This window comes from Caloenas nicobarica, chromosome 1 (genome assembly GCF_036013445.1).
Source record: "Caloenas nicobarica isolate bCalNic1 chromosome 1, bCalNic1.hap1, whole genome shotgun sequence".
NCBI lineage: Eukaryota > Metazoa > Chordata > Aves > Columbiformes > Columbidae > Caloenas > Caloenas nicobarica.
This window is the reverse complement of record NC_088245.1, coordinates 106,577,850-106,649,938: the sequence shown is the minus strand read 5'-3', so window position 1 is coordinate 106,649,938 and position 72,089 is coordinate 106,577,850. Positions and strand designations below refer to the sequence as shown.

Sequence of the window (72,089 nt, the reverse complement as noted above, 5' to 3'; positions counted from 1 at the left end):
TGTGCACAGCAAAGATGGAAGAGCCAAAATAAAAACTGCTCCGTTGGGGTGGACTACCTTCCTCCAGTGACTCAGTGTTAATTAGAAACATAAACAATGTCTTGAATAGTTTTTAAAAGTTTCAGTAGTTGAAAGGAGTTTAATTCTTCTGTGAATGCTTTGAAAATTCTTTCCCTGTGTAAACAATCTCCACAAGTCATTGCATTTTTTCAATGTTTTCCCTGGTTCATTATGGTCTAATCATAATCCAAACACATACCTGATTTTCAACACAGCATTTGTTTGTCAATAATCAGAGCTCAGAACTTTGCACAGGGAAGTGAAACATCATTAAAAATTTTAATCTGAAAACAAAGAAGATAAGCAACTAAGTACCAGATCAGAACAGGCCCTCCCGTTTGCACGTCAAATCGTGTATTCCTTGAACGACCAGTGCATGTGTTGCAAATATCATGAAACAGCAGCGGCAAAGTGTTTCTTTTGCCCTTGGAGAGGAACTGTCGAAAGAAAAAACAAACTTGGAATGCGGTTCTCCTCTGAGTAGGTGCAGGAGGCAGAGCATAACACGGCTATTGTCAATAATTCATCTGCAAGATTTATGTTTGGTGTTGTCGAGATGAGGGATGGCAAAACCATACTGTAAACTACCTTTCGTCTTGCCTCGCCCTTGGCTGGGCAGGCTGCTGTATGCACTCGTATGCTCCTTTCCAGGGAAGGAGCGGAGCATGGAAGGCATAAGTTTATTGCAACTCCCTTTGTTATACATTGGGGCAGGTTTACAGCTGCTTTTCCTCTGTTTTAGGAGTCAGAAAAGAAGCTGTAGGCTCCACCTTCTCCTTTTCCCACATGAATAAATAACAGTAGTTGATAAAGAAAAATTAAGCAGCAGTTGTCTTTGCTTTCATGGTGGGACTTATCAGAAAGTATGGGCAACTTATTGCTTGCATATAAAAACTCCTTCTAGATAACCCATTTTCTAAACCTTCCCAACTTCTAGTAATCCACTTAGTAAGCACATTTTTATCTCTTCTACAGAACAAAATCATGTTGTCAATATTTTTTTCCTCTCCAATGTCATTACAATGTTATCTACAGTCCTCCAAGGTCAGCAGCCTAAACACAGTGCTCCTTCTTCTCAACACAGTCTATATGCAGCAGGTACATTTCAACTGATTTTCAACCTAAAATCTTTTGGTAAGTCTTCCTGTGAAATCAAGTATTACAAGAAAGCATTTATTGATGCAGCTTTTTACATACTGTTTTCCTGCATTGTCCACAATAAAAAAAATGTTTTCTGTAATTCTTCATATAACTTCGAAAACTTAAATCTGTAAATAACTGATTGCTATTTCTTACCTCACCTTTTGCTTCCTGAATGGATTTACAGAATAATCAAATCACAGAACGGTTTGTGTTGTAAAGGACCTGAAAATATTGAAAGGTTTCAGTGGGATCTTCCCAGAGCCTTCTCTTCTCCAGGCTGAACAACCCCAGCTTTCTCAGCCTGTCCTCACAGCCCAGGATATGATTGGCCTTCTGGGCTGCAAATGCACATTGCCAGGTCCAATTTTTCATCCACCAGTACTCCAAAGTCCTTCTCTGCAGGGCTGCTTGCAATGAATTCAACATCCAGTCTGTACTGATATTGGTGATTGCACTGACCCATGTGCAGGACCTTGCACTTGGCCTTGCCGAACTTCATGAGGTTTGCATGGGCAAGCTAATAGAACGAAGGGTGGTATCTGACATGGTGACAGGAGCAAGATCATGAGCTGTGCAGTGAGAGATTTCCAGGAAGCCCAGCATGAAGCAGACTTCTCTAAGACTTTATAATTTATTGAAGTTCATACTCAGTAAAAAGATTGCAAAACAGCAAATACTTTAGATATCTTTGATCTGTCGAGCTTTTAAAATCCAGAAGGTCAAACAGAAAGAAGGTTTAAGGAGCATTTCATATTTGGGATAGGATAACAATGCACATGTGGAATATTTTCTGCAGGGTATTATGACTTGGCTATCATGAAATAACTAATGATCATGCACCTGAGGCTTTAGTAACACAGTCCCAGCTCAAGCCCGTCAACTCCTATGTCTGGAGGCCAGTCTTCTGGATAGGACTGACTTCAAGGTGCAAAGCCTGATGAGGTTCAAGTACTCTCAGATTCCTCAGCTCAGCAAGTTTGTCCTGGCTCTAAGGCTTTGTTAGCACTCGGTCCCTCAGAATAAAACTAATGTTTAATCTGCTGAAGCCTGTTCTTTTGGTGGAGCAGAAGAAAACTGTGGAAACCCCTCACTAGAGAACACAGAAGGCTTTGTATTCAGATGGCAGCACCTGCAGAAGTATTTGTGGTGAAAGCCCAGCCACGGGCAGGGGACTCATCTGGCTGGCTGATCTATCCACTGTTGTGGATTCACATGATTGATCCTCCATCCCAGAAATGCAGAATGCCTTTTAGGTAGCCTTTGTTTTATTACTTCTTTTTATTGTTCTTGGATACAATTATTCTTTGACGCAATGATACTTTAAAAGCCTGGTCCTGACGTAATTTTGTAGTCTTAATTTTCTGTCTGCCATTTCTCTTTTTAATGTTTAATTTTTTTTTCTCTTCAGTGCTAGAACTCCATTGAATTAATAAAATAATTATTTCAACTGATGCTACTTATTAGACGCATATGTTTTCCTTTCCTTCATCAGTTGCCTTCCTCTAGTCTTGATTTTAGTTTGAGATTCAAAGATGTTTTCACTGATTCAGAGACAAAAAATGAGAACCATTTAAATTTTGCAAGGAGTAGAAGAAGAAGGAGGAAAACTTTTGGCACATTTGATTTTTCAAAATTGCTCCTTATGCTAATAAGAAAACTTGATGGAGATTGAATGCAGTGGCTGAATGGTTTTGTTTAGGTCTAAATGTTCCATTAAAATCAATTTTTGTTACAAAAAGAGGGGTTCTGAATAAGTCATATATGTTTCACATAGGGATTGCTCAGCTGGGAATAAACAAGGGAGGAGGAAGATATGGGTATGTCAGCTAACAAAAATAATTAAATATCCACATTATGTTAAATAGGATACTGGAAAAGAAAATACAGGAATATGAGCTACAAGATGAGACCTTATCTAGAGCTCTGTTCTCTGATGTTAAAAAATGATAGGTCAAACTGAGACATAAATACATAAAGGCTATCTGAAGGATCAGGGATACACCTTTACAGAAGGAAAATGGAAGAGCTTTGCTCTTGTTCAACCCAGCACTACAAAGGCTGACATAAGATTGCTGCCTCTAAAAACTTTGTAAGAGCAAATATCAGGGCAAGAAAAGTAGTCCTTAGGATAAATAAGAAGGCTAAAATTCCCCAAATCAGATATTAGCACATTTTGTCTGTAAATGATGAGAAATTTTCAAAATGTCAGAGTAGCTGCCCAGAAGGAGGTGTCTGAGATAAGGCACTTAAATAATTTAAAATAAGATTTCACAGAGTTCATAAAAGTTCATGAGCTCAACAGAAAACAATGTCTGCAGTAGATAGTGCAAACAACTCCAGTACTGCTCCTGTGTCAGGATGCTTCAGCCAGAGGAAGGAATTTGGGGGAGGGAAGAGAGGCCACATGCATGGCAGGTTCCCATGGCCAGAAGAAACAATTGAACCTGTCCTAAACCCCGACCTTGCTTTTAACTGCTGAGATGCTGCCTAAATGTGCACATCCACTCATGGCTGCTTTGTGGATGTAGTGACGTACCTAACTTTGTGAAAAAATAGTGGGAAGTTTTTGAGTGACCAGACCTATACTTTTTGCTATATTCAATAACCATCAAAACCAAATCCATTAGCTCTATTCAGATCTTCCAGAAACTGTGACTTAACATGATGACTTTTTCACCAAACAAAAGTTCTGTTTAACACTGTACATTGTAGAAATAACAAACTGATGACTTCATTTAAATAATTTTTGATTTGATTTGACTTGAGACAAGTAACATTCTAAATTGTTTATTTACCAAGCATAGGATCTCAGTTCTCCCATTTTTAAGACATTCCACTTACCTGAAAAAATATTACCAAAAGCTAGGTTGTCAATGAAAATGTAAGAATGAAATTTTAATGAAAAGCTTTGGTAAGAGCTTTGGTTTGGTTTGCACAAGCAATCCTCTGCTCTGACCAGACTATATTTATTTACGAAATTTTGTAGAAAGAGGAGTTATAAGTCATTCATTTTTTCAGCTCAAGAATCTGTATTGCAGTGGTGCTCAATGATAGGATGAAGGGCAACAGTCACAGACTGAAACACAGGAGGTTCTATCTCAACATGAGAAGAAACTTCTTTACCTTGAGGGTGGCAGAACCTGGAACAGGCTGCCCAGAGAGGTTGTGGAGTCTCCTTCTCTGGAGACATTCAAACCCACCTGGACACATTCCTGTGCGATCTGCTCTGGTGAACCTGCTTTAGCAAGTGGATTGGACTGGATGATCTCCAGAGGTCCCTTCCAGCCCCAACCACTCTGTGATTCTGTGAAAAGCTCAGACCCTGACAAAAGCCTTTGGCCAGGGGCTGATATGGTGTTATGTCTTAAAGAGGTGGATGCAGTTTGTTACTAAAACTTGCAGATTTATTACTTTAGACTCCATCTCCTTTCCAGTGCACTAGTTCACCCCTGTGACAGTAAAGTGTTGTACATCTGTGACCAAACTAACCCATACTGGCATGAGCAGAGCAAGGAGCCGGTGGGAGCACTGCACTGCTGTTGGGCTGCATGGGTGGTGGGGCATTTCTGCAAACACAGCGAGGCTGGTCAAAGGCCTTTCTCTCTCCTACCTCTGAAAAACACGTGCAAACGGGCTGAGCATGCTAGTACTCTGTGTCTGGATCTCTATGCTCTAGCTCTCTACACCTTAGCTCTCTACTTCTGCAGTGGAGGAAAGCAGGCCCAGGTGGAAAGCTGGAGGGAGTAGAAAAACTTTCTACAGATAGCGAATCAATTTGTCTTGCTAGTTTTGTCAAGCTTGAAAACTGCCGTCCTTTTCCATGTCTTTGCCTCAGCACTTTCGCCATTTTGACCATGCAAGATTGTGAGCTTTTTGGGGCAGTGATTATTTATTATCAGAAAAGTATCAAGATATCTCAGCAAAGAGCATGAACAACTGAGGCAGCTTGTTTAAAGAAAATGAGGAAGAACTTTTAGTTCCATAAAGGTTACAAGGTCAAAATGTAGCCTAAATTGTAATATGTTCTTTTATTCTTCACATTGCACACTACACCACCCACAGTGTTTTGAAGTTTGTTGTGGAACAAATGACCAGGCTTGCACATATTGTTAGCCTAAAGTCCAGTTTCTCAGCTGATTGTTGCTTATTCTTAACAGAAAGTACCCGGTCTTACAGCTTGTCTGAAATATTTTCTCATGCAAAATAACAGATTAGAGAACCACGTACTTATGTGTCGGTGAAGTAGAGAAGGAAGGGAAAAGAATGTATTTCTGTTTATTTCTTATCCCCAAATGCTCTGTTAATCGCTCTCCTTTCTCCCTTCCTCTTCTCCCATGATGACAGCAAAATCAACTTTTGTCTGTTGCTATAAATTGCCCCTGTGTCAAAGAAACACATGGTTATAGAATCAGATGGTTTAATGTTAGAAATTCAAGAAAGCCTTTAAAAAATTATATCTTCTGAAATATGGAAGAAATAAGTGATAGGTTTTCTGCTTTGGGTAGCAGAAGGAGTATTAATTGGTCCAATGCAGTGAGGACACACTTCCTGCATGATTTGTTGAGGGGAAACAGCTAGGGATATTTTTACACACACTCCTGAATTCTCTTCCCTTACTGAGGTGCCCCTACACTGTTCGGCTAATGCCTCTCATTAAATACACCAAGAAACAACACAAAAGAAATTCCTTCATCTCTGAATAAGTTTTAAGTCAGAGGTCACATCCAAACACAAATTTAAACACTAGACATGGCCAAGTGTGTGTTGTTTAATGTGACATTGCCACAGCATTTATAAGCTTCTGATGAGATGGCAAAATTATTCTCATTTACAGATGTGAAATTGGAGGAGGACTTTTTTTTTTTTTTGCAAAACCTCTGATAGCTCCAGTGGTGTCTGAGCTTTCAGCTTTTTCCCAGAAAGCCATCCAAACCCAGCCACAGCATGTGCAGACCTATGTTCCTCATTTGGGTGCTAGCGGAGGGTGATCCTGGGCATTCACTGCATCTTCAGGCAGGTTTCCCCCTCCCTTGTCAAGGTAATACAAAAAAAAGGCACCGACCTTGAAACCCTTTACCCAGGCCTGTGTGTGACATCTGTGACAGGGCAGCTTTCCTGTCTGTTGATAATAGAAAATCCCTGAGTGAGGGCACGATGGGCTGGAAGAAAGTAACTGAACTGAGCTGCACCCCTTGCCTGGGGTGAAAATCCCCCCAGCATCCCTCCTGCTCCCTAGCAAGGGGCACAGCTGCAGCAGTTTGTCACTGGGGGAAAAAACGAACAAGCAAACAAAGATAAACCATGAGCTAAGGAAGGAAAAGGAGGAAAGGAGTCAGTATTTACAACAGGAAAGAAAGAGAACTCTACTATCTTTTTCAGCCTGCAGGCTAAGTTTAGTCATGAGCAGCCAGCAGGTAGACAAGCACACTAGCGAATACTGACAAGCAGGAAAAATGACAGGGTTTACACAGATTTAAATTGGTGAGAAGTTGCTCAGAAGTGCATGTGTGGAAAAGCTACAGCTTCTGTGAATGTCCTGCTATTCCAGATGTGAAATACATATACATTTTTTATTTGACAGGCACTGCATGGACAACTTTTCATTGCCAGGTATGGTGGAGGAAGTTCTCTTTGCAGAAAATTTATTTTCCCTAAACCACGTCCCAACAGTTTATTTAAAGAATACTAGAGCTTCTGTTTACTTTTTAACACTTGCAGAATACAAAAGTCCTAGTATTACACAGGATACATTTCTTTTCCTTTCACCCTACTTCTCTCTCCCTGAAAGTCAATACTCCTCCCAAAAGTAATTTGTTTTGCTGTAAATTTAGAGTCTGTTCAATAATTGTCCGTTCAAGCAGACAATTAATGGATCTGTCTGGGGGTGGGCAAAGACAATCAGCAAACCCCAGCCCACAGCTCTTCTAGTACAGTGCAAGCCTTGATATGTTATTTTATTCTTCATTCTCTCTTTTTAAGAAAAAGTACATAGCAGTTCTCACACTTGTTCTGTCCATTACATGACTAAGAAGACCATGTAATAACAGAGGAACCATTTGTGCATATGCCTAGGATGAGTTTTCCCAAGCAACTGATCTATTTAGATGCCTTTCAGCATGTGTGCAAAACTACTTTGCAAGAGAAATACGCATTAGCAGTGCTGACTTTTTTTTAGAATCTACACAGAACATGTGCAAATGCTAACAGACCCTCCTGTGTTTGCTACAAGTTCACGCCAGACATCATGCCAGCTGATCTGTTAGTTCTGCTCTGGGGTTATAAAAATATAGTTGTAAGAGGATTCACCTTAAAAAAAAAATTATTTCCTGGCACCCCTTAAACCACAAAAAGACTGGCCTGTTTTACATCCCATCTTTCTGTTAAGCAGTCTGTCATTATGTATGAGATTTTAGCATGATGAATGATTGACAATTGGCATAACTTCCTATCAGAATGATGAGCATCTTCTCCACCTGTCAACATCAGCTATGTATGTTGATTTACATGCCCTTTGCACTGCAGATGAAGCTGCCTGACAGATTTTTATGGAGGAAGGAAAAGAAAGTGACAGATGCTCCAAGTCACACCCTTCGTTGTCACATAGAGGTGAATTTCCTGGCCTATGCACAACCTACAACTGGAGCCAGGGCTTCCAAGGGAGCTCAGTAGTTATTCAGGCTGTTGTTTAGAAGAGTTCTCAGCTCATCAGGCATCGAATACTTGAGAAGTCAACATCACATGTGTAAGAATCCTTCCTTTTTTGTCCCAGTTCACCTGTGTATCATTCTGATGTTAACTTAATCTACCTGCTGAGCCTAGAGGAATTAAACTAGCATGAGGCCAAAATGAATATATGGTCTCTCTTTTGGTAAGACAAGAAAGATTTTGTTTCAAGTGTTGTTCTCCTCATGTTAGTATGGTGCACACTGAATAAAAGACCTATTTCAACTGACACAGCTTCGTAAAAGTACTGTGGGCAATGCAATTGCCCAGGCTTATTAATGGCATGCTACAGCAGGGGCTGCTCTAAGGTCAGGCTCTCAGCATCCTGGGGCTATGCCTGCACGCTTGGGCCTCCTTTTGCTCATCAATAACTCAGATGGAACCTGGTGGGGCATCCACAAGACTCAGAAACTGATTTCTGGATAGACTGTGTAGGACCGTACTCTGGCACGCTCAGACCTGACAATGTTGACCTATATGGTCAGCAAAGGCGAGAGTCTGGGCCCAGCTAAAAGCATCGGATGTGCCCAGGCACTTCACTCCTTGTCTTGGAGAAAGGCCAGGGTCCAGAGCATGTCTTGTGTGTGATGCAGATGGTAGGCAAGACTGGAGAAAGGAATAGGATACTTTCTGTCCATGAGCCTGGAGTATCCTATCTGGACAATTTGAGTTAATATTTAGGCTTAGATTCATCTTGCTGCTGGAGTTACACCAAACAGAAACTACAATGACATATGAACGAGCAATCGCAGTCTCCCTCACTTGCTACTGGGAAGAAGTGGTCATTTCCAGGCTGAATTCCTTCTTCTTCAGACATACATGAATCATGCTGTAGAGATGTCTCCCATCATTGACCACAGAGGGAGCTCAGGGTGATAACTTCAATGCAGATCTCTATAATGGAAAAGCCTACTTCCGATGAGATGAATCTCACCAGTGTCAGTTCCCAGTTTAGAGAAAGCAGCTTAAAAGAGAAAAATGCCCAGTGACTTCCGAGATGAGAGTTTCCCTCTTTGTATATATATGATAATCTTGCTAAGCCACATTTGGCAAAGTGAGCAGGGAGATATTATCAAGAAGAGATACGCTGGGGTGGTAGCTGAGGAGGACAGAATAGGGAAAGACATGAAATAGAAATCTGCTGACCTTCTCATTATTTAAAACAAATCAGAATAAGGAGTGGGAAATAAGAAACAGAGGAATTGAGATTAATTACAGATTAGCCAGCTTTGATTCCTGCAGTGACCTGTGAGGAGTCTGTCGTCTGGAGCTGAATCATTCTCCAAGGTCAGGTGTAGCAACAATCATTTCCACTGACCTGATACTGAGCACGGTTTACAGTTCAAACATGAGAAGCAGAAATATCCTTCAACATTGTTACTTTTCAGGGTGCTCAGAGGCATCTTTTCAAAGATAAAACAGGCAGCTGTTGTTTAACTATGCTTGATCTCCAGGTTAGCAAAGATTAGACATTACTTTTGCACCTGCATCACAATTTATGCTGCTGGAATTACAAAGAAGTGTTAGCACTGTAACTCACACCCCTTAAGGAAGACCTTTAGCAGCTCTGCTTTGTTTTTCTGGTTGGAGTTCTGTTTTGTGCAATCTGAAAGTATATCCACTACCTGATGGAAGTTTTTAATAAATTGTCACCTGACCTTTGCCATGCATTAAGCATGCAATACTTTGCAAAATATACTTACTGTGCACCATCAGAATCCAATTGCTCCTTTGCCTGGGCACTAGTGCTATCACTGTGTTATTATTAGCACTGTCATCACAGTCTTTGTGAGATTTATGGAAGACTAGAGAAGGGGGAAATCACTGGAGACAATGGTAATAAAAAAACCCCAAACAGTTCCTGCCACATCTCAGAAACAGAGATGTTCCCAAAAGCGAATGAAGAAAGGATATTGGTCAATATCCTTGGAAATTATTACTCAAATAATTGGCAGAAATGCTTTTGGGCTTGTGTAGGTTCTTGCAAAGTTTGTAAATGCTGCAGTCTGCACCTGCACAAGTCTCTCCTGTGTGAATATTTCTTTGCCTAGAGGTTTTAACATGGAGGTTTAATATAGTGTTTGACATTTGCAAAGCATTTTGCCTGCGTGGAGAAGTAATGATTAATACTAATAGACTTTTTTCTGTTACTAGAAGTCCTTAGCCTTTAATCAGAAAGGGCACTGAAAGGGGGACTTCCCTTAAGAAACAGGAGGAGATGGCAACTATGTGGTAGCAGAAATGAGCCTGTAAGATGTACTTGTCTGTTCCAACCCATGTGCCTGCTAGTCTTTTTATTGCTTCTTCCATAACAGCCCAGTTCTTCCACACTTGTCTGTTTTCTGGGTTTCTTATCTCTGTTTCTGCACCAGCCATCTCAGATAAGGGAATTTAAATTCCTTTAGCAAGTCTGACCGGCTCTTTGGCCTCATTCAAACAGCCGCCTTGTGAGATTCTATGCCCCATGGTTTCAGGTGTTCCCTCTCACTTCCTGACAACTGTGTCTTTGAAATCTATTATGGCATCATGGTTCAGCCTTTTTTTAGGCATTTTCTAGCTTGTGGTTGATCCTAATCCACCCAGTACCCATCTTCGATACAAGTATCTTTACTTTTTGTTTTCTGATTCCACATATGCAATACCCTCTCCCATCACCTGGTCCTCCTCATGACCCACATTTTCAAATACCTGTTTCCACAGGAATGTAATACATACTTCAGTCTCAGTTAACTTCTATTCTTGAACTGCAGCTTCTTTATTACAGGCTCTGTGGCTCGATTTCTAGTTTGGAAAACATCTTGATATTGCTGCAAGAATACTATAAAACAAAATACTTGGAAGATATATTCTATATTCTATACCGTGACCACAATGTCTGTAATAAAACTAAGGGGGAAAAAAAAGATTTTTTCTGGGAAATGGAGGATAGATCAATCTTGAGTACATGATAATATCCACTGTAATGTGTGGAACACTTAAAAAACCTAAGGAGGTTGCCAAAGACAATAAAAAAACTCTCAGTGACTACCATACAGGTAGTAGTGCAGCCACTGTTTGACACCTGCAGGTCATGTCTAGTGTTTTACTCTTTCTAATCTTTAAAACATTTTTTAATTGAAAACTTGCTGAGGAAGGGGCATTGCGATGGCCAGAAGAAAGTGCTGCTATGATTTTAATCTATTCTTTATGTAATGGACCAGGATGAACACGTCAGCTTTTTTTTAGATCTGCAGTTTAAAGGAGAGCTGCTAAATCATGACACCAAATATAAAGCTAATACTTCTGCCATGTCAGAGATTTGCCAGAAAGGGGAGGATAATGAAAGTTACAGAAAATTTAAAATTGATCACAGAGATCTTGAAAAGGTGGCAGGAGACAACAGAGGAGGGAAGGAACATGCCAGGAAGAAATGCATGATGAAGTGAAGGGAGTAGCACGGAGGCTGAGGTAGGACAGTACCTGTAAGAGGCTTCCAAGATCTTTTTTTTTGCTTGTGGACTTTTTTTTTTCTGAAGTAACAACAGGTTAGATGCCAACTTACATGATATTCACACTGAACTTCCCTAGAAGTAAGCAGTTAAGCAAAACCTACCTCATGATTACCTCTGTATGGGGGCAGGTCCTCAGTTCCTGCATACTCCGGCATCTGAGCCCCATCTTGACTTCAGCCTCCACTTCAGATAGAGAGATATCTGCAGACACCTGGCTTCTTGAGAAGCTTCCAGAGGCATGTTGGACTACACTGCTACCATGTAAATGACTCTTGAAATGGCTATCTATATCCTTAATGTATGGATCAAACTCTTCATTAATCAGAAAGATCTTGTGTAACTGCTGCTGTCCTCTACAAAAAGAAGAAATTATTATTTTTAATCTGCTTAGATCCTCATTCACTCTGCTTAGTGTCTGGTGAGCCAGCTACATCACAAAACACGTATGTGTGATCTCTTTCATTGAGGACACTCTAGATCAGGGGTGTCAAACTCATTTTCACTGGGGAGCACATCAGCCTCCCAGTTGCATTCAAAGGGCCAAATGTAATTTATACTGTCCTAAAATTACATTGTGCCCTTTGAAGGCAATCACAAGGCTGATGTGGCCCACAGTGAAAATGAGTTTGACACCCCTGCTCTAGATCCTTTTAACTCCCTTTTCCCTTCCAGACTCAGATTTCAGGTGATTTTCTGGCAGGCTGACTTTTTGAAGACAGCCGATTTTGATTTGCCTTTTTCCTTCTTCCTTTCTTAAGGAATGTGGATTCTGTCATCTCATGGTCACCCTCCCCTTAGTTGTTCTTTGCATGCTCATTCTGATCCCAACTCTTTTCTAATGTTTGCAGTTCTTGCAGTGTCTCCTTTTCAGTTGGTTTCTCAGTTTTCTGTACCCAAAAGTTGTTGTCAGTATGGAGAAGCTGCTGGATTGTCTGTGCCTTGCTGTATTCCTGTCCTGGATACAGGATTCACCCAAGTTACTTTTTCTGGAGCTAGTGGCCCTTTCTGGAAGGCAGAGCTGAAGACCTCAGGATTTGTTTGCATTGGTGATACACTAAAATGCAGCTTTTGGTCTACCATGTATTATTGCTTCCCATTTTGTTCCCAACTGGACTGCATTTCAACCAGCAGAATGAAGCTGGCCCTCCCAAAATTTATTAGACTTCAAACCATTTTTGCTCATTTTCCATTTTACTGTCACAGCTTATGAGCAATGAAAGAGTTTCATCAATACTGAATTCTTGTGTAATATTTGGAGAACACTGCAGCATGATCCTCTTCTGCTGGCCTTGAAAGCATCACTTCTGGTCTATCACTATCCTTCTGAAACGGCTAACTAAATGCCGTGTCCCAGTTAACATGAATGTGATGGTGACTCTTCCAGCAGAAGAAATCTGCCGTTCAGTAACTCAGTCTTTCCAAGGGACCCCTCACACAGAGCACCCATGGGATGCCTGTACGAAGCCCACAAACAGGCTGTGAGAAGGGCATCAGATTTGTTTAACAGGTTACAAAAACCACATAGTGCACACAGCATTTTGTGTTGTCTCACTGTCTCAAAGTCAAAGATATACAATAATCTCACATGGCTTGTCAAGGTGCAAGAACTGGCCAGGGTTTCTGACAGATCTTCAACATAGAAAAGGGGTGGCCTTTTCCTGGAAATATGGAGAGATCATGTTTACTAAAAACAGCTGGGGACCAAGAGACACCATAAGTGAAACCAACCAAGAATCAAGACTTTGGTAAGGCTTGATACTTTCCAGATTCAGGTATGATGCAGCTTAGAAAGTGTGTAAGCACTGGGCATAGGTGAGCACTCAGCATCCTGTAGGTGTTCAGAGGAGAAAGGGTGTAATTTTGACAGTTCTTTGGTATGTCATCCTTGTTTTCCGTGCATCTCTTGGGGAAGTTTGAACAATAGCAGCTCATTTAGACTGTTTACACATGCTTTCAAAAGAGAGAACAGAGGCATATACAGAATTGTTTAAATCTTGCCAGTCTAGCTTATTAACCTGAGGATCGTGCATTGTTAGATTGTGCATTATCATGGAGGAGTTGAACTTTGTTTCTGTGGTTCTGTGCTCAGAGCTGTATTCCTGGAAGACTGCAATCTTGGCTGAAGACTGTGAAATATTTATTGAGAATCTATCACTCAGGGAATCTAGCTGCAATATGCTTTGTACCATAATAGCAGACAGTAAGGTTTGGAGTAAATAATTGAATAACGAATATAAAAGTTACTTTTCAGTTTGGCCCATTTAATCACCCTTGGAGGAAGCTTGCACTGATGTAGTGAATCCATCTGAATGCAGTTTTCTTCAGGACTCTAACCCTCTCATCTGCTTTTACTGCCCTTGGAAAGAAAGGGAGAGGTAAACATTTTCAATTACAAGTCCAATAAGTTGTGTAATTTTATACCACATACTCTAACCACTTCCAAACTCTTACTGATATTTTCAAGCTCTTTTTTTCCCACTCAAAGTAGTTAACAACTGTATAAGGATGAAACCAGAGGAAAGAAATGGATTACTGCTATTTTTTTGTGAGAGTTCCAGGGGGACTTTGAGGGAGTCAATTCAACAAAAAATACAGAAAACAAATTTGCAGAGCCAGTGGAGAGGAAAAATACCCTCACATTCTGCCTGTCTGTATCATCTTTATTCTTAATGGTCTGCTCTTGCTTTTCTAGGATACAGTATAATTAAAGTTGGATGACTAGCTGTTCTTTGTGACTCTGTGCATTTGGATTCAAAGCTGCATTTTTGGTGGATAGAGGATGCAAATCTGAGGGAAGCTCATGCTATAAACATATTATCTCTGCCAATGTTTCTCAGGCAGTTTCAGACGCTGTACATATGCTCTTTTGTGCTCTTTTCCTTTCTTTTTTCCAGTTAGTTAAGGACTGCGAGGGATAACAATGAAACAGTCTGACTTCTAATGCACCTCTAAAGAGCTACAGAATTAATTGCTTTTCTTCTGTCAACAGAATTTTGGTTTTTTCTGTGCACCATTTATGGCATCTGTCTGTCATTTTCACCATAACTTTGGAATGGGTTCTCCCAGACCCCATAGTTGTCATCATTTCCTTCAAATTCTTTTGCATGGGAAATTAAGATGTCTGTGTTGCTTACACTGAGATATAGTCAAAGAGGCACACAAGTTTTTACTGTGCACACAATATCCTGACAGTGTTCTTTAATTTTAGAAGGCTAATCTGCATTCATGCTTTTGTAGTAAGGGATGCCTTTACTTCCAACAGCCAGCAAAGGAAGAAGCAAACTTGTCAAATCAGGAATGAGATCACTCTCACAGATCAGATTTGCAGGTGTATTCATGTGGTCAGAAACCTTTTGCTATCCAAATACCATAACAAATACACTCAATTTTTCAGAAGTGGTTATTTAGAAAAGTTAATTTATTGATGCTCTTCAGGAAAATTAATGGATACACTAGCTTCTTAGAGTTTTGCCTCTCAGATGTGCTAAACAGAAGTTTTTTACCATACATGTCTCCTCCTAAACTCTATATTTCCTTCTATATGCCCTTTCTGAAGATATTTTACACACTAAGACTAAGCATGCTGCAGCGAAAAAGTACTAGTAATGCATGGTAAAAAATACTCAATTTGGACTGAACTAAAGGCAGCATAAATGATGGTATTATCAAGGTAACATTTTTTAAGAACATGGATAGTTAAAATGAGGCTTTTAGAAATAATAAGGCACTAAAGAGTAAGTATTTATAACTTTTGGCCCAATTACTGATGCATCTAAACCTGCATTTGAAATCTTAACTTTGGGAAGGCATTAAAAAAAGAAGACAAAATAAGATGTTGTATAACTTCCAGTACAGAGATTGGCTTTTTTAAGTCTCTAACAAGTAAAAAGTAAAAAGAGCCATAGCAGATGTCATTCAAAAGACTAGTGAACACTGAGGCTCCAGAACTTCTCCAAACTATTTTCTTAGAATCTTGTAATCTCTGTGCTGAAATTCCCACATGCAATAAACCCCTTTTCTCTTTATTTTACTGTAGAATAATCAGAAGAAAAAAAAAATGAAGGCACCTCTATATCCACGTTTTTATTATTGTTCATGAACAGTAGAAATCAGGATGCCTCTTCCAGCTTCTGTTTATAAATTTTTACACAAAGAAAGCAAGCTATGCCTAATTAGAGGTGAGTGCTGATTTCTAACGCAATCAGCAAATGTCAACTGGACACCTGATGCCAACCAAGAAGCTAGCTCACACCTTGCCCCTGCTGGGCCACTTAAACATATTAATTCCCCAAATCTTTCCTCCCCAGTCCCAGGATATCATGCATGAGATGGCAGTGTGAAGTTCAGTACGTGCAACTTTAAGATGTTGCCTGGTATAGAATTAAAATAAGAAGCAGGAACACACACCAAGGCAAGGCATAAAACAGAACAAAACAGAATTTAAAACATGAAGGGAAAATACCGCTTTGTCCATTTCATTTGTTACTTACCAAAAAGAATAAAACTTTTTGGTGAAATGAAAAGTATCCCTTACTCCCATATTAAAAAATCCATGGCATATATTATATGTGACATGGAGTAGTTGCAATTTACAGATAGGGCAGTGGCAGAAGGAAAGGGAATCAAAGCATATAGCAGAGTTTTTCACATGAAACACAACTTCATACACCCTCCAGTGAATTATTTCACTTGCCTGCTGTCTCCTATCCACCTTCGTTGTCATGTCCCCACGTGGGCTTCTGTTTGTCCCTTTAAACACAGTCACTTCAGACATCGTCACTTGTTAATGCAGCCATTTTGTGTTCGTCTCTCTTGCGAGAGATGTTGTTCACAATAGGGTTGTGGGAGCAACCTTGGGCGAAGACATTCACACCTGGGAGCTGGAAGATGGTCACTCTGAGAGGGTGCAGCTCAGGGCCACATCCCACCCTCACATGAGTCCGCAGGTGGATGGGATGTTGATCAGGACCACACCGTCAATGTGTCCAGAACATGCCGCTGTAGTGGTGCATCTTTAGCAGCATAATTAATGCCATAAACATCAAACTATGCAGGCTGTTCTGCCTGATGGCCTGGCTGCCTAGCTGAAGAGTTAATGCTGTGTCTGTTTCCTTCTGCACTATGTGCCCACGTTTCCCACTAACAAAGAAAGGAAAAGCTTATTTTCAATCAGTTTCAGCTTATATCAATCACAGTTAACTGTGCCTCTGTGATTAATTCAGACACATGCATGTAATTATTGTCTTGTCAGGTCCAATTCACTGCACAGTAACTTATGGCCTGAGTTTCACAAGCCATACATTGAAGTCAGCAAGCACCGCAATTGCTCACCATTTGCAGAGTCAGGCAGTTAACGCTGCCTGGCTTCCAAACACCTTTACCATTGCCTAGAACACTTCCTCTGTCATCTGCCTTCACAAATTGTTCAAGACAAGTGTCAGGAAGATGAGCACATTGAATGAATTAGTAATCAGATACATATGTAAAAAGCATAGTATCATTTTCTGTGATACAATAATAAATCGGTGTTACACTTTTCTGGCCATTGCATGAATGGTTACTGCTCCTATTTAGGGCCTTGCTTTGCTTCCATATAGCATGAGCCAATTACATCTGCAGCACTAATAAATAATATAAAGTCCCAGTGTAAGAGGAGGTCTCATCATGAGTTCTCTGAGTGGTTTACAGGCTGTACAGGTGGTTTGGTACTCAGGTGCCTGCACAGCTCAGCCTCAGAAGCAGCCCAAGTGTACTCTTCTAGTGTCAGTGTCACCTTGAAGCTGAGGCATGTTTTTCCAGGCACATCGGTAGTGACTTTCCAGTGTTTCCTTTGATTTTCCAGTTAGAAGGTCTGGGTCCGGCTCCCTTTATCCAGCTTCTGGTTTGTTAGACTTTGCTCCCCAGAGCCATGGACCTAAGGAACCACTGACCATTGGTGTCTCCCAGTTCATTCTTCAGGATGACCTGTTTGTTCACTCTTTTTTGCCAAAGCATTTTCCATAGAGATTGCTTCTCGTCTGAAAGACCGACAAATCTACCAAACACCCTGGTTTTCCAGGCACAGGCCCCTCTTTGACTGGAATGCCTGTATTTTCTCCTGCCTTGATGTGTAACTTGCATTTCACTACATCCAAATGTACTTTCCTCAACGTGGAATTTAGTGAATGATGAACATGCTCTATTTCTCCGGTCCTTAGTCTTTGTTGACCTCTCCACTAACCTCGTCATGCCTATAATTTACCAGCAGTGACTGCATATCTGCTTGCAGATCACTGATGAGGATGCTGAGTACCTGGGGCAGATCCATGAGCAAAATATATCCTCATCCTGCAACCTCCCTGCTGACAGAAACTTGAAGTATGTCAATGAGCTAATCATATTTCTCTCCACCTTGTGCTTTTTTCTCTCCTATAATTTTACATGTTTAACCAGACTATTGTGAGTTACTAAAGCAAATGCCTTTACAAAGTGTAAGTCTATTATATCAGTGCAGTTATCTTTAGTCATGAAAACTGTCATCTTATTGAGGAATGAAATCACATTTGTTTTACAAGATTTTTGTTATCTAGAAAATTGTGCTGAGCAACACTAACTATATTTCTATAAATTAATTATTTTTAATAAAATCCTTACATTAGCTTTTCTGGTATTTTAACTGCAATTTATGTCAGATTGGGCTATGAAAAAATGCTCCACAGATGGAGAAAATAGGAGGTTGTCTTCTCCTGTCCTTCGTTAGGCACCTAGTTCTGCACAGTGCTGCCCATGGTGGTCCCAATCCATTTATTAGAACTGAGGAATTTTTGAAAAACAGCTTAGTAATAATATAAAAAATACTTCACCAAAAGTAGGCAGAGATAGACAAAAGAATCACTTTTTCACCTTTCTTCAGATTAATTACAGAGCACTTAACAGATAAAATATTGGATATATTCTATCTGAAAGTTGAAAAAAAAATCCGTAACTGAATTATTAATGAATAGTATTTATTTCTATTTGTTTATTTGGTTAGTTAGTTGTATTATTATAGAACAGTTTCCTGGAAGAAACCCAGGTCTCTTCTCCCAAGTAGCAAGAAATAGCACAAGAGGAAATGGCCTCAAATTGCACCAGGAGAGGTTTAGATTGGATATTAGGAAAAAATTCTTCACAGAAAGGGTTGTCAGGCATTGGAACAGGCTGCCCAAGGAAGTGGTGGAGTTACCAGCCATGGAGCTGTTTAAAAGGTGTTTAGATGAGGTTCTTAGGGACATAGTTTAGTGCTAGAGTTAGGTTATGGTTGGACTCTAAGGGATCCTCAGGGTCTCTTCCAACCAAAACTATTCTATGATATCCATAAAAATCCTTTTTTCCCCTCCTTTTTTTTAGATGCAGCCATCTCATTTCTTCTGGTCGATGGTAGTGACTTTCACAACTAACATAAAAAGAAGAGGATGTGGAGAGTTACATATCAATGAGCTTAAGAAATTATTTGAATCAAATAATGAAGTATTTAGAAAGTACCTGAAAGACAGAGTTAAGGACCAGTGAGGATTTGTAAGGCACACATTGTATAAAAACGCTCTGATGTTCCTCTGCAGCAGAAAAGCAGATGTGGAACTAATCTGTAGAACTTCACTTTGGGAACTCTTTTGATTTGATCTTACATGATATTCTTATGAAGCAGCAAAAGAAATACAGTCTGGATGAAGTCACTAGATGGTGTATACAAAACAGGTTCTGTATCTATACTTAGAATGAGTTCAATGGCAAAATATAAAGAGGCAGAAAGGGCTCTTCCAGAGGTCTTTCTGCTCTGATTCTGCTCAGTGATTACATCAGTGATCCTACTCATACATTTGCAGATGATACAAAGCTGGTTTGGAAAACAGGTGTGGTGTTCAAAGTCATCTTGGTAAATTCGAGAAAGGGCATGAAAAAATTCAACAAAGACAACTGCAGAGGAATGCTCTAAGAGATTAATGTTCAACTGCATAGGCACAGTATATTTAACAAGTAGTCAGGTTGCTCTTTCTTGAGAGGGATCTGTGGGACTGTAATGGATCACGAGCAGAACAAGACAATGTTGTACTCTTATGAAGAAGACAGAACTCGTACCATAATATATAAACAGATGTGGAGTTGATGAAACACTTAATGTGTCAGTAAAGTCTGAGCGGGAATACCTTGTCCAGTTTCGGGCACTGTGGTTCAGTGAAGATGGAGGCCAACTGGGGAGTGTCAAAAGCAGAGCAACGTGAGTGCATCCATAATCTTGAACCCTTTCACCCTCTAAAATGGGCTGTGGGCAGACAGCTCCTTGGCCTACAACAAGTCAGCAGGTATGCCCTGTAGCTCTCCAGGAGAGTGCTAGCTGGCCAAACTGGGCCAGCAACTGGTTGTCATGACCTAGAGGGTTACCCAGCCTCAGGGTACAGAGAGACTGTGACTGTGGGTTTGCAGGATTCTTTAACACACAAGGACACAGAGGCTTTATCCTCTAAATTTCTCTACTATAGATAACCACAAATGCCACACAAAATCACCACTAGCAAGTATACATATTAATAATAAAGTGAATATATATATTAATCTATTATAAATTACTATCAGCAATCAATAATATACTGTCTACCAACAGAGTAGCAATAATCAATTGAATAGCAACAGTCAATATTATAGCAACCAATAACCAACAACCAATAACAAGAAGTAGGTGTATGTACTATTACAGGTTACTACAAACTTACCATTACTGAAACAAGTTTATCAACAATGTAATAGCAGATATGCTTATGGCAGATTACTTGTAATAGATATATGATACTGGTGTCAAATGAATTAGAGAGATTTCAGAAGGGGCCGAGCCATCCTAGAGGCAGGAGGACAAACCAAACTGGCCCCAAAAGTGAGCCCAAAGGGTGACTGATAAGATAACGGAGAGAGTCTCACTTCAAAGGCGATCCACATTGCAGAGCCTGGAGTCAGTCAGCTGGGCCCTCAATGAGAGTCCAAGATCTTGTACAAAATTCATGTGGAGAATTCAATCTTTTAAAGAAAGAAAAAGTATGTGCAGTACACATCGTTCTCAGAACACATCGTTCTCAGAGAGAGGGGCTCCACTTTGGATAAAAATTAAGCCCCTTTCATATCATAAAGACGTAAGAGGGTGTAGCCACTTCCACTTCAAGCAGCCAATAGATGCTGTAAATTTTGACTTTTCACATGAAACAGACTAGATGATGATGATGTTTTCTGTTTTTTTCACAGTATTTTTTAATTTTTCCAGACTTTTTCCCACCTTTTCAGATGACAAGTTGCTATTACAGTCCCTTGTTTTTGCACTTATCGGTGGTATTTCAGGACGTCCCTTGTTTTTAGGTACCCCAGATATGCTTCAAAGAGGCCAGCTGCACTTTTCAAGGATGTTTCTGGTTCCCAGGCTCACAGCTCCTAGGCTGGCAGGAATTTTATCTGTCAATATATTTCAGCAGACATTTTCTTCTGTTCAAAAATTTTCACCCTCTAACCAGGTTGCCTTTGTGGCTACTCACATTACTTGGACTAACACCTACTGCCCAGAAATACTCCCTGAGGTTGTTTGAATTATAAAAATAAACAACACCTATGATTTTACAACCCTCATCCTGGTCTGAAATGCCTGGCAACACCATATGAGAGTTTTTCCTGTGCACATTTGTCAGACTTTTTGAAATAAACTTCTTCAGTAATAGTTTTGGGACATGATTCTTAGTGTTGTCTTTCTCCTCAGAAGAGTCTGTGAATTTCATTAAACTGGTCTGAAATCAGTAAGACTCTGAGTCTCACTGGTATATAGAGCAACACACACATACACACATTGTGAAGAGGTCTTAGATCATCTCCAGAGTCAACTCTTGTGGACAACTTGGACCAAGGGGAATAAGACTTTCTATTGAAACGTTTGCTATGCATTGTGGATGCTGACAATAAGCCTTTGAGCCATATCTGAGTATACTGATTTCTTTGGTATTTTCTTCTTCTGAGTGCATTGTCCTGTGTTGTACTGATTCAGTAGTTCAAAATGCAGCTCTTTACATTGATTTGGAGTCTATCCTAGGAGAAGAGAGAGACCTCTAGCTTTTTGTAGGACAAAATGTTGTCTCATACAGTGAGGCTGCCCTTGTTGTTGTGGGCTCTTTCCTTCAAGGTCCAAGTGAGAAAAGTCTGGTTCTCCATGAAGTGTCTGCTTTCAGAAAGCTCAGAGAGGGTGATCTAGGAGAGAGGGGGACTCTGTCCCATTAGTGTGCCAAGCAGCTTTCAAATAATGATGGGGCATGGAGATGCTATTTTGAGGAACACCTGTATAGGTCTGTTCCTTGACCATCCCTCTTGTAAGTGAGAAGATTTTTAATCTGAATGACGTAGTTGTTCTGCTGTCTCCCCAAGGATGCCTTGTATGACACTTGGGTCTTTTCTTCTTCTGTTGCCCAGGGAATGTACTTGGCTCTAGTTTTGTCCTTGTCCCACAGAGAGACATACAAACCCCGAGAGGTGGCTGGCACTTGCTTTTGTCAAGATGGCCTGAGCTTTTCATCTCTGCTCCCTGGGATGCTTTAGAAGATCTGGTCTAGGCCTCCAGGATCTCACAAGAGAGGGGCAGCCCAGGAACACAAAGGAGAAAAGTCACAGGACTTGCTGGGATGGTTTGACCGCAGTGTATTCAGCAGAAGTCCCAGCTAATCCTGTCTCTTGTCTCTGATTTGGGCTGGTAAAAGAGGTTTAGGAAAGTGGTATGAAAATAGTGCATGTGTGAAGAGACACTTCCTGAGCCAGAGATAATACCAAGACTGCTTAGTAGCCTTGGATGGGCCTTCTCACCGCTAACATATCTAATCATTTTCTGAATCAACCTAAACTTCAGGCAACCACGCGATTGTGTAATGATTAATCCATGGATTAATTATTCACTTTACAACCCTCACCACTATCTCCTTTAAAGTTTATAAAGTGCTACCTGAGAATTAATTGGTTGACTTTTACATATTTTGTTGTGAGAAATAGTGAATGTGGGTTCCTACTCATTCCTACATGCTATTCATGACTGTGTACACACGAATGTACAGAGGCTCCTCTCTGAGCCTTTTCTTTTAAAGACGAAAACATTTTGAGCTCTTTAACCTTTCCTCATATAAAAGTTATTCCATACCTTTGACTGCTCCTGCCTTTCTCTCTGTGTTTTCTACTTCTGTCCTCTTGGAGGAAGAAAGAATCAGTACAGCGCATAACATTCACAATAAGACCATGCTTTACATGTGTACAGTGGCAGAGGATTATTATTATGTTTTTTCTCTGTTCCTTTCTTAAGAATTCTTAATGTTTTATTTACCTTTTTGATGGATCTTGACCATGACATTGAGATTTTAATGGAATTATCAACAGTAACTCAAAGATCTTTTTTTCCTGTGTGCTGATAGCTAATTTAGAGCCCATCAGTGTTATGCATGCTTCAGAATGATTTTATCCATGTGCAGTTCTTTGTATTTATCAGCATCTCATCTGCCATTTTTTTGCCCAGTCACTTGGTATTGTCAGCCATCTGCAACTCTTCACAGTTGAATTCCATTTTATTGCCTTAAATAATAGAGTATCGTCAGAAAATTTCATTACTTCATTTTTCCAGATGACAAATGAACACGTGGAATAACGAGTTCCAGCACTGATCTTTTCAAAGAGCCACAAAGCACAAAGGCTGTCTGTTAACTTAGTGGTTTAAGGACATGCAATGAGAAAAAAGAAACTTCTTAATAGGTGAGCAGGAGATGGTCTCTCTGCCTTTCCCTGTGATATATTTTTTTGGCATTAGTTGTTCTCTGGGGACTCATGGAAAAATATCTACAGAGGACATCACTGAATGTTTCTAAAGATTCTACCTTTTACTTCTTTGACTATGGCATTGATGCTACTTCTGCATAATAATCTGCTTTGTTTCAGGGTAAGATCTCATTTACCACTCAATGGGTACTACTGCTTCTTCATGCCATATTGTACTTAGGCTTCTCATTATCTGGTCCAGAGATATGTTTTTCATTTTCATCCTATACTTTCCACCTGCAATGTCACAGAATAAGAAGTCTCTAAGTCATGCCTTCCCATAGTATTTTCAAACAAGTGTTGCAAAATCTGTTGTATTTTCACGTTGTGTTGTTTGTTTGCTCTACCAGCTCCACAGCACAGAGGAGAATTTCTCCATCCCCATCTCTGCCCTTTCTCCCAAATACAGTAAATGCCTGCATAACCGAGAACTTTTCAGAAAGGACCTGTTGATGGCCTCTTAAACAGCTAAATCATAGTCAGCAGCTTTCCTCCTTTCTCGAAGACTGTTACATTGTATACAGCAGCTTTGTATTTAATCAGGGGGACTGGTGTACTGTTAACCATATCTCAGTTTTAGTGTCTGCTTTGAGACATATACACATATGCAGTTCCTTTCTTTTCATCAGCATTTTAGGCCAGGCTTCAGTAATTACATTTTTTCCCAGGCAAGTTGCATGGTAGTATACAGTCCCAGTTGCAGCATCAAGAAGTGATAGGCTTCATTAGGCCTCTGAGACCCTTCCAGCACAGCGGGAGTAGCTAGGCACAAGAGCATTAATTTCTCACTCCCCTTGGGGCAGCTGGAGGAAGATGATATTCATGCTTTTATTCCTTCTCTCTCTTCTTCTTGATCTGTGGTATTTACAGATCAGGAGTGACTGTACATTTATAAAGACGCTTGCCTGCAGGAACTTTTTTCCCACCCCATTAGATGGTTCAGGAAAAAGAGGTCACATTGGAGCCAGGAATCAGGGTACCAGAAACAGCACAGTTGAACGCCGGTGGCTTGTGGGCGCAGGGAGTCTCGTGCAGACTTTTCCTACTGTATGCAATTTGACTACGAGTCAACCACTTCATTCTATAAATACGACAGCCTGGATGAGCCCACTTTGAGCTCTCCCTGCTACATAAGTGAGCTGTATGGCAATGGTTTTACTACTCACAGGTCAGTGGATGAGCCCGATTCAAGTTCAATATTAATAATTTAGCTTAAGTAGATGCACACCAAATGTAATGGATTGTTTAGATATATAAGGTTGTATGATTTTTAGTGTACTCTTTGATTCATGTTACTTGGTAGACTAGATTTGCTAAAATTTTAAGCTGTAAGGTCCTACTTGTATTTACCAAAAGTAACTGCAGACTACACTAAATGCCTGCAAGATAAAGTCTAGCTTGCATTTTGCTGGGAAAAATGGGACTGATTGGGAAAACAACGATCCAAAGCTAACACGGAGACATCAAAGACATCTGGAAAGCGGTCCCTATTTTTGCACTTTGCTGAGAAGAAAGGATTTATCCAGACAAAACGGCACCTTCAAAGGATATGGACCAAAACCAATGTCTACAACTGAACAAAACAGAGGCCCATGTGGAGTCAGAGAAAAGGGGTCCAATGGGGAGCAAGGGACCTGGTGGTGAAATTTTGCTATTGGACTGAATCTTGGTGTGAATGGTCTGTAAATATATAAAAGTTTGTAGTTTTCTATGCTCGGGTGGACCTCCGCGCAGGTACCCAGCTTGAGCCAGCCTTTCTGCTATTCTACTCCATTAAATTTTTGATTTTCTGAGAATCTTGTCTCCTGAAAGTCTGCTCTGCATATGGTCATAAGGCGTTGCCTGAAAATTTGGTGCTGGAGTTCTAAAATACAGACTCCGGAGCGAATGGTTATCAGGGAAAGAAGAATCCTGACAGTTTGCATCGTGACGGATATGGCCTCACCTGAAAGTTTGTCTCCGGAGCTCCAAGACACAGCCCCTGGAGTGAATGGTTATCAGGGAGGGAAGACGCCTGAAAGTTTGTTTCTTGAACGGGTACAGGCGCCTGGAGAGAAGGTAAGCAGCATTTGGCTTGGCATACTTCCCCCATGCAGTAAATGATAGAGCGAACCTGACACTGAGCTTTTCAAAGTTGCGCTTCTCTTTAAAAAAATCTAAACATTGTTCTGCAGCAAGCAGAACCCTAAATTTTCTAGGAGAGGAGTGGGATGGTGTTGCAAAGTGGAGTGGGATGAAGCGTGGACCAAACACAAACCCTTCGCTGAGTGAATCTATCCAAGCAGTAAATCACAATGGGAGATTTACTGCTGGATACAGAAAGAAACAGTTCAGAAAGGGGTCTGGCAAAATTGCTGTATTTAGCCACCCAAGGCAGCACTGACATTGACTTTACATCTCTCATAATTTAGTTGGTTCAGACATCATCTATAAACAGCTGGAGTAATCAGACAACCAAAATCTTACATGGCAGGTTTATATATCTTTTAAATGTACACAAGACAACAGAGTAATATGCATATTTATGGTAAAGTATGTACAACTATTGTATAAGTTGCATACAGATCACCAGGTACTTAATACACACACAATAGTATTTCCTTGAAACCCTGACTGAAGAAGAAGAGAAAAAGAACAAATTCCCAGGGCAGCAAGAAGGAACAGCAGGTACATGCTGATGGTGCCTGTGGTCATGGCAGTCTGACACTTTCTGAGGATTTGACTCTGGGGGCTCTGGCCATGTTTCCCCAGTGCAGCATTCATGCCCCTCCCCGGTAATGGAGATGTCAGAACAATTCAAGTCCCTTCTCAGCCAGCTCCTCTGAGTCAGTGCAGTGGGATCTGTTGCAGGGAAGAAGCCCTTTTCATTTACTGCCTATTCACCCCTCCTTCTGTCACAGCTCTCTAAGCATCTCATTTCCTAAGTCTTTTGACCCGGTGAACCAGAGTAATGGAATTTTTGTGAAAGGTTCACTTAACTCTGAGAACACTGCTCGCTGCACATTACTGTGTGAGGTAGCAAAACTTATTACTAGACCTTTCAAACAATCAAGGCATGAACTACAGGTCACCAAGACACAGGAGTATTTTTTCATTAGCTGCAAAAGCCTTTGGATCCAATTGTCACAACCAATTTCCTTTGAAGGGGGCCATGAGGCCAGCTGACCCCAGGGGGAGCTGGCCAAAGCATGAGTGGCATATACACAGCTACAGAAGCTGATGTCACACGTTGTAACCTGGGTGGTTTTTCGCTGGGAAACTTTTCCAAGAGAGAGAAAGGTAATGTTAGATGTTTGATAGGCTGTCCAAAGGGATATAATCCAAAATATATTATAAAAAGTAAAGTAAACTAAAGAACATTTTTTATTCTTGCTTCTGGCTTCTAGTGGAGGGGGGAAATTACACCTCTGGAGTCAAGAGAGCACTAGAGACCATTTTACATTGTCTGTTCTAGTTCAGATGGCAGAGCTAAAAAAATGATTTATTAAGCTCCACTTCACCCTCTCTGATTCCACAAACACAAACATCCACTAGGAGGACAAATGTAATACATATATTTTTGTCTTGGTAACATGTCACAAGAGTGGGAAGTTGGATCTACTCTTCCATCTGTTGCAGGTCACTTTGATTGACAGGAAGATCTGGCAGACAAAGCTATAGCACAACAGATTTTTCTCTCACTTCTTCCCAGCACCTCCAGAGATATCAATATGGCAAGTAATCAAGATAACAAGCAATAAACAACCCAAATATTTATCTTACAGTTCTACAAAGTATTCTAGCTCACTGCTGTTTCACGTCCTAGTTTCCTGCATATTATACTGGATGATACCCTAATTTCCTGCTGATAATAATAATTCACCATTAAAGTGCAGACTAAAAATTATATTTAAATAAGATTTCTGATATCTACAACACTAAAATAATCCTTCAGGAATAAAGAGAGAGTTGCATAATTACTGAAAAATCCAAAAGATTAACAAGTTCCAAAAGGCAATTTAGAAGTAGTAATAGAATTTGTGCCTAGAGAGATTCAAGAAAAGATTCTACAAAGACGGGAAGGACAGATGCAGAATATCTAATAAGCATTTTATTCAGGGCACATGAGTCATAAGATACCCTGAAAGACTGGGGCATTTTGGAAGGCGGTACCAGAGCAGGTGTCATGATGAAATTTATTTCCCATCTTGGACTCTCACAAAATGTCTTAGAAGCATGCCTTCAAAACATTAATTAATTAATCTAATGGGAATTTCAGGCTTTGTGATCTACTTCGAGAGGTATAATAAGGCATCTCCTAACAAGGTTTGAAGAAGATTGCTTTATCATGGGAATCAAAATTTCCATGGCATAAGCAATAAATCATGATTTTATGCATGACGCTATAAATCTTAAATACAAGCATGTCCCCTCTGGAAAGTGTCCTTGAATCCCTCAGCACAACTGGTGTTTAGTGTTTTCTGTACAAAAACTGCCATGCGAGCAGGTTACTGGAAGGAAACCTGGCGTGTGAGTTTGCAATGATCTCGTACAGCAGAGCATCCACCTACTGTGTCTCCACAGTTAAGTGTGACGTTGCTGACCCCAGGGTGAGCAGAGCAGGTACCTTGGGCAAAGGGCTTGCACAAGGGCTGGTGTCATGATGTCCACACTTGACTGCTGCTACTTTTGCAGCTCCCCATGCATCAGCTGTAGGAAAACTAGAGGCATTGTAAGACAAAACAAATTACGACAGCTATATGGAAGAGTTATAAAATTCCCAGCTTTCTGCAAAATACAATATTGGAATGAGATACCAGAAAAGGCTAGGGACACAGAGCTGTAAGAAGCTGGTGACAGCTGATAGACCTGTATCCCATCAAGCATGAATGCTGTTTGCCTTTCCTTTAACCACTATCAGAGACATGTATTTGCCAAAGCATTGTTGAAAAGAAGTTTGGATCTATGATCCAAGCCTTCAACCTTGATGACATCAACACCAAAGATTAAATTGGACTTCAGTGATACAAATGAGAGCTGCCACAGGATGCCTCAAGTTGGTCTGTACCAATATTTGTGTCTAGAATATATGCTTTAAGGTGAGAACTTACTGTTAACACTCATCACAGGAATGACTCATAATACACGTACATGGCTCAAATAACAGTTAAAAATTGCAGTCTGAGAACCGTTTCTTTGTTTTCACTTTTCTACATCCACACCACCATGACTAGCTTCCACTTCAGCCTTTTACCTTTTGCAGAAAAGTGTCCTGACAAGACCCTGTACAGCCAGCTTAGAATGTAAAAGGATTTGAGAGTGCCAAACGCAAGCAGACCTGCTGATGCTGATGTGGAGTACTGGATTTCTGCCCTTTAAACCCTGCCAGAGAAACACAAGAGCAACGATCAGTAGACAAGGACCATTCAGGGACATCAGGGGAAGGCCCCCGCTCACAAGCCTCTCTTCAGTATTCAAGACAGATTCATGTTTCTTCACTTTGAAAGGTGTCAAAGGCTATAGTCAATCCAAAAGAACACCTAACTCCCTGTGTCTGTCTGTAAGAAGAGTTTAATGGGTTCTTACAGTTCTTGAAGTTGACAGACCATCCATCCCCAAAACGAGTTAGGGGTGGTGCTGTGCTCTGCCATGCATCCAGCTCATAATCATTGCAGCGCCCAGGGAGAAGATGAACTGTGTTTGTCATTGGGACTATGGTTTAAATTGACTGACAAGACTGGTAAGTGCTTAATCAAAAAGAATACTTTACAAAAGGATTGTCAAGGTTTTCTACAACTTATCATTTAGAAGAATGAAAATTAACATTAGCTTTTTCATTTGTATTTCATGTTGGTATAAAGCCAAACCCTTCCCTGATATCTGTGGAGATGTAGCTCTTGTGATAATGGCAGCTTTGAAAGCACAGAACCAGTATTTTTCTGGTATTTTCATTTTATTTATGCTGTACCAATTTTAATCACAAAATTCACTTCAGTGAGAAGCAAAATCTAAAAACAAAGAATCATATTTTTGTCTTTAGCCATGTGCCTTTGCTTTTGTTTGGAAATTATGTTTAGAACCACCTTAATGATCTCCATATGCTGCCAACGGCTATGTCCAGATGAGAAACTGATCCTGCGCACATAGAAGAAGTCAGCATAACAATTATGCACATTCAAATAACGTAACGAAAAAGATTCATTAAATGTTTAGCAGGAATGAAATCAGTTCGACTCCCTCTTTTCACTGAATAAGGTTCAGCCAAGGCTAGGTAAGGCACAGTTCTAGCTCACTGCAGTGCCCATGATGGAGGTCACGACAGGGGCTGGGATGCTTTCAGAAGTGTCTTGATATTTTGACTCTGAAAAGGAGAGTAGGGTAACCCTGTTTTTTTCACTAAAGGAAATGCTAGCCTGTGTGGCCTGTCACTTTTGCAAACTTCAGCTCTCCTCTTGGATTTCTCCATCACTTTTTTTTTCAGTTGTCTCCCTGCCCATTTCCCCAGGAACAGCTTTTCCTTGGGAACTACAGACCTGTCAGTCTAACCTTGGTGCTGGGCAAGGTCATGGAGCAGATGATTTTGAGCAGCATCACATGGTACTTACAAGAGAACCATATGATCAGGCCCAGTCAACATGGGTTTATGAAAGGCAGGTCCTGTTTGACCAACCTGATCTCCTTCTATGACAAGGTGACCCACCCAGTAGATGAGGGAAAGGCTGTGGATCTTGTGTACTTAGACTTCAGTAAAGCCTTTGACACCTCGTTGCATAGCATTCTCCTGGAGAAGCTGGCAGCTCATGGCCTGGATGGGTGTACTCTGCGATGGATAAAGAACTGGCTGGAGGGCCGGGCCCAAATAGTTGTGGTGAACAGAGCCAAATCCAGCTGACGTCTGGTAATGAGTGGTGTTCCCCAGGGCTCAGTATAGGGGCCAGTTCTGTTTAATCTCTTTATCAATTATCTGCATGTGGGGATTGAGTGCACCCTTAGTAATTTTGCAGAAGACAATTAGTTGGATGGGAGTGTTGATCTGCTGAAGGGTAGGATGGCCATACAGAGGGATCTGGACCGGCCAGACCATTGGGTTGAGGCCAGTTGTATGAGGTTCAACAAGGCCAAGTGCCGGGTCCTGCACTAGGGTCACAACAACCCCAGGCAGCGCTACAGGTTCAGGGAAGAGTGGCTGGAAAGCTGCCTGGCAGAAAGGGACCTGGGGGTGTTGATTGACAGCTGGCTGAATATGAGCCAGCAGTGTGCCCAGGTGGCCAAAAGGGCCAACAGCACCCTGGCTTGTGTCAGGAATAGTGTGGCCAGCAGGACTAGAGAAGTGATTGAGCCACTGTACTTGGCACTGGTGAAGCCCCACCTTGAATCCTGTGTTCAGTTTTGGGCTGCTCATCATAAGAAGGACATTGAAATACTAGAGAGAGTTTAAAGAACGGCGACAAAGCTGTTTAGGGGTCTGGAGCACAAGTTTGATGAGGAGTGGCTGAGGGAACTGGGGCTGCTTAGCCTGCAGGAAAGGAGGCTGAGGGGAGACCTGATCGCTGTCTACAACTACCTGAAAGGAGGTTGTAGCATGGAGGGTTGGTCTCTTCTCCCAAGTAGCAAGTGATAGGACAAGAGGAAATGGCCTCAAGTTGTGCCAGGGGAGGTTTAGATTGGATATTAGGAAACATTTCTTCACGGAAAGGGTTGTCAGGCATTGGAACAGGCTGCCCAGGGAAGTGGTGGAGTCACCATCCCTGGAGGTGTTTAAAAGGTGTTTAGACGAGGTTCTTAGGGACATGGCTTAGTGCTAGAGTTAGGTTAGGTTATGGCTGGACTTGATGATCCTGAGGGTCTCTTCCAACTGAAATGATTCTATTCTAGTCTAGTCTGGTCTAGTCTAATCTAGTCTACTCTATTCCTAAAAAACACTTTGCACTGCTTGAGAAGACTCTACTCATCCTTCACAGTTTTTTTTAAGCCTGTTTTCACATGGCACCTAGAAGACATCTGCTAATATGTCAGTGCTGCCAGAAAGAGATAGCTGGGAGTGTTTTACAGGCACTTTCTGTCACCTCTGTGCTTGCACACCCAGTATGCTTTGGTCCTCTGATCTCTCCTCCCAATCATCGATTGGTGGCTCACCAGTTTTGATGCTCAGGATCCATACCTGCTTGTATGCATAGGCATACAAGCAGCGAGGTCCTGCTACAGAAAGCAAAGAGAAGGTAACACAATTAATAAGGGCAGGGTATAGGGTCTACAATATTAGTGAGAGTTAGTTCATCTCCTGTTGTTTGCAGTAAAGAAGTCTTGCTGTGTGAGCAGCAGTGGCACAGGTTTCTGCAAGCTGACATATGATTTTATAGACCTGCTTTTGTCCTCTCTCATGTGGAGCTGAAAAAGTCTTAGGTGCATTGGAAGGGTTCAGGAGACTCTTCAAGACAGATCTACCTCTACAGCCTTGGAATCAGAGAGGCTTGTTAACCAGCTATTTTAAACGAGATTTTATTGAACTAATAGAAGGCTTTTCCTTTCCATAGGGAACATTTTATCTCCAACGTTGGAAATGTTTCAGCTCAAATTTCTTGGTTGCTGACACAACACAACTGTTTGTAGCAATGTTTCTGTTGGTCCTTCCTGCGTAAATTAGTGTTCCTGGAAAAGTTCTGTGTGTCAGGCAGACTTTGGAGAACATCATTGCAGAAAGTTATCCTGGGTTGGCAAGAAAGCAGGACAAGCATATTTTTCTGTCAGCAAACATTTGCTTGTTACCCCTGGCACCATATGCTCTATTTCCTTTTTCAGTACAAGATAATTTATTGCTTTAATTTGAATTTTTATAGTACTTTCTAAGATTTATTTGCATTTGTATGACTGCATAGTGACTTCTTATCAGCTCTGTTCCCTTCTTACATGAAAGCTGCAGTCCTAAGTTTACTGGAGTCTCTCGCCGAGTTTAAAAAAAAATCAGGAACAGTTACTACTAACAAATTCAAACTGATAATAATGAAAATAATAATCTATCTCAAAGGCCAATATTCTCTGCTCCAGCAGGACTAGCAGGCAATTGAGTTTATACAATACTTTGCAGGACTGTGCCTTTCATTAAAAGGGGATGGGGAAAACATAAGGATCAGTTCTAAATCATTTAATTAAACTGAACTGATTAAGTGGCCTGAAGGACCCTAGAGTAAATCCCAGCGAAAATATCCTTAGCCATATTTGACCAGCTCTGAATGAGAGTGCAGCTAATCCTCCTAATACCAATATAATAAGGGAAAAGAAGCTTCATTAGCTCGATTGCCTGGTAAGGGTCTCCTTTAAACCTGTGGCAGAAAACTTAATAAAGCCCGATAATCTGAGGAGTTACTAGGGAAAGATTTGAAGTATTTTCTTAATTAATATCTTAATAAACCCCTATTTCTGTGGCAGGAAACATCACAGAATTATATTTTCCCCATAGAGAGTCTGCAAGATCTCCCATGCAAATGGAAATACGTATGAACTGGTAATAAATGTTAACATCAGACACTGTGCATCAGAAATTAAGAAAAGCACAGAAAAGTGGGCAGAGACAGAAGTTCTACTCTGGAACATTTCTACTACCTGCAAGTAATTTAAGGCAGCAAAGGCAATTTCTGTGATGTATTTTATGATGAAACTGTTCAAGAATTGCTAATGCATGCTACCATACAAAGGTACAAAACTTTCCTAGGTTAATTAATAGCTGCTTTAGTATCTTTTTAGAATATACAATCTGGCATTAATATCAAATACCCCATTTACATTTTAAAGTTATTCAGATAATTTCTCATATTCCAGATTTTTTTTTTAAATTTCAGTAGGCATTTAGATTTAATTAAAAATTCCAGTCTTAAAAGCTATATAAACTTAATTATTTCTTTATTCTTTCGTGTGCATAATTCATGAGATTGCTGATGTGCCAGCACAATTTGTACTAGCCCTGTTAGCCTGAGCAGAGAGAAACCAGAATGCAGACATGTAGAATTCTCAGTCTCCGGGCACTTCAACATGTGCAGCTCTGTGAGAAATCTTGCAACACTTTGCTTCAGGTTTTCCAAGGAGTACCAGAGACTTTCCAATTTGTGCACAATGTGCTACATTGAAAACAACAAAAAAATTGAATGTGAGAGTATTGGACTCCATAACTTTTCATGTCAAATTCACAGTGAAAGGTCTGAGTTCTGAGACCCGTACTGTCTGAAAATACCTACTCAAATGCAGTATTCTGCTTATTTCATGGTGTTTATTATTGTAATACACTGATCACTTGCACAAAAATGCAATATCAGAAACAGTGTTATGTAATAATATATAGCAGAACTGTAACCAACAGGATGAAAAAAGAAATTCAAGCTTTAAATGGTGGATAGAGCAAATGTGTTAAGAGAACTCCTTCAATAAACAGTCTTTTGTCAGTTACCTATACTGTTTAAGCTTTAAATAATATTATTAAGTCAAACATGAAAAAATTGTGAGCAGCAATATAAATCTGAATTAAACAATACCAAGCAGAAGAAACTGAGGTATGAAAGACTCAAACAAACAGCATCTGTTAGTTTGACTTTCTGACCCCTGCAGCACTCTTACCCATGGTGTTGTTTGTAATGGGGATGGAAAATATATTTAAAAGCTTGGTGGAATGGATTGATGACCTCGAGTGCAATAACGCTCAACAAGAGCACTGTCTCCTTCAAGCTGCAATTGGTTCTTGGAGGGACAAAACTGTTATGTCACAGATGTTCGGAGTAATGTGGATGTTAAAGCAAAGGCCACTCACAGTTTCTGGTGAGCCAGACGCAAACCTCACTGATGCCAATGTAGCACAGGAGAGCTTCCATAACTTGCTATTGTATTTTTCCTTTAATTAATCAAACTAATGCAGCCGAGTTTCACAACCAATAATTGTTAGGCACATTCAGTTATTCTAACACAATTGCTCTGAGACTTTTGTTTTTACAGGAGACACTGACTGCAGCTTTTCATGGCTGTTTCTTGCTGTGGCCTCCTCTGTCCCCTGCTCCATCTACAGCCCCCTCACGCTGCACCTGCATCTCTGTTGCTGCTGGTGGTAGAAATGGGAGTATCAAAAATTTACAAAAACCTCTGTCAAGCCCTTAGGGTCTGTACATCTGTTGTCAGTCCAGTGTTGAGCACGGGAGCAAAATGGATCTGGGATGAGTATTCTGTGTGTGGTGTTTGGTGGTTTTTTTTTTTTTTTGGTCTAATGCTTGAAAATTGATGAAAAAAGCAAGTGAATAAAAATGCTTAGGAAATGAGATTTTTTTTCTAACTGAAAAGCAGCAAAAGCCGCCTTATTTTGTCTATCATGCTTTATTAGCGGTCAGCTTTGTGTATTTCAGTATTTATCTTTTGAGAGAGTGCTCAGTTTGAGTCCATATTTCTATAGAGGCCATTCATGAGCATTTTTAAAAGCATGGTATATAAAATTAGAAAATATATCCAAAGGCAAATAAAAAACATCGAATGAGAATACATGCTTTCACTTTATGACTTTCTTTTTCTTCTATATTTCCTTCTAAATGTTATTTCAAGGGAGTGGAAACATTAAACGTTTATGCACATTTTCATTTGATACGGGAATTAGTTTTCAGTGCTTTTCTTACCAGACTGCACAGCCTCTGGAAAATAGAAAGCAATGCATGTTTCAAGTAAAATAAACTGCCTTGCCTTTGTACACAGCATTTCAAGGCATTTGCATTCTATACAGATGGCTGAATGCATACATACATTAGTTTACAAAGCAGTAAGTAATATTCATAGAAGATACTAAATTTACACACACTTTATGAAATATGTACAGCCTTGTAGTTCATAACAAAGCTTTTGCACACATGCACTTGGAAACAGATATGAAGTGGATTGTGTCTTCAGCTGTCTTCAGAGTGCGCTGCTGGTAAAGCCAGTCCATGACATGTAACTAACTGCTTTTCTCTGTCATAGTTTTTACAAAAAACAAATACTGTGTGGTCTTGTTAAGATATTTTTAAAGTGCATGTCATAGTAATGGATCACCAAGCTTCCTGAATCAAGTCCTGGCCTGTTCTAGGCTGCCAGCAACTGGTTCTGAGTGCACATTCAGAACAATTAGAAGCATATAATGATTTTTCTTCTAGGAGCAACCAACTGAACTGGAAATGTCCATCTGGAGCTCAGTGCTCACCTGCTATTCACAGGGCTCTGCTTTTTCGAAATGTATGAGTTCCTCTTGGAGACTCCTAACCACTGAGTGAGGGAAGTGTTATTAAAGTTTTTTTTCAACCTAGACTCAATCCCTCAGATTGTAGAGCACAGCTTACCTGTTTCCTGAAATGCAATGCAACACTTACAGTAAGAAACACACCTATCTTGCCCAAAGAGCACCACTTTTCCTTCTGGACATCAAGGACATCAATCAGAGTCATCTCAAAGGATGACTGTGGTCATTGGGAGCATATTCACAGCAGGTTCCCTCTGTCATGCCAGTAGGGAGATAGGCAGCCCAGGGGGTCAGCCAAGGCCTGAACCACCATCTGAAGAGGTCTCCTATGTGCCTCATTAAGATGACTTAGGAGGAATAAAAGTCCCTTTCTCCTTGTTAAGCCACCTTAACAGCCTGCCTAATGTGGCATCAGATGGTGGTGACAGGGCTGTAGGCAGCAGTTAGTAAGAAAAGGAGAATGGGGCATCGCATGTGACCTTCTGCTGGCCAGCATGGAGGCAGGGCAGGGCAGGACAGTGAGGGGCCCTGGGATGAGACTTAGGAGGGGTGTGGTGGGTCTTGGATGGACAGACATCAGCCGTTCAAAAGTTAGGTATCACCTACACTTGTCATCTAAAATTGGTCTGAGTGCTGAGAGAAGGGGTACTGTGTTTTGTGCGAAGGGAGGTGTCCAAAACAGGAGCTATGATGTGCACTGGATGTGCCTGTCCATCTCCATGGACAGTGGAGAAAAGATGGCAGCTCGCTGACGCTAGGCGCCTGATTTTTCAGGGCAACAGGTAGGAGAGAGGCACCTCATCCCTGGGGGCTATGGTCAACTTTGTTGCTGACTTCTGGGGACAGTAGGCCATCCATTTCTACCTGCTTTGGCTTGGTGCTAGGTGAGTCATAAAACACAGATGGAAACATCACTATTTTTTTGCAAAATTTGTTGAACTCTTTGCATGAGAAGACTTGTTTGAGAGGCAGGTGTTACAATCATTCTCTACCTCACGGTGCAGAGATTAGTGTCAAGCCCACCTCCCGCTAAAAAATAGCTGCAGGGACATAGGGAGATGGTGGTGTGAACAGCTGTAATACACTGTCTGGCTGCAGAGCTGGAAGTGCTGACACAAGTCCAAGGTCCACCTGCTTCAAAGCAACATACTGAATGGACCTGGGGGACTGAATTGCCTTGAAAACACACTTACAAAGAGATGTTCAGCATAAGGCAGGCTTTTTACCATTCAGTATAATCAATTTACATTAAGATAGATTAGATCATTTATTTCAAAAGAATTCTATGATCAATTCTCTTTAATTCATATCCACTTATGGTAAAATAATCAAACTAATCACAGAAATAATTTCAAGTAGCTATTTCAATAAACAGGCAATGAGGCACTTTTAAAATGAGTTTTGGATGTGATTTTAATATAAAATTAGATATAGCCTTCTTTGATAATCTTAGCATTAAGCAGACTGTTATTCAGTCTCTGTTCTTGAAAGACTTTACAATTGCAGTGATCAGTTATTATGAAGTGCAAGGTAGACACATAAATACTCATCCATTCACCTAGCAATGATAGATTTTCCCATAGAGGATTCTTTCCAAAGGGGACTTTTTCATCCCTTTGGTGGCATGACCTACATGGACACCCTATCTGGGTGAGGACTCATGGGTTAAGTGTGGATCCACATCCAGCTCCACCAGTTTGAAGGTGTTGAGCCCTTCAAGGTGGTCTGTGCAGTCAAACTTTGAGCTTCCGAGGGAAACTGTTACAGAGGACAAATAAGTTACGGGAGATCTGTAACGTGGCCCCAAGTTAACTGCACGTGGGGTGCCTGGAGTGAGATTTGGAGATGAGTAGCACCTCTCCACCCAGCTGAAGTCAGGATGAGTAGGGACAAAACCCTGCCGGGTCTTTTGGGAAGAGAGAGGGGCTGAGCACAAGGTGGTCTTCCCAGAAGAGGTGTGTCGGCAGGCGGCTGACGCAGGGCCGCTGGCTTTGGGGGAGCAGCCTGGCCGCGGCCTGTGCGTGTGAGTTGGATAGCCCACGTGCAAGGGACGCCATGCGCAAAGGAGGGCTGCAGCAAGAACAGCTTGTCCACCCCACCATCCACCACAGAGACCCAGCTGCAGGCTGTCTGGACTCTCTTGTGAGAGGTGTCTGTAGCTACCCAAGACGGAATTCGTTTTATAGCCCAGTGACAACTTTTCTGTTCCTAAATGAATATCAATTTATAGAGGACCCACATCAACTGTCTCTTTACATGCACCTTTTTTTCAGGTTTAAAATATAGTATATCGTGTATAAAGATGGTGTCATAAAAATAAAACAAAAATAAAATGGAGTAAGGATAGCACAAATATTTCAGTAAAGGTAGAGACAACTTTCCGTTTTAAATAATGCCATCTAAATATTTCCTCACCTCCTTGAACTGCTACTTTATTCCTCTTGGAAAGGGCAATAAAATAAATCTCTAATGATTTATTGTGAATTATACAGGCCTATCACCTGCTGTGATTTCCCAGGATGGAGAGGATGAACTACCTTGTTATCATCATGGTGCCTAGCATTAACGATGAGCCATGCAGTTAACATTCAGGGGATTGCTTACTGCTCAGATAAGCAGCACTGAGCTTCCCTTTAAAGAAGGTTGAAAGACAGGTTTTTTCCCAACTGAATACACACAGATGGTTTTCTGCTGTAAAAAAAATTGTATTTTGTCGGAATAACAAGGAAGCAGGTATATTATTTCTGCCAAACCATGCATAAAACTGTAATCTTTCTGTTTTTTAACATTCATTCCATATAAATCAAGCTAATTGGGGGAATCAGGATTACATGTATCAATAGCAAATTTCCTGGTGTTTTTGTTAGGTAAACAGAAGCTCTTCAACTTTTTTTTTTTGTTGTTAAAACAAAGAAAAATTCATTACCTTATATATATTTTTTCCCAATAAAATAAATATTTGTGTTCAACAAATATTTCCATAAATAAATATTTGTGTTCAACAATACAACCCTTCCTGTCCACCAGGAGGCATTTTTTTCTTGGTTACAACTATTGTTGCCGTGCAGCAGAATCATGCATCTTTGATTTTTCATACTTAAACACTTCCTACAAGGCAATATTTGGAAATACTGCAACACAGATGCTCCTTGTAGGCAGCACTGAGGAACTCCTAATCCTTTACCTGGTGTCAGTATTAGGAAATTTCTATACTTTTTGATACTTTGCAGTAATTTTCCAAACTTGTAAGAAATCATTTTAGAGCCAAACTGCACTGAATAATTCTAAACTAAAGCAAGAACAGCTGAAAGCTGTAGTTTACTCAGCATCTTCATCTCCTACCACATTCAATGGGAGAAAAGGGAAATCAAGAATCTCAGGAAATTCAAATACATAATGAAGAATACTGTTTCATCCTATTTAGACTCTCCTGAGAAATCATGGACATAACTCAATATGTCCCTGTTAAATATTAGTTTCATATTTCACACCAATTCGTATAATGGCAGTTACATATTTTTAATAACCCTCTGACCTGTAGTACTTCTGACCAGGAATGAGAGCATGGCTGCACTACGGTAGATAGCAATACTCCCCTAATGTGAAACGTACAGCATCCTGACCAGAGACCATTTTTCCCCCACCCACACCCTGCAGCTGGTTGAATATGACACAACTGCCACGTGTCAGATGGAAGGACAGAGCAGACCAAACCCAAAGGGCTGTCTAGTTCCAGGAGAATTTCACATGTTTCCAGTTTTGAGGGTGTCTGGATCACAACCAGAGAATTCCTCAGCCTCCCAGGAGCCAGGGATGCAGCGTGCAGCTCTGGAGCTGCCTGCCCGGGCAGAGGTTTTATCTTGGGCACTTTAAAAATATGTCAAACACACAAAACACTTCAGACAATGCTCCAGGTTGAAAGAATCAGTGTGGCAGGTGTGCCAGCAAACACTGAGACAGATCTAGATAAGGGATTAGGCTGCTGCAGCAGTGCGAAGTACATCATGTTTTTGAAACCAAGGTAATGAAACAAGGAGTGGGAACAACAACAACAAAAACCACCACACAAACCAAAACCAACAAAAACAATAAAACCAATTACAGCTACAAATATTTCAATTATGTGCTGGGAAATTTCAGAAAACTTTCTTGAGTCGTCCTTTCCTGACCTCGACGGCTGTATTGAAATTTTTCATTATTTTAATACAAGGATGAAATAGAAACCATTCCAACCTCAGATTTGCAATTTCTATGGTATTAAAAAACTACTGTAATTTTGTGAAATACATGCCAAAATACTTTTTTGCAAGGAACCTTTTTCAATGGATTTTTTTTTTTTCCACAGAATCACCTAATTGTCTTTGAGATATTAGATGGGGGAACAGGAATCTAAATAAAATGAAGAACGTTACTGAAAATTTACATCTCATCTGAAAAGGCTTGGTTTAAATTGCTAAAAATTAAAATAAGTTGTAAGTATCTTAGATTCTGATGAAAGGATTACATTTTGCATGGAACTCTCCTGAATTTTTGCCTGTCACCTCTGGAGAGAAAACAATACTGAGCAAATTAGGCAATGGCGAGGCTGTGACACATGTGGACACCTGCAGCTGCAGTTCTGGAAAACACTCTCCAGATCGGAGCCAAAACCATCTTTTCTGTCCTCCAAGGAGTCACTAGCTTTGTTAGGAAGAAAAGGGTAAAATCAATAGCAGTTATTTAGTTCCATGATGCTGAATTTTCATAACTTTCCTGTGTTCAAAACAACATGTTTCTCAGGGAGGCAGGATGTGTATTCAGTTTAGCCCTGAGGAAGCTATAGCAATGCTCTTTTCCCCATAGTTATGATCTTCCCACATCACAGCTATGCTCTCTCCTTTCCTTCAGAAACAAAAATTCAGAAAGTATCGGAGCCTCTTGTTTGTTACCAAACAGGAGGACACATCATGTAGCACAGATGGTGTGGCTGCTGTTGAAGTATGTAATTCCTGCTTGCCTTTGATTAAATTCTTTCAAGGCTGAAGAAAATATTAAGCAAAAATGTCTCAGGCCAGATAAAATTTTCTCACTTTGAAATGAGAAAGTAGCTCAAAACTCAACAAAACTTTACAAAATGGTCTCAGACTGGGCTTCTGGTACTGTATGTAGCTTCATGTTAAAGCTCAGGGGAAGCACCACCCTGCTGAAACTTTTAGGAAATGAGGGCCTCAAATAGCCCAGTAAATTTAAAATAACATCATAGCTACGCAGTCAGCTAACCAAGGGAATTGCCTCAGCTGTAAAATAATCCCATCACATCAGTGTTCAGGCTGATTTGGGTGTGGGGGCACTCATGCCTGCAGGAGGGGGTGACACAGGTGTTGGTGCCCACGGATGGTGGGAGGATAGGGCAAGACAGCCCTTATCAGCCCATCAGCGTGGTGATATGGTCACAAGCTGAGCCCATGTACCGGCGTGTTGAACCTCACACAGAGGTACCTCTCCCAAAGGCAAAATCAGTTAGAGTTTTTCAGAGCTCTGCCTTTGGCATCACAGCCCTTTTGTGGTCCCTGGAGACAGTAGCTCCCACCAGCATCCCTGGACAGCTGTAGATGCAGGGCTGAGTGTTTTTACACTGCACGCAAGACTTCATCTATGTTCACAGAGCAAGAGCAACATAAAGTTTTACTTCATTTTTCTTTTGCTGTGGTAAGGAAAAGGATTATCATCAGAGAGGATGAGGGCCATTAAAAACTCAATATTCTGCTACATTGATTGCTTTATGGCCTCATTTTGCAGCAGCTTCCTTTATCAGGTGTGCAGCTCCGTTGCCTGTCCTATAGCCCATGCACTTCAAGAGTTTTTTATCTGTGGGACACTGTGCTCCTGTTTCTGAATAGCTGATACCTGGCACAGGAACGGCTCTGGAGTGAACATTACAGAAGACCTGCTTCTCCAGTCTGTTGGCCCATTTTAGCACACCGTCTCCACAAATTTCTGTGAAGACAGAAGGGAAAAAACTGTGGGTTGGAAATTAGAAAAGCTGACAGCTTTTACTGAAATCTAGGGTGTTTTACAGAGCACTACTGCATAAAAATAGCTGTGCTTAATTTTCTGTTAATTACCTGCCCTTAACCAAGTCCATCTAAAGTTTTGTGGTGTACCTTAGGTGTTAAACATTTGCTATCTCACACCTTGAAGACAGGAAGAACAAACCAATAAGGAAAATGCTCTGCTGTCTCCTCTACAACATGGCAAAAGCTCACACATTTGAAAACTGTAAACATATTCCAACTCACATTTATTCATGTTACTGCTTTCACATTGATGTGGTGCAAGATACTGCTCATTTCAGATGGGGCTACTGACATACCCCAGTAAACTCTTGATATCTTTTATATCATGAATTAATACTGTACTCAGAACATTAATAAACACTTTTAAAGTCCGTAAATGACCTACACTGAACTCTTTTGTAAAAGTATTTACCTTATTTAAATGTATTTATTTTGGTGTCAAAATATATTATATCACAAACTGCTGGATGCAACGGTTCTGACAAATTTTGTGCACCTGGTATGGAGTTTGTCACTGCTGTAGGTTTGCCCAGGTTCAGAATTGAGCAGAAAGTGACAAAAAATCTGCAAAGCCTAACTAGATTTGATCTTAAGATGCTCATTTTGCTCTTGATAAAAGCAGCAGGTTTTGAAGCAACACAGCGCTTGCCAGGGAGCTCCTGTGGGCTGGTGCTCAATGATCTGCTGCTTTGGCGATGTCTCATTCCAGGATGAGATGTTGGATGCTTCAGCTTCAGCCCAGGATGAAATGTTGGATGCTTTAAGCTCCTCTGAGTTCTCTGAGCACATCAGACTTCCTTGCACACACATGTGCATGTGTATGTGTGCGTGCTACTCACCATCCCCACGGAGCAAAACCAAGCAGCCACACTAGGTACATGATGTGGTGGTCCCTGACTGTGCCCTTTAGACGTAGCCTTCGTGGCAGACATGGTTGCCATTGATAAGGCTGAAGGTGGCCAGGGAATGGTTGGTGCTCTTGAGGGAGGTCATTCGTGTGGTGCTCCTGGCCATGCTCTGGGACCGGATGAGGAGGCGAGCTCTGCAGCAGAACAGCTGGTTGTTGAACTGTTTCCGAAAGCTCTTGCTGAGCAAGTAGAGAGCAAATGGGTTGACACACGAGTTAGTGAATGCCAGGATCCGAGCGCAGATGCTGGCAATGAAATGCAGCACTGAGGTGTCCACCTCTGAATAGTGGTAGGATCGGTATAAATAGATTATGTGAGTGGGGAGCCAGCAGAAGGCAAAGAGGCACACAAAGACCAGTACTGTCCTGGCCAGGCGCTTACGTGATTCAATCTGTAAGAAGAAAGAGAAATCCAGATTAGCAGCTATTCCTAGTTTAGATCAGTAGCTGTGTTTCCCAGTACTGCAGCTTTGGGGCAAGTGCGTGGCAGGTGTACAGATAGAGCAAGGCAACCTGGACCGCAGGTTAACATAAACAGGGTCAAGAACCCTCCTTGTCTCTCCTCAATCCCCTTCCCCTAAAAACAAGTAATTCTGAAAATTTATTACACAAGGAAGTAGTCGTTCCTTTCCTGTTTAGGTATAAAGCTCCAATGGTTTGTCACTTTGTAAAATCCCAGCTCAGGCAACAAGAGTGCCTACATTAGTTATCCCCATATAATACACATCTTCTTATATAATTTATATATATTAACTTATTATTATTCCTGTTGTTATTATTATTAATTATTGGGTAGGGGTCTGGCATATTTCACAGAACCTAGAGACAGGACTTTCTGCCTTGGGGCCATGTGGTATATGTACACAAAAGTGCTGCCAACAGCTCACGGCCCTTAGAGACCAACTGCACTCAGAGGCCAAAGGAGCTGAAGAAGCCAAGAGAGGAAAATCTGTACTTGGAGAAACATGGAGGCAGAGGCAAGCTGGACCCTTCAGCTGAAAGAGCTGGGGACACGAGAAGGCAGATGTAGGTGGTGAACAGGTGGATGACCACCTCTCAGCGTAATTTGAGCTTTGTCAGGGAAAGTTGCTTTTACAGTGTCAGCTGGCACACAGTATAGCCTTCATGCAGGCAAGCCACACTTTTGTTTTACTTAAGTATACAGGCTTGGAGTCAACCCAAAGGCATTGCTCAACTGAGGGGAGCTGAGGTAAGCTGTACCTTGTCTTTTGTCCACCAGCGCTGCACACTAAGACAACAATGACACTGAAAAATACATCTTTCTTCCTAATGAAGACAAGAGCCCTGAGGGAGGTCACCCGAAAGGAGAGGACAGACAGAGTTGCCCAGAAAGATGTGCTCCCTGGAAGAGGTGGCGCAGACAGATGTTTGCAGGCATAGAAAGTGTAACCACTAAATTTTCAGGGTTTCATAATATTCTCTTCTCTGGTAATCTCTGCACATTTTCACAGGCACTCCTAATGCATTTGTTGCAGTTTGCTCTCTGTGTTTGAGGAAGACCTGAATGGCCTGAAACTGCCCTTAGCCCCAGCCCTCTGCCCTTGTTCCTGCCCTGGTGCAGATGTGGTGCCCCTGCTGGGACACTTCCCCATCCTCACTCCCCTTCGGAGCTGCACAGGCACATCAGAAACTCAACAGCTTACACAGGCTGATCTTTCCTCAGGGCAGCTGCAAGCAGGAAGTAGGCAGGAGAGACCTCACAAGACCATTTTGACTTTATTTTGTGCCCCGTTAATGGCACCGACTGAAAATCAGCCATTGAACTTGGGAAGGATTGACATGTACCAGACGATAATGTCTCCAGAGAGCAGGCTAAAAATTAAATCTTTTGAGAAAGGGCTCTCCTTGGCTAAACCATATATTCTTTTTAAATGTATCCTTAATTCGATATAGGGCTGTTGAGGCCACATCTGCACTATGAAGAAAGGAAGCAATGCAATAAAGAAATCGATACCAGTTATCTCAGATGGAGACCTATAGCTCCTGAATGCACTGCAAGAGGGGAATGATGGACCAACCGTGCTAGACTGCAGCCTGGCCTTTTGCTTTCTTTAGAGCTCTCTCCCCAAAACCAAAGGGGGAAATGGCGTCTTTTACTACTTACTTTGTTGTTACTAATCTAAACAGTCACCAAATCAGCAGAAAAATGGCCTGCAGGGGAGAAAGATTAACACACATTCAGAAGTGGAAAAGGATAAGGATTTCATGGATCACACATCATTTAACAGGCAGAAAGCACAGCTTTCCAGGCCTACTGTTTCACTTCAGCAGCTGAAGGCTATATTAGATGATTGCACTGGGTCAGCCCAAGGTGGAGATGTCAGTTGGGTGCAATTATGTGGACCTTTGTTCAGCTGAAGAATGGCTTGTGTCAGTTTAGCTTAAGTGGAAGAACAGCTCAGTTGAAAGGAAGAGGTAAGGTAAATAAAGTAAATAAGTCAAGGTAATAAGTTTTTTAGAAATTAGTTACTCTGCTGTTACTTTCTTGCTTGGACAACCTAAGTCTCAGATGTACTCAAATTTGAGCACTGACCTGAAACACCCAGTCGCTCATGCAGGATTTGGATTTCCCCCCTGGAGAGGACTCTTTCTTTCTTTTCTGCAAAGATAACACCAACCACAAGGCACACAGCTTCAGTGCATCTGTGAGGACCCCACACTGTCTTGCTCCTTCCTCCCTCCTGGGCACTCTGCACCTACTACTGTCCTCCTCTGGTCTCCAGTCCTCAGGTCTCTCTCTAGCCTGTACTGGTTTCTCAACACGGCACAGCACCAGCAGATGAAAGCTGGAGTCGTGGCGAGCACAGGAGGCATTGCCGCTCTCCAGGGGTAGCTGTGCACCTCCCTGACTGACCAGTTCTCCTGGCCCTGATGTTCTCTTGCAGAAGGAACTTCCTCCACCTCCACTCGTCTGCTGCTGGGTCCCATTTAGAATCATAGAATCATTTTGGTTGGAATCAGGATCGAGTCCAACTGTTAAACCAGCACTGTCACTAAACCGTATCTCTAAGAACATCATCTACGTGTCTTTTAAACACCTCCAGAGATGGTGACTCAACCTCTTCCCTGGGCAGCCTGTTCCAATGCCTGACAACCCTTTCTGTGAAGAAATGTTTCCTAATATCCAATCTGAACCTCCTCTGGCACAACTTGTGGCCATTTCCTCTTGTCCAATCACTTGTTACCTGAGAGAAGAGACCAACACCCTCTTAGAGAGTGATAAGGTCTCCCCTTGACCTCCTTTTCCTTGTTTTTCAGTCCAGAGGACCAAATTACAGAGCCAGCATTTCCCACTGTGTGAAGAGGGACTGCTTCATGGAGCAAGGCTTCATCCAAGATCCTCTCTCTGACAAAGCAACTTTGACGAATTTTGCTTTTCTGCTGTGTCACCCCTCAGCTTCAGTCTCCAAACATCATCCCCAGCTCTGCCCCTTTCCCTGCATCCCAGTCAATACCTTCCCAGGCTTTGGCATGGGTCTCCTGCTGTGTTTGCCATGGTAACCACCCTGCCAAACCCTTTGAACTTAGAAACTGGAGAAGATGCTTTACCTGTTAAGAGCTGTGACATGGCTTGTGCCAACTGTTTTAACTCTTTTAGCCCACCTAATCTATTAACATTAGCACAACAGATGCAGTCTGTCCCAGTGGAAATTTCCCTGTATGCACATTCTTTACTCCCAAATTCATGGGGAATGTAGATTTTTGAAGAAAGTTAAGTCTCTACCTGTTTCCTCACATGCACGTTTCCTTCCACAGGGATATTGTATGCACTCCGGATCAAATTCTTAGCAATGAAATAATAATATACTGAAATGACAGATAGAGGAATGATATAAAAGATCAAAAATGATGCCATTGAGTGAATTTTAGGATGCAGCCCATCAGAATGTGGGTAAGGAGCACAGCTGACAAAGGTTCTGTTAGTCCCTTTTTCATGGAAAGGGTGCAGATCTGAAAACACCGCTTCAGGTATAGCAAGCAACATGGATACAATCCATATTATAGCAGCTCTCACACAAATCTTCATCAGTGCATGGGATGCTTGGATCTCCATTGGCCTTACTATAGCTTTATACCTAAAAAAAAAAGAAAAAAAAGAAAAAATTATTTATTCACCTCAAATCTCAGGCATTACATTCTTCCTTGTCCCTTCCATTTATAAAACAAACAAAGCAACAAACAAAGCAACAAACAAAATCCTTCTTTATTCAAGAACCTGAATTTTTTTCTGGCATTTTAAATTTCAATGTTTTCAATAGATTTCTCATTTTAAGCCAGAGTCATGGGTCAATTCAGTTTCATGTGTGTTGATTCTGAGTTCATTAAATTTGTAATCAACCCAACAATGCACTGTGCTGCTTGATATTAATACGTATGTGTACAAATAACATTGAGAGGAAGTGCAATCATAAACTCCTCTTCAAAAACATACAGCAGTTTACACTCATTCAAAGAACAGTGTTGAAAGAAAATGGACGGAGGTTTTGCCACACATTTTATTTTGAGCTGTGAGTACGCTGGCCTCCTGCAAACCGAATGCTATATTTTCTTAAGCTACAAAGAGTATGTTGCCCATTTTAGTTGCCGTTTGGTGGTGTAGCTGGCAATTAAGAGTTGTTCATAACTCAGTGGACCCAGGCTAAGTGGACAGAGCTGCTAAGTGACCTTCCTGAAGAAAATAAAATATTCTTACTTACTGTGCTAGATATGTAGATGACTTTTTTTTTTTTTTTAATTTGCAATTTCATTTCTCACTATTTCAGCCTTTCAGAAAATTGAACTTTAGAATCCAAGAAAATGAAAGAAGCAAACTTATTTGAACCTGATATGTATAATGAAAGGACCGGAAAACAGAAGAGCTTTATGTTTGCTGGAGCCCTGCTCTGGCAGGAACTCCAACTAAATCACGATTCACATACGTATTTAAGGAACGTGGTAGAAGGAAAAAAAATATAATTAGGAAGGAATATCTACAGGTTTCACAAGTTATTATTTAGTGTCATTATTATAACAATTTTGATCCGTTGGTTGTTTTTTCCAGGATCTACCTCACACTGCCCACAGCCCATTTGGTACCTGTCAGCTTTCTGGGAACTGGTGGGTGCCTCAATCCTAGGCTGTCCCAGCCCACTTTTGGCATGGCAGGGTACATCCCCCATTCCCATGGGGCTGCTCCGGAGTTCCTTTCTAATCTCCTACCAGGATCCTGGCTCCTTCAGCCAGCCAAACTGGGCACTGGGGTGGGAGCAGAGGTAACAAGAATAACGAAGTGCCAGAAACCAGGTGGTGTGAAGCGGGGTCCATCTGCCTGGCAGCCCAAACCAGAGACACTTCAGGTACCTGATTGATTCCCTACATACTGTAGCCCACAGCATTCTAAAGCTCAGCATTTCAGAGAATACTCTGTCAGTCCTGCACTGTTTTAACTGGGTAATTGCCTTATTTGCAGGATAAGCACATATTCAACTTCAAGTTGTAAGCAATACCCTGTTCACCATACCTACCCTTTCCTTCCATGTATATACATAACTATATAAACAGCTGTATACAAATGTGTATATGTGTAGATCTGTGTGTGTCTCTTATATACATACACATTCATGTGCATATATTTTATACATATGTATATACAGGTATAAATAAGTATATGCATACTTACATTTGCATTTATTTATATTTATCTGGACACCTTATTCATGTATTTATGTATCTGGACATCTCGTAATTTGCAGGTGTTTCTTCTTACAATCCCACAGGTGTTTTGTGTGGGTGATCTTTCCTTTAATGAACTGCAAACCTCTTGCTCATTAGTCTTCTGTTTAATCAGTTATTCTCCAAGCTCTCCAGCTCCCTTTTATTCCAGCTATACAGCCGCAGCAGCCAGGCACAGGATTTTTCTGGCTTGCCTACCACCTCCTTAACTTGCACTCTGAAGCTAGGTATTAAGTGGTGTCACACTGCAAAGCACAGTCTTCCAGTGTGAGATCATCACCCCACGTGAAGAAAATCATAGTGTGTAAACAAAGATGATGTTATGACTATTGCAGTAATAAAAGGGAAGAGCTAAGCAGATTACTAAAACAATGTAGCTGAAATAGCTCAATGTATAGTCTGATTCACCAGTTATAGATTATTGACAGAAATACTAGCTAACTGAGCATCTTCAGTAAGCCCTAAGGAAGATAAATGCAAAAGGAAATTAATTGCATATCACTTAGTTAATTCAAATGTATTTCTGCAGGGGCTTATTGTATGCTTATCAACGTGGTATGTTAGCATAATATTTTCTGATATAATATAGCCAGCTGAGAGAATATTTTCCAATATTAATTTCCAGTAATATGAATGATTCGAAGAATACAGAGAGAGATTCTGTTTTGTTTCTATTAACAGAGTAGGGAGAGTCAGAAAATGAATCCATTTCAAGACATTAGTACATTTTAATTAGAGATGGCATTTCCAAACAATATAATTTTGAAACGACATAATTAGAAATTGCTAGGAATGCTGGCATTGATTAATAGGCATTTAGTTCATTTTTAAAGCCTCCTACAACAGACATAAAAGAAGATGTGAGAGATGTTTTGCTTGTAAGAGGCTCAGTGTAGACACAAAACATAAGGCTGAAAGCACAAAAAAAGGTAAAAACAAAAACAAAAACAAAAACAAAAAAAACAAGATAGAAAGTAGGTTTTGAAAATACAAATTCTCGTGCTCTGCATGCCAGATCAGTTGCAATCAGCTTCACAGCAGCTAACCCAGTCTCAAACGCTTCCAGTTTTCTAAGTTAAGCCACCCCTTTGGGACAAGAGTGACATTCAGTCCATATCTTTTGCTTCTCCAATAAACATCCTTAAACTCTTTCAGCATCTGTTTATGTTATAGCACCCTATTTTGTCTCCTGTGAAAAGCACAGTCTGAAGGTAAATAGCTGAGGTGGGAAAAGCCACCTGAAAGCCAGCTGACGCTGGATGAATTGAATCCAATTCTCCGTGTCTGCATTGGGCCATGGAGGTGCTACGCACCTCACCTGCTACAGCCAACCAAGCACAGGACACCTGCCTAGGCAGCTGCTGTGGTCAGTGGAGGGAAAGAGGTAACTCTGGGGATGATTTCTCCAGACCAGAAATAGGTGTCTGAGAGGAGTGAGGTGGTAAGTCCTCTGGAGCTGCTCCTCTGTCTGCTTTCTGTAGACAGACCCTGAGCAATGAGGTGACTTGTTTCATAGCTAATTTTAGATGGCTAAACTTAGGCATGAGCCTGAGGTAGATAACTTTCCCATACTTAATATCCAGTGCTTGAAAAATCTGCTCCACTTTGAAGAGGACATTGATGAATATGCCTATATAGCTCAGTGGAGGCATGGACCTAGGTGGCCAGCTGAGTGAGCCCTCATGCAAAAGTCTTATAACACTGTTATTTCCCACTCATGGAGTACCATGGGCTCTGAGAGTACACACATCACATCACACACTCAGCATGTCTGCAGTAGATCCAGACATGGCCCTAGACCTCTGCTTGCTCTCACATTCAGTCTTTCTAATTATTGTTTTATGTAGCTTTTTTTTTTTCAGCTGAACTCCTTTCCCGACCTGCTTTTAAAGAAATTTTTGAAAAAGATTGAAAACCAGAGGTATGATTCATGCCCTACAACAAAAGCCAAAACTTAAAAAGAAAACTCTGCCTTCTGAAGATTCTGTTGAGTGAAAAATGATACAGTTGAGAACTACCATCAGCTCCAGTCTCTCTCCAGTTGTCAAACAGCACAGATGAAAATGACTGGGTTGCAGATCTGATAGGAAACATGAAGGAGACATTGACCTTTACTACTGCTCAGTCTTTGAACTTCTCTGTTCCCACTGTGCTTGGAAAGCACCAACCTGACTTGTGCATAGCAGCTGCCAATGACCTTCTGGCCAGGATGGATGCCACTGATCTGTGTCCCGCAGTTTCATTCAAAGAAGCCCACACAAAGAAATTACACATAGGGCTGTATCTTAAGTGCGATTAATATAATCACAGTTCATGAGTCACTGTGAAGATTCACCCCACAGGGCAATTCTCTCCTCTACCAGCCACAGTGACTCCAGTGCTGTCCTTCTTCTCCAGGTCAGTCTCCAGGCCTCCAAGAGGAGTCTGGCGAGAGGGTGTCTTCAACCCAGAATGCCAGAATTCAATAACATAGAATGCGTGATCACTTCTTAACCTAATCCCTAAAATTCATTTGGAATGGGTAGGAGCCCACAGAACGCGCATGTCCCCATTGAATCCTGTAATATGTCTAACATATGTCTCTTAAGGTCTCTATTGTGCTTATGGAATAATTGTTTCTCACAACTGAAACTACTGAAATTGACCATAAACTGCTAAAATGTGACACACACAAGGTTTTTCTGTGGTAAATACTTTTCCCACCGAGCTTAATATGCCAGGGAAACTGGAAAACTGTGTCATTATCCTTGAACAAAGTAACTAACGATAACACCACCTAATGTACTCTAAAACTTTGACTATACAAACACAGTTAATACTGTGCACTTAGCCCCAAAGCCACAACTTCAAATATAAACACAGAAGTAGTTTTATCATGAAAAAGACAGTTACAGATGTACTCTCCGAAGACACAGATCAAAATAAGGCCCCAAATAGATGTCAAAGTTTCCTAGATGCAGTTTCTCTGCTGGTGCAAAGTATTTTAGCTATCTTTGTGCTCCTCAGCTGAGCCAAGAAAATACACACCAGCTTAAGTATAGAAAGGCTTTGCCTTCAAAGCCATATTGCCTATACATTCCTAAGCATAGAGATATGACGGGTTGCAATTTTGCTCTCATACTGGGGAAGAAAGTACCTTATCCCTAAGACAGTAGCTTCAGTGCATCTGTCATGTTTTTTTCCTGTCACCTTCATCCACTTACTTGTGCCTGCTACAACAGTCACAAAAATTAAATTAAAACAACTAAAGCATGGGAGGAAAATCAAATGTTTCCCTTGGGTTTCTTGGATTTTAAATTAATTTATCTCCATATGTCTCACTATCTGTTTTTTGTTTGTTTTTGGTTTGGTTTGGTTTTTGTTTGTTTTGGGTTTTTTGGGGTTTTGTGCGTTTTTTTGTGTTTTGGTTTCTTTTTTTTTTCATTTGTTTTGTTTTGTTCGTTTGTTGTTGTTTTAGGCAGGTAACTTTACGCAGTGTGGGGAAGTTGGTGTTGTAAACAGTCTGAGCTTGCTTTCCTTTTTTATGTTTGCTTTGTATTAATGCCTTTCCCTCATCCCTCATATCAGCAATTAAAGCTAGTATAGATTGCCAATACAACAGCCATCATCGTATATATTGTAGGTTTGGGCTGCAAAAAAAGAGGCAGGCTTTTTTAAGCTGGGAGATACCACCTTCTGCAGTATCTTTACAAGAGGTACAACAGTAGATCTTAATTTCAGCCAAAATCATTAGTGTCCTCTGTAACAGTAGCACCTCGTGGCCAGGAGCTGAGGGTCTTATAGTGCAGTGTACCAGTGTGTGGCTGCAGGTGCTGCCAGTGGCAATGGGACAGAAACATCTCTCCCCCATGGCAGCGAAGGCGACTGGTCACAGAGGTAGGTGGCTGTCCGAGATGTTCCTGGTGACTGAATATGACATCAAGGATTGTACAGCAGCTATGTTCCAGCCACTACATCCCTCTCATCTAATGAATCTGACTTTAAAAGAGGCACTAAGTTGCTTTCATAACCCGTTCTTCCTTACTTTTTCAGTAGTAGGTGTGTAGCAAGAGAAAATGGCTGAAAGAGGCTCTCCCACAGAGTGCTGCCCTGTTTTATCACAGTCCTTCCAAGCATGCCTATCTTTCTGCAGCTGAATCTCACGCTTGTAAGATATATAAGAAGAGAAAGAAAATCCTCCCCATCCTTCCTACAGGGAAATGGGACGCTGCCCCTCCAAAATGAATTTACAGGAGTACTGAAGTTTCAAGGAAAGTTTCCTCCAAATAGTATCACCCATTAATATGTCGTACACTGTTTACATAAAAAGATCCTGGGCCTCAATCCTGAATTTGTATAATGGTTTAAAAAAACATGTGTACTAAAACCTGTTCAAACAAAATTTCAGAAGGCCTGCCCGCCCTTGCTTCATTACCAGCTCCACTGTTTAGACTGCATCAGGCTGGTGGAAAGATTTATCATATTACCTCTTTCTGCTTTTTTCTCTGAAGTTAGAAATCCATTTACAAACTTTCAAATCTGTTTAAACTGAGCTCTATTTTGAGATGGTCGGCTAAAGTGAACCTGAAATTTCAATAAAAATCAGGGATTAGTTAGAATGGACTGATGTCTTACAAAAACAGTCATGTAAATTGCTGTGAAGTGAAGAAGCTGACTTCTTTCTGGCGCTAGAAAATGAACTCCTGAAATTGCCACCACTTCCTATCGAAATGATGGAAGAACTGCTTCTCAGTCAGCACGTCCCCATATTTCTTCTGTTCCCACCTGCAACCAAAAGATGGAGAAAAGATGCGCAATTCACAGCTCCTCTGATCCCCATTTGTCTGTTCCAGTTTGTAAGCTTGATGCACGCACATTGATCTGGACTTGGCCCATGAACAGACTGAACAAAAGATCTTCTCATTAAGATTTTGTAATTATGTTCTACTGGTATGACATTATTGTTTTGCTCACATAACATGAAGGATGCGCTCAATTACCATGCAGAAAAGCCTCAAGCAACAGAGAAAAAGTTGATGTGGCACAAAGACTGCATAAATGAAGTATGTGGAGTCTTGTTGAGTGTGAAGTTCCACTTGGAAAGCAAAGAAAAATTCTTACTAAATATCTGAGGAAATAAAATGCCTCACACTTTCTTTGTTGTTTCCACTACACGTTATGAATATTTATAGCTCTGAAGACAAAAAATTCAGTAAATCCCCCAAATTGCTAGACTGTCTAACACATCAACACACTCCAACACTCTATTCTGGGTCTATCTGCTTTCTGCATACTTAGTTAAGATTATCATTATTAAGCATGATTCTTGGATGAACATCTGCTATTAAAATCTTTACTTTAGTAAATTGCATATGGGCACAAAGACTTCGCTAATGGGCTAGTTTTAAATACATTGGCAGGTACTGCCTACTTTCTTTTTTTTAATTAATTAACATTTAAATGGAAAGAAAAAAGACGCATTGATGGAAGTGACACAGTTCTCACTTCTTGAAGTGCATGTTTAAATTTCAGTCTGTATACCTGCATACTGCTACATCATCCTGCAATCTGGATGAATGGGAATTTCAGCCCAGGAATGACGGTCAAAACTGAGACAGAATGTTTTAGAGACGGTTGAAGCGCACTACATATTGGGGAAGGAGAGCTTAAACAGTAACCATTTGATAGTGACTGTGCTACTCCCAATCACAACCAGCCAGAGCATAAACTATTTCAGAAATTAACTATACGTATGGAAAACAACGGAGGTAGAAGCTACTGCAGGAAGTAGTGTGCGTCCCATGGACAATGCTTTCCTTATTAGAAAGACCCACTTTGCACCCAGGGTATTTACTTCCTGTAGATGAACTTCAGCCAAGTCTCTGAATGAAATAAGAAAGGTGGGGACAGACTCTTTAGCAGGGCCTGTTGTGATAGGACAAGGGGTAACTGTCTTAAACTAGAAGAGGGGAGATTCAGGCTAGACATGAGGAAGAAATTTTTTACAATGAGGGTGGTGAAACACTGGCCCAGGTTGCCCAGAGAGGTGGTGGATGCCCCATCCCTGGAGACATTCCAGGCCAGGCTGGATGGGGCTCTGAGCAACCTGATCTAGTTGCAGATGTCCCTGCTCGTTGCAGGGGGTTGGACTAGACGAGCTTTGAAGGTCCTTTCCAGCCCAAACTATTCTATGATTCTATGATTTCAATGGGGCCAGCCTCACAGCTTGTCGCAGTCCTTGCAATTGGATGTGACACCTACTGTCTGCAGGAGGGGTGGGACCCATTCATTTAAAAATATCCTTAGACTTCATAGCCAGCGAGTTCCCTCCTCCAGCCAATGTCCCATCTCCTCAGCACCAGCTAACCTCTGTGCATGTTTCTACATGTTCAGAGCCCAGAACAGGCAGAGGGGTATGCCCCTGCTCACACTCATATCCTGGTGGAGCAGCTTGCTGGTGCGAGGTTTGCAATGCAGTGTACATCCAGAGCTGAGCTGGGAGGGATGGTGTTGGCACCTGGGCCACCAGGCATGAGAAGGAGCAAGCCCTGGTGATGCTTTCCATCCAAGGCTTTGCTGTCTCAGCTCAGATCCCCAGGGTTGTCAACTGGCATGGGACTGTGGGCTCGGTGTGCCTGCAGATTGGATTCTTACCACGCCAACTAAAGCTGGCGCCTCAGACACGGACCCTTCATCTCACTAGAGAATCAGCCTTATTTCTCCTGAAAGCACCACCTTCAGTGCATAAAACCAGCATCACTGGGTAACCTAAACAGATGGTGTGATTGTTCAATATCTCACAGAACCTGCTATGGAAATTTATTGGAGTTTCTAAAAATGGCTCTTTCGCAACCCAAAAAGTTCTGCCTGTGATATGCAAAAAATCAGCATTGTACCGTGTTCTGACAGGGAAAGAAAAGTTCATTATTGACCTAAAAATTAGCAGTTTCTTAAGTGATAGCAGCTGTGGTGTGTTTATCTTAATTTTGTGGAAAGCGAATTAAAAGATTTATACATATATATATAAAAATATATACGGAACTTTAGAGAAACATGTTTTCTAAACACAGCTATCAGATAACTGACTGGGAACAGAAATGTAAAGGGCACAATGCTAACAAAACATTAGGAGCTGACCCCTGGCCTCCTCCTTTGTCTCCCCCACCTTGCCATGAAACAACTATGCAGGGCAAAAAGCTGCCCTGAATAAAAGAAAATGAGGAGTCATGCTAAAATCTCAAAGAAGTAACTAAAAAAAAAAATCAATGTACAACAGATGGGAAAAAAAGCAAAAGTAAATGACAGCAAATATCGGAGTCTAAAAATGTCGGTGACTGATAAGGGAAGGTGGAGGAGCCAACAAAATATCAAAGGTCACTGTGTAACAAACATGAATTTTTCAATACATCAGGAACAAAAAAAATCAGTAGGCCAGGCATACACGTAAATGGTGGAGACATGAACAATGATGAGACAAGGTGAAAAGCAATGACTAGATATTTGTCTTTAAGACCAAATATGGAGGAGGTATCCATACCATGTGTGCAGTGCTGTAGACGTAGCAGAAAACTCATCAGCTGTATTAGAGAAGACGTGAGCTAACATCTGCTAACACAAAACACTTTCACAGCAGCAGACCTGAGTAATTTACACCTAGGAATATTAAAGGAACCAGCTGGGGAGCAACGGTGTTGATTTTTTTACAAATCTTGAAAAAGTGTAGAAATTCCCAAGAAGTGGCTCCAAAGTTGTGAAGTTCAGAAAGGAGGAAGCTGCGAAGGCTATAAAACCTTTGCTGGGAAAGTTTGCAGATGACATAGGGGCTGACCAGACTGTAAAAATATTGTAGAGTCATTGAGATAAATGACCACAGTCTAACAGAAACCGTTTTAACTCAGCCAGGTGTAAAACAGTTTATGTAGCACACAAGTGAGCAGATTATGCAAAAAAATCGTGGATCTTTCAAGGAAAGAGGAGACAAAGAAAAGGCATTGGAGCATCTCTTCGGCATCTGACAAAATGAGATATCCTGTGCCATTCGCAACATGTCATGGCTTTAGTGTAATCAGTACCTGAGCTAGACTGTATAAAGCTGAATCAGTTATATGATGCTTAAGTCCTTTCTGTGGCTTCAGTAAACACAGGAGACCATCACCTCCAAATGAACCTTCATCTGCCTGTTGAGGCTGAACAATCCAGTGTCATCCTTGACTGCTCTGCCATAGAATCACGGCGTGGTTTGGTTTGGAGAGGACCTTTAAGGATCACCTCGTCCAACCTCCCTGCCGTGGACAGGAACATCTTTCACTAGATCAGGTTGCTCAGAGCCCTGTCCAGCCTTGCCATGAACATTCCAAGGACGGAGCATCCACAACATCTCTGGGCAACCTCTTCCAGTGTCTCACTACCCTCATCATAAAAGGTTTAGGTCCAACCTAAACCCACCTTCTTTCAGCTTAAAACTGCTGCCCTTTGTCCTGTGACTACAGGCCTTCATAAAAAGTCTCTTTCTTAAAAGCCCCCTTAATATACTGAAAGGCTGCGATAAGGTCTCCCTGAAGCCTTCTCCTCTCCAGGCTGGAAAACTTCAACTCTCTCAGACTTTCATTTATGCTATTAGTTAGACAATTATGCAGTGGTTAGAGGTCATACAAATTTCAATTTGAAAGATGACATAATTTCTAAGCAGTGAGGATAACAGGATGCCAGAGACACATGAGGAGAACAGAGTAATATGTGCACTCTTGGTCTGAATACTCAGAAAGTTGCCTAGTGTCACTGAAAAGATCTGTTTTAATCCAAATTATGAGATATTCATCAATCTTTGTACACAGATGTGGGCAAGAAATGCTTCTGAACTGGATGGCTAGTGCAGTTTGTGCTAGTCCAGCATCCGCATCTTTGTTTCTCCTAGGTAATTCAACCATCCATGTCTAAATCTCATGTTTCAGGGCTGTCTGCAGGTGTGAAGAAACATTTTTTCCTCTCAGGCTGTTGTGGTAGTTTTCTCTCCCACCTTCCCATGAAGCTGCAGGGACCAGACATAGCTGGAAGATAGACAAGGGCAGGATGGCCAGAGCTCTGACAACATCTCTCTCCTTGATGCTTCACAGTCTTCTGCACTCTGGTTAAACTAATCACTAGCCTGGCATCAGGAGGGGAGTTTCCCGCAAGGACCTCCAGCTTTCAGCCTTTCCCTACAGTTTAGCAATTGGCTTGCCACCTTTTGGTGCCTCAGCAACATGAGGTGCCCAGGCACGCTCCTTAATTTCTGCCCGAGGGTACAGGTTGGTCTTCTGGATGCTGAAATCCTCTGCTCCACGTGAAGTCATATGCAGTAAGTGGTGGGGGGGCAAATCAAAGAGCCCCCAGCAGGCAGGATATCAGACAGGGTCTCACGGCCCCTGGCGTCTTACATGGTTGGGGTGAGGTGGGCACATGGGTGCAGAACTGGTGAGAAAGAAGGCAAGGGGACTTGGCAAGACTAGCGCTGGAGTACCTTTTCAAAATGAAAGGAAAACAGGTTGTTGCAGGGGCTGTCTGTAAGCAAAGCGACTACTGGATGTTTCACTGTGTATACAAGGCAGACTAGGCCTGCTTCTACATTTTCAGCTCAAGTCTCATCTACTCTTTTCGGCCAGGCTGTCGTCTGCGTCTGGGCACCAAGTACTAACACCTGAGCTGATGTGACCACTGTAGGCTTGCTGCAGCGGTGCTGACGTCCCAACCCACCGCATTCAGTCTGACACACTGCTGGCAAATTCTTTGTGGCCAGTCGCTCTCCTTATTAACGGTGCGTACACCACCTCGTACCGCGAGACCATGACAACTGATTGGGGTTTTTAGGTTTTACTGAAATGTAAACAACAGGTAATCCGACTTCTCTTCCTTTTGATTGCTTAAATATTGACAGTTTCCAGCACATTAGCACTAACTCTAACCTCAGATTTACGCAGCACTCCCACTGATATAAATGGAAGCTCTAATGTTCCTGGTTTTAGAAATGCATCTATTGTGTTTTGGCCATCTGCTCTGGCTAATCAAGATATTCAGAAGGTTTGCACTGTTTGATCTGTTTCTCTTGGTGCAGACGGATGCAGGGCCGAGGAAATGGGAGCAAAACCCAAGGGTGTTAAGAGTGTTGACATTGTATTGACACAGGGGCCAGCAACGCAGGATCAGAGACTGTACATCGACTGAGATATGTGCATCTCTCTCTGCACCTACCCCATGACGTCAGCACAGGAACCGCAGCAGCACAGACACCCTGCCAGTGTCAAGGGTCAAGGAGGGGCTGCCTGGTGCTTCAGCAGGAAGGAAGGCTTTGAGCTGGGGTCAGAAACCCCTCTGTTTTTCCTCCCTGGACTGATGTTCTGGCTGAGATGGCATCAGTGGATCCAAAATGTACTTGTGGGAGTATCATTCTGCTGACTCGCATCATTCAGACTGGGGAATGTCATGCTAGTTCAGAGTGGCTTTCTCTGTCATGGTCTCAAAAACCTTCCTGGGGCTGCACAGTAAATTACAGCACAAGTAAATTACCTCAAAATAGTGCATTAGTGGCCTAAAAGGATTTAAGGAATGAAGACATTATACTGCCCAGAATAAATTCATAACCACTATGGACCTGCCACTTTAAAACTGATGGTATTAAAAAAAGGTATCACTCTGTAAATCATTTCAGTGGAAACCTAGTTTGACTTTCCATAGCTTTATTTTAGGGTAGCACACTTCCCTTAATCCTCTAGCGAAGACATAATCCAGTGACTGTAAAATAAACGAACTGATATGTAGATATTACTCCTCCTTTGGTATTTTGCATAATGATAGCAGAGGCTGGAGACATCCAAATCACAGAAAAGATGAGTCTACCAAAAAAAGATTTTTGCATATTTAAAAACTTCTTTCTAAAATTCTAGATTTGCTGCTTTCCACTACTGTTTCTTTGGGAGAGAGAGTTGTCTGGTTTTTTATTTCTTAGATAAATAAACTGTCACATGAGTTCAGAGGAACATCAAAAGTTGGGGCTGTGACCTGCTCCAAGGGACCAAATGCAGCTAGAAGCACTGCAACATCCCTGCATCCAGTCACTGAGGTCAATGTTTCCAATGTTTCAGGTCTCGGATCTCCCACACAACTGCAGTTCCTGCTGTCTGCAGCTGGTCTTACCAAGGTAAGCCACCTAACCTCACCTGTAATGTCATGTGTCTCACTATGCCATCACTCCCACCACAGGCTGGCAGGCAGCTCTGGCTGGCAGCAATTGCTGCAGTTTTCCAGCACTAAAATCCAGATAATCCAACGTGCTTAAAGTAAAGATGCTGCTTGCAAACTCTAATCACGCTTTGCACTTGTTCTGCTGTGTGCTTGTAAAAACAGCATTGTTTCAGGAAGGTTTCACTTCATGAGCACCAGGACATTTCGATTTTTTCCTCTCTCAGCAAAACACCGGGAAGTATGATCGGTGCTTGACAGCTTGGGTAATTCAGATGCAAATGTATAAACCTTGTCACTCATGGGAGAAACAGTCAATTAAATAAAGACCTCTCCCATGACAAGGGCAATTAAATGGGCTGCTTTTTGTCTTACTGTGCAAAGATTTTCCTTAATTTCCTGGCACTTGCTGAGCCAGCCTTGGCTTTTCTGCCTGGGCTGGCAGCCCAGGTGTGACCGCTCTCACAGGTGCCTCTATACCCCGTCCCCTTGCACTGAGGAGGAGGAGGGCAAGCAGACAAGCAAACTCGAACTCTCTTTTTGTGGGGACAAAAGGGATAGTTGAAGATATCTGCGGCCTCAGCAGAGCAGCAGGGCAGACAGATGCCCTTCCCCTGCCAACCTCACTTACAGCCCTTCTAAAACACACAAACATGCATGCACACACATCGACTTCATGTTTTCTTGCTCTTGTATATTCAGCCTTGGCACCTTATCGCTCATGGAGGGTGACTGTAAGCACACCATAGGCTTTAACCCTCTCCTGGCTGCTCTGCAAATTTGCCAGGCTCACAAGAAAACAGGTCTTGCTGACAGCTCCCACTGCTCCTGCAAATACAGCAAGATAGATCATAGAATCATAGAACAGCTTGTGTTGGAAAGGACCTTCAAAGCTCATCTAGTCCAACCCCCAGCAGTGAGCAGGGACATCTGCAACTAGATCAGGTTGCTCAGAGCCCCGTCCAGCCTGGCCTGGAATGTCTCCAGGGATGGGGCATCCACCACCTCTCTGGGCAACCTGGGCCAGTGTCTCACCACCCTCATCGTAAAAAATTTCTTCCTCATGTCTGAGGAATCTCCCCTTTTTTAGTCTAAAACTGTTACCCCTTGTCCTATCACAACAGGCCCTGCTAAAAAGTCTGTCCCCATCTTTCTTATAGGGCCTTTTTAAGTATTGAAAGCTCCTTGCAGCCAGTGGGGTAGTCCTACAGAAAATCCATTTCTAATAGAGTTAATGCTTTTTAGCCCTTTCTCACACACTGTCTCAAATAATTTTACTTTATCCTGATGCTATCTCAAGATCGTACACAGAGCCACCCTAAACATGCAGGGACCCTTTGGTGACACCCTGCCTAACCAAACCTGTGCAGCCATGCTTGTCTGCATCCCTATGCGTGCAAAGCACTTTGCAGGCTGGGAGGCTCCCACTGCAGGAAAAGCTGAGATCAGCAGTTTCTACTTGAGAAAAGTTTACACATGAGCAGTCAGTCCTCTGGATGTCCACCATTTTCTTGGTGGGTCAAATCACCAAGCAGCCTTGAGTGTTCTGTGGTGGAGTTTTGCGCCTAGTTGAGCATTCCATTCACTAGCAGATGACAGATCCAGTATTATTAACCCTGCCTAACACGTGGGAAAATGGAAATGGAAGGTATAAAAATATACCCTAGTAAGGTACACTGTCAAGCTCATGATGTGGCCTGTGCAAAAACCTTTTAAAACTGTGCCCCTCATTTTCAGAAGCTGATCCAAAGCAACTGAGACTATTTGTACAATTATTGTAACGTAGCATATGTATCTCACTGCTCTCTCACGTACTATATCTACCTATCACACCTGCCCACTGCATTTCACCTTGCGTTTTGATGGTCACCTCTTTGGAAATGAGCCTGTAGCATCACACTTCAAGGCTTTTCTTTACACAGCAGATTTCTGATCCCAGAGATGCCAGGTCCCTCTAAGCATCACCACAATACCTTGAGTAATGCTGGCAGTCATTCACACTTGTTTTTGTTAATGCAAGAAAACTGGAACTGAGGTTTTTGTACTATTGTTTGTTGTAGAAGATGAATTGTAGACAAAAGATCTGTGGTGCCCTGACAAGTCTTCCTTTCCTTGGAGACAGTGGCATATGATGCTATCCACAGCACATGGTTTATGTTTTTCCTCTCCCATGGTCCATGGCTTTGATTCATGAGAACAGGGACATTCACATTCCTCGTGTGAGCATCTCAGGTAATGTTCACACTGCTGAACATTAGCCATCTCAAATATAGGCATCTAATCCATGCTAAACAGCAAAGCTTCCTCTATAGCCCAGGAGGGAGATAGGTATCCTGACAAGATTTATGCTGTCTCCTCCAGAGGCGTCTCTTCCCATGGACTAGGGGACACCTTGCTGACTGTCCTGGAATGGCTCCTCACCTCAGAGAGCAAAAGCCAAGTGAGATGAGCCATGCCTGAGCAGTCTTACCTGCTAGCCTCCTGAGTCCTTGTGTTACTCTGCTCTCACCACCATGCCCCTGTCTTCTGCAGGTGTTTCCCTGCAGGGTTGAGCTGTTGCTCATCCTTCATGCAATGCTACATTTGACCTCAGAAATGCTTGTCTGTGAAACCACCCCTGATGCCAGGCTCAGTATCTTCTGTCCTGTCCACTCACTTCAGGCAAAGAACACTATTGATACACTGCTCAGTAAAAGCATTTATAATGTGGCACGTGATTAGATAGCAGCAAATCTCTGTAACATGATCTTCTTTATGATGCATTTTTCTTTTCCTGATACTCCTTTAAATAACTTCCATTACAGCTTTGGAAAGATGAGGTTCCTGGACAAATACTTATTATTTTCCTAACATTTTCCTCAGATCAGGCAGGAATGGTCCAGTCACCACATGATACTCAGGTGTGAAAGTATAGGTGTTCCTTTACTAAAGGATTTGTGCACTTTTCCTATTTTCCCAACTCCTTTAGAGCAAATTGCTTGAAGAATTTTATCTACATATAGGCCTATTTGTCATCTGCTATTGAGGCAGACAGGGCTATTTTTATACATACACCAACATGGAGGAGTTAATAAATATTAACCATTCTGTCCCTGAAACACTATTGGAGTCACCTGTTTTCACTGAGACCACAGACCGTATACTGAAATATATATATGAACTATGTTAAAAACTGAATAAAAATAGTCTGATGTTGTAAAGTAGGAGGTTAGGAGGAGAGACACAGTGGCATGCAAGGGACTACCTAAAGCAAACCTGGTTTCATTTCTTTGAGACCAAGATATACAATCCCCAGGTCTTTTCTGAGCAAAGCAAAACTAGAAATAATTTTTCTCATTGGAAATCTTAGTACTTCTATGAGATTTTACAGCTTTAGCATGGTGACAATGTATTCCTTAATCTCTTTCTGAAGCATCCAAATTAGAAACAAAATGTCCTGGCTTCTCTGATGTACCTAGGAGTTTCTACAAAAGCCAACAGTCTAATAAATACTTAAAACTTTTCCAGAAAGGTAGGCTTCACCCTTCCAAATGACATTCAAATTCAAATGCCTTTTGAATTGAGATTTGAATGCTCCAAGACAGGTTTCCAAAGCCTCCCAGGAATCTAAAATAGAGCTGGCTTATTAGAAGCATATAATTTGTTAAACTTGTTTTCACATATTCTAAAATAACATAGCTTTTACTGCTTTTTTTTTTTTTCTTTACCTAACATTATTGGAAGACAAAGTTTCTGAACCAACAGCAGAGATTAGTTTTGATTGGATAAAGGGCAAATGGTTTAATCAAGGGAAATATACCAGCTATACCAAACTGAGACGCCTGGCTTCAAACATCCTCATTTGAATATTTGGAACATATTTAATGAATTATTGCCTCACATGTAATTAGCCTGTAGGAAGCAAGCCACTAGAAAGAATTGACTCTAACTGCACTTTAAAATGCTGCTCCAGTGCCTTCAAACTTCATGAAATATGGATCAACTGTCTTTTGGCAAATATGAACATGCTATCTTTTAACAGTCTCATTAGTAGTATTTTTTCTCTGGTCTTTAGCTTGATCTGCTCTTGTTTTTCTTTTAATTAAGCTAGACTATTAGCTAAACTGCACAAAGTTGTTATTTTTCCCTCATTAGGTTAAAAACATACTTGTTATCCAAAAATATGCATTCATAATCATGCATTTTTATGGAGTTGTAATTATGCAGACTTCTTTTTGAGGCTACAGCAGGCAGCTTACCTGTCAGCTGAGAGAGCAGTGAGAGTAAAGACTGACACCCCTACAGAAGTGAGCTGTATGAAGGGGATAAGTTTGCATCCAGTTCTGCCGAACAGCCACTCGTCAGCGAGGTACCTGCTGGCATCCACGGGCACACAAGTCACTAGAAGCAGCAGGTCTCCCAGAGCCAAACTGGAGATGAACAAATTAGGGACATTTCTCATGGATTTCACAGTACAGAAGATCTTAATCAAAGTGATGTTGCCAATAAGGCCTATCAAAATGATGATCCCGTAGATGGTGGGGATGGCGTAGAGGAACGCTGGGTAGAACCACTCATCACCAAGGAGGGAGAAGTTTGCACTTTGGTTGACAGAGAAGTTGTACAGAATGAAGTTATCTGTTTCTAGGTCTAGCAGAAAGCACTCTCCAGATGCCATTGTCCTATTTTGCTCTTCTCAGAAGACAACTTTCTGCTTTGAAAATCATCAAATATGCTTTCTCGCTTTAATTTTGCTGCTACTTTCTGGCTTTAAACAGTCAGGAGAGTTTAAAAGTCATATCACTTTATGACACATCTTGACAATAAATAAACCAAAAAGCAACTACAGCTTGTTTAACAGTACTGTTTCCATAAGGTGAAAGGAGAACATATTTTAGCATAGTTTGAATACTAAAACTTGCCTTTTCCTCATTGACTTGTCTTGCTGTTAGGCATTCCTGAGCTCTGGAGGGCCATTTATCAAATTCAAAGATGAGTAAGTGGGAGGCATTTTCAAAATCGAGGCTTGTTAAATTCCCAGCTTCAGGTTTGCTGAGCAGAACCGAGTCCGAAACAAAGAAATTACAAAACCCAAGAACTTTCGGTAGTTGCTGTCAGGCTGCATTGCCAATCTCTCCCGGCTTTCAGCACCTGCACTCATCAGCTGGATTTAAAGTGAGGAAAAGCCAGGGCTCCGCTGACGGCTGAGATCCTATAGGCAGGCTCTTCTGGACGTCAATTCTTCCCCTGCTTCCCACGATGACAGCAGCCTCGCTGAAATGACGGCGGTAATTCCGGCGGAGCCGCCAGCGAACGCCGGCGAATGCCAGCCACCTGCTGGCCGCTCTCATCACTGCCGGGTTGGAAGGGGGAAAACCTACCAAAATCAACGTTAACTCTTAGATTAAAAACAAAACAAAACAAACCCCAAAACAACAACAAAAAATCTGCTTATTTATAGCTTGTGAGATCAGGTTCACCACCTCGAAGAAAAAAAAGTTTATTTCACACTGCAAATGATGTGATTAGAAAAGCAATCACACCTTCTTAAATAAGGGCACACATACTTTGTTTGCACTCCGGTATTCAGGGTATTCAGTAGTTCCAATGAAAGAGAATAATGATGTGAAGCTAAATTCGTCTCCCAGGGCAAATGAACTGGATAAAGCCAATTAAGATAAGATCAACATTATAGTTAGGGTAGGCAAATGAGTATTAACACTATGCACTTGCAGTTAACCAGGGAAGCCTGAACTCTGTTAAATTTTTTTTAATGCTTTAATTTGGAAATAACAATAACAGGGGACAAAGTTTACCATTCAATTTCTATTTATGAGTTACACATCATACTGGCATCTACAGGTAATGCATGTCTAGATACAACAGAGAGAAAGTTGCTTGGCTTATAACAGTCTGAAAATGCTCTTTCTTAGACTGTAATTATGATATAACTACTACTGGACTTTCTGGATTGTGGATAAATATAGTTAATTTGGAAACCAGCCTGCAGAATTAAATGCAGCTGTAATTTACATTTCCCCTTGCAACTGCTCATTTTTGCAGGAAAAAGAATGTTTTACTGACAGAATCACTTGGAAGTGAGGAGGGAGGCAATTCAAACCAGACATTAAAGTGTGATCACTTGTCTCTAGATAAAGGAAACATTTCAGGACATGACCTGGAAAATCCCCAGGCACTTAGGAGCTGTGTCCCAGGGTGGGAGTCTGAGCAGGAGACTTCAGTAGCTGTTTTTCTGCCTCATTCTTGTGACCTGGGTCAGTGTTTTCAGCTGCTTTGCTGCTGTTCACTCTAAGTCAACAAAGAACTTACGTGTACCCTTAACTTTAAGGAGGGTTCCTTACTTTTTTTCTTTTTTTTTTTTTTTTTCCAAGCCAAACACTCAAGAGACTGTTGCACTGAGAGCTCGAGGGAACAGAGGAGAAGCCAAATTTTTTGGTATGCCTTTCAGACAAAAGCCTACTTTTAAGAATAGACCTGAGGTTGCCACTGTTAAAAGCAGAGGAGGCAGAGAGCTCCTGTGCACACCCTGGTCAGGATTCCCAGGCGAAAGCACTTTGCTGGGTCAGGGTCAACTCTGGGCAAGGCTGCCAGGTTGGGCAGGGGCCAGCTGGAGGCAGCACCGTGTTCAGCACAGGAGGACATGCCAGAGGCACAGAGAGGCACCGTGGAGCTACTGAGCAGCCCAGCCGCAACTCGTGGTGGGACACCTCTCCCAGAACTTCCCCTAGGATGTTTGGCAGTCTGGTCATAGGGGCTGCATGACAAAGGGTTACACGTTTCCCCCTCTTTGCTTTCCAAGCTTTGGAGTAAAGCAGAAAGGACATTGCTGGAAGTGAAAGGAAGAATTGGGAGCAGCGACTCAGTATAATCCTGACGGACCCCTGTGCCCAGCAGCCTGGTCTGCAGTCCAGAGTGAACCACTCTGAGCAGGTGGGACCTGAGACCTCCCGTGGTCCCTTCCCATTCAAATGACTTAGTGACTCTGTGATATGTAAACCCACCACTCAGAGACATAACAGGTCTAGCTCTCATCATGAGCCTTTATTCTTCCAGATGGACAACAAAATCGTCTGTTTGCCAAAACCCTTCTAATAGAACCACTAAAACATTATTTGTCATGGTATAAACTGTTCTACACTGAAATCTCTCATACTGTTACGTAGCAAACTATTTTGGGTGAGCAAAGCGAGGCAAGGGAAGTAATGCTGGAACCACTTACGTTCCAGCTGACGGTGGTATTGATCACTCTTCTCATCTTTTGAGGTGAATACAGGCAGATCACCATGTCCCAGGTGTCTCCATCAGTGACAGAAGGGGCTCTCATGACCTCTGGGATGATTCACTTCGCCTTCACCTTTGCAATACTCATATTTTGTTCCAGTAAGCACTTCAAGTCTACTGCTATGGCTTTCTAATTTTTGGTTTTGACAAACCCGGGCTTCAGGTTTTAGGACAACCTCTTTTGGCCATGGGAAAGGAGAAACTGAAAAGGCAAATGAAAGAAAGGAAAACCAAACCAAAACCAAAGAAACCAACCAACCAAACAAAAACCCCACAAAACTAAACAGAACCTGTGAAGCTTGAAGTTTAGTTTAGATTATAAAAACATCCATTTTTGATGTCAGATGTAGTAGACTGTTTCAGGGCACATGACTACCACCAACATGAAGGACACAGGTTTTGTTCACAATTGCCAAGCCTGCGGATGTTCCCCAGAAATAACTTAGAAATGTTGAGGATGTTCCCCAGAGATGTTTTTGTCTCATCATAAATTACATATAAGAAGTTCTGTTTATTATAAATGGTGCACCTTTTTCGTCATATCACTCTAGCATTTATCTTCCTGGATCAGGCAAAAAGTCTGGGCATTTGTATGAGCATAGACACCTCTGCTGTAATGTTCATTTCAAGCTCTCAAACGTCTCTCCAAAGGAAGGTAAGCATCAATATTCATATTTTACCAGTGGAGTAACCTTCATGCACACACACACACAAAGTGACTGGCACAGTTGCTCAACAGGCTGTTGGCAGAGTTGTGAATAGAATAATGCAGGTCTCCTGAGCCTGGTCCTGCATTATAATGATTTTCTGTTGGACAATGAGAGATTCCACAGATACTTTCAATAGATGCTTTTTTTCCAGCCCTCAACCTTTATCCAGCCTCCAAATGACAGCTGCAAAGGGACAATCTTCTTACTGCCTCATTGTGCTCAATGAAGGAGATTTGTAAAAGAGCTTGATGGGCAAAATTTTCAAAAGCAGTTAAACCTATTTGAAAGGTAATGAAATTTAGGCTTCTACATTGCTCATGAGCTCACCACCCAGAAATGGAGCCAGACCTCTGAACAAATGCAATCTGCATTGAGGAAAGTACATGAAGACCTGTTTTTCAAAGGCGCTTGGAGAGCTGCAGCTGCCAGGGTGACAGCTACGGGCAGATTTTCAAAGAGCCCAAACACCCAGTGTACTGAGAGCTTTTGAAAGACACTGATCATTTATTTTTCATGCCTAAATGAACTTCTTTTGAAAAATCTAGTGTAACGGGGGTTTTCTGAGCCCCTGTGAGGTCCCACAAGAGATGGTCTGGTGATGGGAGCCAGAGGATGCTGCTGTGGCCACCCTCAGACCCTGAGGCTGGCCAAGGCTGGAACAGCCATCGCCTCAGAGGGTGGGAGCATGCTGGGTGCCCCAGAGTGGGCAGCCCATGCACTGCCCTCCACGGCAAGCACCTCTGGCACCCAGGTGACAAAGGGGCGATGAAGATCATATTCTGGAGAACGTGGCTCTTTGCCAAAGGTATCACATTTGTTATCTTGCCACAATATGGCTTTCCTTTGTAGTGGCCTCTCGCACATCTCCTCGGAGAGGAGATGGATGAACTCCCATCCACAGTTAAGTGTCAGGAAAGAAAGTGTCAGCAGTGCTCAGGGCTCTGCTGTTTCCTGATAACTGGAATAACAGGGCTAGGAGCCAGTGAACCAGGGATTACTCCCTGCTGAGCCTGTGGAGTGCAACATCCACTGATTTACCAAATATTCTCCTTTTGCAAACTGTTCATATCCCAGAGGGAACAAAATAGTGGAAAGCATCCTGCCTATGATCTCTTCAAGCAAATTTTTCAATTTTATTGCTGTCACCCCTACACAATCACATCATTCTCTGTGTCTCAGTTCACCACTCTGTTTCTGTCACCAAAATTAACAATAACTATTCACAAAAGGGTAGTTTTCTAACTCATTCCATTCCAGGGACCTGATTTACAGCAGAACTTTACAGGCAGTTAATTACATTAAATTTTTTTTTTTTTGAACAGTGATCTGGGCTCATACCTGCATGACTAGAGGTCAGACAGGCTGTGGAACGAACTGAATATAACTCATAGTCTAAAAGTCCCCTGAGTGGATGCTATGTCTTGGTTTCTTTCATGTGTAAAAATGGAAATGAAGCATTGTCAAGTTTTGTCCTTCATTGTGCAGCCTCGCTGATGCACAGCCCGTACTGCAAATGAAGATGCAGGCCACGCAATGGGAAGCACTCCCACTGTGCCTTTGAAAATAGCTTATTCATCCAAAATTAGACAACTCCTTTGGTTTGTTATTGAACTTTGCAAATCCCCTACTCACTCCCAGCATCTCATCATGACAGACAGTCATCAAAAACCGACACAGCTGGAAGAGATGTCTGAACTACATAACACCTAGGATATGCGCTCACAGAGAAGGAAGTATTTGAAGGAGAGACCATGCAGATATTTATTTACAGGAATCTCCTGCCAGGCTTGAGGAGTAACACAGCCAAAAGCAAAACGGCATCTGAAAGCACAGCGAGAGAGTAAAGTTTCATGATGGGCCAGTAGGAGCGAGGAACCAGCCTGTGCCTGGTAAATGAGGGATGAGAAGGAACTTGAGAATGAAAAAAGCTTCCTGTATGAGATGCTCTTAAGAAGGGGGCAGCTGGAAAAAGTGCACAGAGTGCTGGTGTGAGCCAATTGCAAGGAAAAGGACCTTGGCAGCAGCCCTCCGCACAGACTGGAGGAGTAACACCGCATTGTTTTGAGAGCAGAGAATGCTGTAGCAGGCAAGACATGAGATAGTGGGCCTCTGGGCAAGAAACCTTAGCTATAAAAGGGATGGGAAAATCTACATCCCACACACTTTATACAGAACCCCTCCCCTTTCAAGACAGATAGATGTGAGAATGCAGAAAGAGCAAGTAGAAAGTGGGCTTGAGCGACAAGCAAACAAGAAAAGTGCTGCCACCTTGGTGCAGGGAAAACATTAACATCTCTTTTAACCATGCTGAGCTCCTGCTGGTAGCTGATAATTCCCAAGGAAACATTGCAGGACAAGATTCCCATCCTGATAGATCGAGGCAGAGTCACAGAGATTTGAAAGTCACCTACAGAGTCACAGAGATTTGAAAGTCACCTACATGAACAGAAGACATAAGTTCATGGATGGAGGCAGCTCAGAGGGGCAAAGAACGGCACAAAGGAAAGAGCATCCCGATATCCCACAAACAGCTGAGAGGAGATGAAAAGAAGCCACCAAAGATCTTCAGAAGGAAAAAAAAAGTGTGCAGAAGAGCAGAGGTCAGATGAAGAAAGCAGGTGAAGCCAAGATTTTGAGTTAAGTTTATAATCAAATACATCATCCTAATTAACTACATTGTCAAGGAAGGTGAGGCTAATGGCACAGTTTAGGCTAGATTAGACTAAGAAGAAAGAATTATAGACTTTTGTGCAAAAAATTTCAGTGCAGTGGAAGGGGAGGAAAGCAGATTAAATGTTTGAGCTGGAGCTGAAAACAAAGATACTCTTCTTCCATGTAAGTCTGTTTTCCAGGGTAAGAGAAAAAACAACAACAACCACCACCACCAAAAAACCCAAAACCAACCAAACAAAAACCAAACAAAACAAAGCAAAAAACCCCAACAAAACCAACTCACCAAACAAAAAAATCCCAAACAAAACAAACAAACACCCCCCCCTCCAAAAAAAGCCCCCCACCTTGGTGCAAGGAGGTTGGGGACAGCAGCATTAGAAAGAGCGACGAAAGTGCACATATCCCATATTTATCCTCAGTTCTTCACAGAGAATGCTTCACAGCTGGGCACTTTGGTGAAAAGTTCCTGAAAGGGGTACCTCTGCTCTTGGCTCTCAGCAGAGCTGGCACTTCTCTGCAGCTGCTAGTCCCTAGCGGGGATGTGGAAGTATTTCCCTGGAGAGACAGCTGAGGAGAGCACAGCATGGGACAGCATACGTGCTGCAAAATACCATGTCGTCTGTAACAGCAACATCGAGGCTACAAACCCGTCCTACTAACACGTTTTTTTCAGGACCTAGTGCCAGAAAGCTGTGAACTCTGCTGGGACCATTAGGGATTACCTCAGTACCAATAAAAAAGACTTGGTAGGTGAAATCCTGGCAGAATCAGCCGGAGTGTTTAATCAAATATTAACTCTGGCAGGGCTGGACAGGAATGCTAAAGGCAATAACATCATGTTAAGACCTCAGATTGTGAGCCCCAGCCCCTAGCTGTATCACGTCACAGGCATCTGTAGGTGCTGATTTAAGAAGACTAAATTTTCCCTCCTGGACCCTGGCACGCAGAAGCAGCACTCAGGATCTGCCAGCCCTTGTAACTCTTTCCCTGTGCTGGGCGGTGCTGATGGTTTCACCCCTGGTTTTGCTCCCTTCCCTGCTACACCCCAGTGCCCTCCTGTGGGCTCTTGGGGTTGGAACATTGTTTTTTTCTTACAGTGCTGTCACTGACAAGCAGCTGGTGCAATAAATCATTGATGAATGCATGCTATTTTATCCCTTTTGTAAGGAAACATGTATCGAAGATGTACTTCTTTTTTCTTCATCTTAGTTGTCATGGGAGAGGACAATTCCCCATCTAACAGGAAAATAGACAAAAATAGCAATATTGTTATTATTAATAATAATAGAAACTGTACTCTTGGAGATAGGAACAAATGAAACAACACAGCATCAAAGGCATATTTTAAGAAAAAAATCCAGTAAAACTCGTTATCAACAAGGCTGTTTAAACTTTTATTCTAAACAAGTGATTCCGAAGATAACTGGCAAAAATCACCAAGAAATGTACTGGAAAAACATAGCAATATAATATTATCGTTTGCTATCTTTGTATTGTACTTGAGGGATGTTTCAGAAAGAAAATCAGGTACTATAGAGGCATTCAATAATGATAACTCTGAACAAATTGCTTTTCTCTACATCTAGTATCTGATTTGCTTTCTGTCACCTTCTCTCACATAAGAAAGAGAGCAGTTCTCAGATAAAAGCAATGATTTGCCTCCTCAGTTAAAAATGAGGATGGCTGCAGTTGTGACAAGTAAGAGGGAGCAGACACGGCTGAGCCCCTGATGATGCTCTGGATTAAGCCCCTGGTGAATCCCATCATCAGCCTTGCACCCCTCAGCCCAGACCTGCATCCCTGCAGTGGTACCCTCCTTGCAGGGTACGAATTTTCTCATCAAGGAAAAGGCCCTGGAGAACAGGGCTAGCTGTTAATCATGGGGACTTCTCCCAGTCAGGAGAGCAACCCTAATATTATACGATCACAGCTAGCAAGAGCTGGGGGAGACTGCAAGAGGGTGTAACTAGACGCTGCCCCTGTTTTGCAGCAGTGTGTCAGCAGGAGAGATAAGACAGCAAGGAACAGGTAGCAAACCATAAAAAAACAAAAGAAAAATCTTTAGTAAGGTCA

The 72,089-nt window shown here is 41.7% G+C and overlaps 1 protein-coding gene across 1 annotated transcript; it reads right to left on the bottom strand.

The window, feature by feature from the left end:
* Positions 1 to 42,425: 42,425 nt before the first annotated feature.
* On the bottom strand, positions 42,426 to 64,009 carry GRPR (gastrin releasing peptide receptor). Its single transcript, XM_065656950.1, has 3 exons — positions 63,591 to 64,009; positions 46,172 to 46,523; positions 42,426 to 42,818 (listed from the first exon to the last, which is right to left on the bottom strand). Exons 1-3 carry the CDS (start codon positions 64,007 to 64,009, stop codon positions 42,426 to 42,428), a joined length of 1,164 nt encoding a protein of 387 aa, XP_065513022.1.
* Between the last annotated feature and the right edge of the window lie 8,080 nt (positions 64,010 to 72,089).

Bases quoted from the DNA above. Each gene is read 5' to 3' on its own strand.
- GRPR (XM_065656950.1), bottom strand. From the start codon at position 64,009: ATGGCATCTGGAGAGTGCTTTCTGCTAGACCTAGAAACAGATAACTTC. The intron at 46,524-63,590 runs GTAAGCTGCCTG...TTTTTTTTTTAG, and splicing joins ACTGCTCTCTCAGCTGACAG to GTATAAAGCTATAGTAAGGC. The intron at 42,819-46,171 runs GTAGAGACTTAA...TTCTTCTTACAG, and splicing joins ACGTGCATGTGAGGAAACAG to ATTGAATCACGTAAGCGCCT.